The sequence below is a fragment of the Budorcas taxicolor genome, chromosome 18 (genome assembly GCF_023091745.1).
Source record: "Budorcas taxicolor isolate Tak-1 chromosome 18, Takin1.1, whole genome shotgun sequence".
NCBI classification, from domain to species: domain Eukaryota; kingdom Metazoa; phylum Chordata; class Mammalia; order Artiodactyla; family Bovidae; genus Budorcas; species Budorcas taxicolor.
The window spans coordinates 30,591,989-30,664,077 of NC_068927.1; the positions used below are offsets into that span (position 1 = coordinate 30,591,989).

Below are 72,089 nucleotides of genomic sequence, written 5' to 3' on the forward strand. Positions count from 1 at the left end.
TCTTCCAGCCCAGTGTTTCTCATGATGTACTCTGCATAGAAGTTAAAGAAGCAGGGTGACAATATGCAGCCTTGGCATACTCCTTTCCTATTTGGAACCAGTCTGTTCCATGTCCAGTTCTAACTGTTGCTTCCTGACCTGCATATAGGTTTCTCAAGAGGCAGGTCAGGTGGTCTGGTATTTCCATCTCTTTCAGGATTTTCCACAGTTTATTGTGATCCACACAGTCAAAGGCTTTGGCATTGTTAATAAGGTAGAAATAGATGTTTTTCTAGAACTCTCTCGCTTTTTTGATGATCCAGCTGATGTTGGCAATTTGATCTCTGATTCCTCTGCCTTTTCTAAAACCAGCTTGAACATTATTTACCACCAAATATTAGACTACCCTAGTCACTAAAAGTAAAAATGTGTGAAATGGATGTAATTATGAGTAAGTTTTGTATTTACATGAATGCCAATCTAATTCACCTGACTTTTAAAAAGCTAAAATAAATCCATTAAAAAATAGGGTTATCTTAAAATTTATATGGAAACTTTTGAAAAAAATAATCATTAGAAACCACTTGATGCATGTTGATTAAATGTACAGCAAATTTGAGCTCATAAGAGAGGCCTAAAATTGTATTTCTAAGTTTAAATAAGGACCCCATGCCTGAGGGGCGGCCACCAAGGGGAGCTACCCCGTGTCCAAGGTCAGGGGCGGTGGCCAAGAGTGCCAGGCTGCGACAGCACAGAAGCAGCTGAGAGGTGCTACCCCAAGTCAAAGTCAGGGGCAGCAGCGGGGAGGACCTACCCAAGCCCTAGGTCAGGGGCAGTGGCCGAGAGTAGCAACCCCATGTCCAAGCAGCGGTGGCTGCGTGGGCACAGGAGGGCCTATAGGAGCTACTACACGTTCAAAGTCAGGAGGGGCGGCGGTGAGGAGATATCCCTCGTCCAAAGTAAGGAGCAGCGGCTGCGCTTTTCTGGAGCAGCTGTGAAGAGATACCTCATGTCCAAGGTAAGAGAAACACAAGTAAGATGGTAGGTGTTGCAAGAGGGCATCAGAGGGCAGACACACTGCAACCATAATCACAGAAAACTAGTCAATCTAATCACACTAGGACTGCAGCCTTGTCCAGCTTAATGAAACTAAGCCATGCCCTGTGGGGCCACCCAAGATGGGCGGGTAATGATGGAGAGGTCTGACAGAGTGTGGTCGACTGGAGAAGGGAATAGCAAACCACTTCAGTATTCTTGCCTTGAGAACCCCATGAACAGTATGAAAAGGCAAAATGGTAGGATACTGAAAGAGTTACTCCCCAGGTCAGTAGGTACCCAATATGCTACTGGAGATCAGGGGAGAAATAACTCCAGAAAGAATGAAGGGATGGAGCCAAAGCAAAAACAATACCCAGCTGTGAATGTGACTGGTGATAGAAGCAAAGTCCAATACTGTAAAGAGCAATATTGCAAAGGAATCTGAAATGTTAGATCCATGAATCAAGGCAAATTGGAAGTGGTCAAACAAGAGATGCCAAGAGTGAACGTCGACATTCCAGGAATCAGCGAACTAAAATGGACTGGAATGGGAGAATTTAACTCAGATGACCGTTACATCTACTACTGTGGGCAGGAATCCCTTAAAAGAAATGGAGTAGCCATCATGGTCAACAAAAGAGTCCGAAATGCAGTACCTGGATGCAATCTCAAAAACGACAGAATAATCTCTGTTTCCAAGGCAAACCATTCAATATCACAGTAATCCAAGTCTATGCCGCAACCAGCAACACTAAAGAAGCTGAAGTTGAACGGTTCTATGAAGACCTTTTAGAACTAACACCCAAAAGAGATCTCCTTTTCATTATAGGGGACTGGAATGCAAAAGTAGGAAGTCAAGAAACACCTGGAGTAACTGGCAAATTTGGCCTTGGAATACAGAATGAATCAGGGCAAAGGCTAATAGAGTTTTGCCAAGAAAATGCACTGGTCATAGCAAACACCTCTTCCAACAACACAAGAGAAGACTCTATATGTGGACATCACCAGAAGGTCAACACTGAAATCAGAGTGATTATATTCTTTGCAGCCAAAGATGGAGAAGCTCTATACAGTCAGCAAAAACAAGACCGGGAAGTGACTGTGGCTCAGATCATGAGCTTATTATTGCCAAATTCAGACTTAAATTGAAGAAAGTAGGGAAAACCGCTAGACCATTCAGGTATGACTTAAATCAAATCACTTATGATTATACAGTGGAAGTGAGAAATAAATCTAAGGGACTAGATCTGATAGATAGAGTGCCTGATGAACTATGGATGGAGGTTCATGACATTGTACAGGAGACAGGGATCAAGACCATTCCCATGGAAAAGAAATGCAAAAAAAATAAAATGGCTGTCTGGGGAAGCCTTGCAAATAGCTGTGAAAAGATGAGAAGCGAAAAGCCAAGGAGAAAAGGAAAGATATAAGCATCTGAATGCAGAGTTCCAAAGAGTAGCAAGAAGAGATAAGAAAGTCTTCCTCAGCAATAAATGCAAAGAAATAGAGGAAAACAACAGAATGGGAAAGACTAGAGATCTCTTCAAGAAAATTAGAGATACCAAGGGAACATTTCATTCAAAGATGGGCTTGATAAAGAACAGAAATGGTATGGACCTACCAGAAGCAGAGGATATTAAGAAGAGGTGGCAAGAATACACAGAAGAACTGTGCAAAAAAGATCTTCACAACCTGGATAATCACGATGGTGTGATCACTCACCTAGAGCGAGACATCCTGGAATGTGAAGTCAAGTGGGTCTTAGAAAACTTCACTATGAACAAAGCTAGTGGAGGTGATGGAATTTCAGCTGAGCTATTTCAAATCCTGAAAGTTGATGCTGTGAAAGTGCTGCCCTAAATGTGCCAGCAAATTTGGAAAACTCAGCAGTGGCCACAGGACTGGAAAAGGTCAGTTTTCTTTCCAATCCCAAAGGAAGGCAATGCCAAAGAACACTCAAACTACCTCATAATTGCACTCATTTCACACACTAGTAAAGTAACGCTCAAAATTCTCCTAGCCAGGCTTCAACAATATGTGAACCATGAACTTCCAGATGTTCAAGCTGGTTTTAGAAAAGGCAGAGGAGTCAGAGATCAAATTGCCAACATCTACTGGATCATCAAAAAAGCAAGAGAGGTCCAGAAAAAATATCTACTTCTGCTTTATTGACTATGCCAAAGCCTTTGACTGTGTGGATCATAATAAACTGTGGAAAATTCTTCAGGGATGGGAATACCAGACCACCTCACCTGCCTCTTGAGAAATCTGTATGCAGGTCAGGAAACAACAGTTATAACTGGACATGGAAGAACAGATTGTTTCCAAATAGGAAAAGGAGTGTGTCAAGGCTGTATATTGTCAACCTGCTTATTTAACTTCTATGCAGAGTACATCATGAGAAACATTGGGCTGGGAGAAGCACAAACTGGAATGAAGATTGCTGGGAGAAATATCAATAACCTCAGATATACAGATGACACTACCCTTATGGCAGAAAGTGAAGAGGAACTAAAAAGCCTCTTGATGAAAGTGAAAGAGGAGAGTGAAAAGTTGGCTTAACGCTCAACACTCAAAACGAAGATCATGGCATCTGGTCCCATCAGTTCATGGGAAATAGATGGGGAAAGAGTGGAAACAGTGTCAGACTATCTTTTTGGTCTCCAAAATCACTGCAGATGGTGATTGCAGCCATGAAATTAAAAGACACTTAGTCCTTGGAAGAAAAGTTATGACCAACCTAGATAGCATATTCAAAAGCAGAGACATTACTTTGTCCACAAAGGTCCATCTAGTCAAGGCTATGGTTTTTCCAGTGGTCATGTATGAATGTGAGAGTTGGACTGTGAAGAATGCTGAGTGATTGAGAATTGATGCTTTTGAACTGTAGTGTTGGAGAAGACTCTTGAGAGTCCCTTGAACTGCAAGGAGATCCAACCAGTGCATTCTAAAGGAGATCAGCCCTGGGTTTTCTTTGGAAAGACTGATGCAAAAGCTGAAACTCCAGTACTTTGGCCACCTCATGTGAAGAGTTGGCTCATTGGAAAAGACTGATGCTGGGAGGAATTGGGGGCAGGAGGAAAAGGAGGCGACAGAGGATGAGATGGCTGGATGGCATCAATGACTTGATGGACGTGAGTGTGAGTGAACTCCAGGAGCTGGTGATGGACAGGGAGGCCTGGCGTGCTATAGTTCATGGAGTCACAAAGAGTTGGACACAACTGAGCGACTGAACTGAACTGAAGTTTAAATAATCTCTTGAGTAGAAAATCAGAGACATTTTAATTTCAAAATAAATATAATTAGACATCTAATTTAATTATTTGGTATTTTTGTGTGTGTAGATTAAATTTGTGATATATATACATTTGTGACATAAACTATTATTACAGGAAATTTTTTAAATGCAAGATTTTAAAAAACAACCTAGTAAGAACAATTGCTAGTTTAGGTTACTCCAAAGGGAATTATGATGCACCGTATTGAAATAGGACTTTCTTCAGAGAATTTAAAATGTTTTGAACATTTTGGGAAATAAGAAGTACATTTGAGTAAACACTATTTTTAAAGAGCCAAAATTTCCACTTGTATCCATGCTCTGAAGGTATGGGAAATCTCATTTTAGAATCTGGATTCCCAAAAATATGCAACTAGATATATCATTTTTGTATTTTTTAGCATTATATTTTTTAAGAGACAAAGTTATTTTACACCCTTTCAAATATATATGAGTGATATACACAGTCTGATTCTGGAGCAATATAACGGGGTATGTTTGTGTGTATTTGTGTGTGTGTGTTTTAGCTATTCAAACTTCTGAGGTCTTTACTTTTCAAGATGAATTATTTGCTACTATTTTTACTAGTTCATAATGTGAAGAAGTTCATGCTTATAAAAATCTGTGTGCACAGACTCAAGATCTCCTTTCTCAAATATTATCAGCTTTTAAAGGTTTAAGGCTATATCATAACATATGATCTATTCTTTTTCTTGAGAACCTGTGGTGTAATTTTTTCCACATAAGAATTTTTCAAAAATAAAAATATAATGCCACCCACTCTCATTTAAAATAAATATTATATTATAAAATTTATTACCTTAAAATAATTTTATGTCAAAAATAAATCAAATTAATATTGCAGAGATTGTATAATGAACCTCCATTTACCTATTATTCCATTTTGATAAGTATACAAGCATTTCTCCATATTCTTAAACTACTTTATTTTTGCTTTCTTTTTAGAAAACTTTTTTTCAGTATTGGAAATTCAGTTCAAGCATCTTAGCATTTAACTCTTACTTAACTAGTGTACATATCTGTTTATATATGAAATATCTATTTATTATCTATCATATGTATTATAAAACTTGAAGAGAAATTTTGTTATACAACAAAAATGCCATTATGACACATAATATACTTAATAACTTCCACTATTGGGGGTCTTTGGCTCAACAAGATACATTTATAAGAATTAAATAGCTATAATTAGTATGGACAGATATAAGGAGAGAAAACAGAACATGCTAGCAGGGCAGAAGTCCTCACAGCAGTCCATACCGTGTCAGGAGCCCCTCTCTGTGCCCTATCCTATGTGTCCTCTAGCATATGAGACCACACTGGTGGGAACTGGAGCCATACGAATAAGCTCTGCATACCAAGGGCTCCCAGCTAAAAGACACTTCACTCAAGCAAAACCAAAGCTCTGCTTTCCCACAAGCTATTTACAATTGACTCCTAGACCTCTTAGATGAGATGCAGTCTCCCAATCTCTGTGTGACTTTACTATTAAGCAGTATTGCCAACACAGAACTGATATTTCATTTTTCCTGGGCTTCCAGGAAAGTAGAGATAGAAGTATCTTGAGCAAAGGTCAATTTTTTCATGTAAAAGGGTAAAAGGATTTGGTGACCCTTTACTCAAAGTCCACCTCCAAACACTAATCCCTTTGACATATAAAAACTGAGTCAATACACATTTGACATCACGATTTGAACTATGTAAAGGGTATTAGTATCTTCTCCATCCCCTAATCACTCGGATTGTTTGTGGGGAGGGATAATTAATATTATAGAACCTACCAATGTCTTTGGAGAAGGAAATGGCAGTCCACTCCAGTACTATTGCCTGGAAAATCATATCCTGATGTTTATAAGGAAATTTTACATTAAACATTAAAGTGTAGAATACAGCAAGCAGAGAGAGTAAATCTTTTTGTTTTAGTCTCTTTAGCAAATGTCTTTCAAATGTAACAGGGATAAATCTGATGTTTCATCAAATCTGAAGGCACACTGATAGCCCCATCAAAACAAAACTGCTGTTCTTCTGGTTCGGCATTTTTGCTTTGATGGGGCTATCAGTGTGCTTTCAGATTTCATGAAACATCAGATTTAAAACTCAAACTAAAATCCCAACCTGTATACTGGGTGCAGGGTTACATGAGTGTGCAAACTCAGGGTTAGAGATTACTCTGCAGGTGCAGTGTTGGCACTCCTGAGTTTAGCAGTAGACATTTCCACACAGCTACAGATATGCCTCCGTATTACTGTTGTCACCATCCTTAAGACAATGCCCAAGATGCAGCTGGGTTACAGGCTGTGCCAAGGGATTGACATGCTCCACAAAGGGACATCTCTGCAGTATCAGAATTTTGTCAAGTTGCCACCAATGCTGCTGAAGCCTCTTTGGATGTGCAGCTGCTGTGCAGCCTTCTTGGCATCTTGCTCCAGCACACTGAACTTCTGCTTCCATTTACTGATCCTCAGCCCTGAGGGGCTCACCGACACGTCTCAGTATAAGTGGAGCCTGTGTGCAATCATGACAGCCCTGCCCCCTCAACCTGACTGCAGTCACAGTCACAGCCGGTGGGGATTTTCTGCAGACGTGAGTGTCTGCTCTGTCTCCTCATTGAGGCGTCAGTGCATGGTTTGTTACGTATCTACTATAATCTCCACAAAGGCACTGGCCCATTTGCACCAGTCCAATAGCAGAATTACACCTTCCACACAAACTGTCACTGAATTACTGGTCAAGTCAGCATCAAGGTTGATTGGGGGAAGTGGGCAGTATTTCTTCTAGGTAAAAAAATTGCCTCACTCCTGTTCTCCGTCAGTACCCAAAAGAGGAAAGTGTATTATTTGTCCCGTGTTGTAAGAATTTTATTATTGATACTAGATGGATTGACTCCCAATCTTGGCATCAGTCTTATAAAAGTTTCCAGTATATTTTTTGCTAATTATATTATATCTTAGCCAAACTTGGTCAGGTATCAGAAAATTGAACTCACTGCTGATACTTCCCAGTGGTATGATTCACTCTGGGTAGCCTTGGCTCAATTAGATAGTCAAACTCAAAAAAATCAAGTGGGCCCATGGACAGAACCACAGTATAATAGTAATGAAAGCCCTTCAATCAAAATGGATTAATGAGAGTTTCTTCAGTGGTTGTTCTCAAGAGTAAAAACCATTTTTAAGGGGCCATTTCCTTTGCCTCTTGCTTTGTAAAAGCGCAAGTGAAAGGGGGCAACTCACACTAATGGAAACAAAAGCTACCTGCTTAGCAATCCCATGTTCCAAATATAAGATAATTTTATAACATTTTGCATATGCAAGCCCTACAGTCCTGGAAAAAAAAAAAAAGAATATCCAGTCACAAGAGTAACCTTATTTGAGGAAGTTTGAAGTCTCTCTGCGGGTATTTATACTTCATTCACAGTCTTTCCTGTTCAGGTAAAGACTCTTTACCATGTGTAATATTTAGCAGAAGAAATGTTGCCTGGAAATACAGCTGACATTCTATCTTCATCCAGTTTTCAAGACAACAGAACTAGAAACACCTTAACCCAGAGTAACATTTTTGTGTTAATGAAGATAATTTTGTAAGGCATTTCACAAAGCAGTTCATTTCTTAAAATTTTATATCCAGGCCATAATAATTTTTTTCTCTTTGTCTCAGTATGACAAGTAAAACCAAGTTTCTTACTCCAGAATTACAGACTCTATAAACTTTTATGATTTCTCAAGAACTGCTTTAACTTTTGCTCCTCCTTGTTAATTGGTAGCCCACTATCTTACCATGATAGAGATAATGAAGATCAATGTTATACTGATAAAATAATGTTGAACCTAGAGCTTAAGAATAACCCCTGATACCAGGCCACTTCTAGTTATTGCAGAATTTAAATTCTGCTGCATAAAATGGCCATTTATTTCATTTGTCAGTCCCCATATTCAATATAAACATTAGATTCTCTAATCTTTAGAGTCCTATGAGGAATTGCTTTTTACTAAAGTCAGCTATTAATTGTACTTTTTTAAAATTGAATACACTTCACATAGAATATTATATTAGTGTACTGCATAATGACTTCATATTTGCATACATTATGAAATGATCACCGTGAGGGGTCTAGTAACCATCTGTCCCCATAGAAAGTTGTTATACTATTGATCATATTCCTTATGTTGTGTATTACATCCCCATGACTTATTTATTCTCTGTGTGGCAGTTTTACCTCTTAATTCCCTTTGTGTATTTCACTCTCCTACTCTCCTCCACTCTGGCAATCACCAATTTCTTCTTTGTATCTATGAGTCTGTTTTTGTTTTGTTTCTCAGATTCCACATGTAAGTGAATTTATATGGTATTTGTCTTTGTCTGACTTATTTCACCTAGGATAATACCTTCTAGATTCATCTATGTTGTTGCAAATGACAAAGATTCCATTTTTTAATGGCTGAGTAATATTCTATTGTATATATATACCACAGCATCTTTATTCATTTATTGCTCAGTGAACACTTAGATTGCTTTCATTCTTGGCTGTTGAAAATAATATGATAGTGAACATTTATGTGCACATATCTTTTTAGCTATTTTTTTCCTTTGAGTAAATACCAAGAAGTGAAATTGCTAGCAGTTCTATTTTTAATTTTTTGAAGAACCTCCATACTGTTTTACTATAGTGGCTGCACCTATTTACACTCCCACAAAGAATGAATTATCACCAACACTTGTTTGTTGTCTTTTATTTGTTGTTATTTGTTGTCATTCTGATAGATATGAGGTGATATCTACATTGTTAGTGTTATTTTTCTGATAAGTAATGATCATGAGCATTTTTCATGGGCCTGTTGGCCATCTGTATAACTTTTTTAAAGAAAAGTATTCAACTTCTCTGCCCTTTGAAATTTTTTGAATGTTAAGTTGTATGAGTTATTTTTATTTTGAATATTAACTGCTTATTGGGTACTTCCTTTGTAAATATCTATTCCCATTCAGTAGGCAGCTTTTTCATTTTGTTTCTTTCACTGTGTGAAAGTTTTTTAGTTTGATGTAGTCATATTTGTTTGCTTTTGCTTTTGTTTCCCTTGCCTAAGGAGGCAGATCCAAAAAGTATTGGTAAGATCAATGTCAAGGAGCATACTACTTATGTTTCTATCTAGGAACTTTATGGTTTTGAGATTTAACATTTAAGACTTAATCCATTTTTATGTTATTTTTGTGTATGGTATAAGAGAGTAGTCTACTTTGACTCTTTTGCAGGTAACTGTCCAGTTTTTCTAACACCATTTATTGAAGGGACTACCTTTTCCCCATCGCATATTCTTGTCTCCTTAATTGTATTAATAGATTAACTGACCATGTAAGCATGGGTTTACTTCTGGATTTTTTTAAATGAATTCTGTATTCTATTCCCCTGATCTGTGTGTCCATTTTTGTGTCTGTACCATACTGTTTTGATGACTACAGCTTTGTAATATGGTTTGAAATCAACACATGTGATACTTTCAGCTTTGTTTTTCTTTCTCAAGATAGCTTTGACTATTTGAAGTCTTTCCTGGTTCTGTAAAAATTTTGGAAATATGTGTTCTAGTTCTGTAAAAAAAAATCACTAATATTTTGACAGGGTTGCATTGACTGTATAGATTGTTTGGGTAGTATGGTCATTTTTATAATATTAATTCTTATAATCCATGAGTACAGTATATCTTCCCATCTGCTTATGACATCTTCAATTTCTTTTGTTACTGCCATATATTTTCTAAGTACTGATCATTTACTTCATTAGTAGAATTTATTCCCCTCCTATCTCATTCTGATTCAATCTGTATGTTTCTAGTTCTGCAAAATCTTTTCTGCTAGTCTTAAGGTTCTTCTCATAGACAGTTTGAGCTCTGTAAGTAATTGTAATTTTGAGATGTCTGTGGGTAGAGGTGAATTTAAGGTCTTCTTTGCCATCTTGGCTACCTTTCTCTTCCCATTGAATTCTTGACAGCAAATAGAATCTAAAATTTATTGAGGCATGTGTGTGAGTATGTGAGTGTGTGATTTTTTCGCCCCTCTCCCTTAGGACTGTACTAGATGTCCAGAATTGAGGTAAGTGGTGGAGGTATAAAAGTGGCTTAATAGGACTTATTCTCTGTACTTATGGATTGTAGAACCTAATGAAGTAATGCAAAATTGAGTGGCATTTTACTCATGAGAGTTAAGGGGCTATCTGGAAAGTTTTCTTCTTTTGTATATTTTGAGATTTCCATTATCATAATTTTGTGTACTTTGTTTTTTTAACCACATTTCTTTTTGAGAAAACTAATTATCTTTGTGTTGCCCCCCTACTATTTGACCTGGTAGACTAAATTGTTCTCTCTTTTGATGATTTTTTTTTTCACTTTAACTTTGAGAGAGATCCTCTCTATGTTACTCATTTTACTCTTTGTGACATCCATATTAACTACGCCATTCCTTCATTTCTATATCATCTGTTTAATTTCTTATTACCTCAAAAATTACTTTTATATTCCTTGTCTCCTTTTTTCACACTCATTTATTGTTTGTTTTCAATTTTGACTTTATTGTGTCAAATAAATGACTTTGTGTATGAAGTAGCTCAGTTGTGTCTGACTCTTTGCGACCCTGTGGACTGTACCTACCAGGCTCTTCCCTCCATGGGATTCTCCAGGCAAGAGTACTGGAGTGGGTTGCCATTTCCTTCTCCAGGGGATCTTCCCAACCCAGGGATTGAACCCGGGTCTCCTGTATTGCAGGCAGCCACTTTAACCTCTGAGCCAGCAGCTCACAATTACTTTTATATTCCTTGTCTCCTTTTTTCACACTAATTTATTGTTTGTTTTCAATTTTGACTTTATTGTGGTGCCTTTTTTTAGCCTGTCCTGTTCTAGAGAATAGAACTATTGTTTTCTACCTCTTTTCTTAGCTGTCATATTTGCCTCTGCACATTTGAGAATGTTGAGAGTTCTCACGCTTGATTTCTGAATCTCTAATGAGATTCCTTCCAAAGATATATTATTCGCTGAATCTCCTCAACATGCTTTTCTCCTTAATTCTGCAGAACTGCTCAAAAGAGCCATGGAAAGTCCAGGTTCAGTGCTTTCAGTTTCATGAGTGGATCATTGGTTTCTGTTCTGAAAGTTTTTTGAGACATTCAATACCTGGTCTTATCTCTGGAAACTAGATTAGTGTACAAGTCTCTCTAATAAGCTTTCTGTTAATACCTCTTCTTGTAATCTTTATTTTTACTATAAAGTTTCTCGCTGGACAGCCTCATCTACTTTCATGGACTACATTCCTACCTTTATGTTAATAGCTTCTAACTTACATCAGTATTCTTTTCTAGAAGTACAAATGCACTGTTAAATATCACCACAGAGATGTTCTCAAAACAAACACAGGTTGAAATAGAAATATGATCCTCCTTCACAATTTGTCTCATCTTCCAATATTCTGTGTCACAGTTGTGAAGCTACCATCCACTCTTCCCTATTATTATTTATCTTCATTGTGTGATTCTGAATATTGTGCATAGTAATTAGGATGTTTTTTATTTTTGTAAATAATCATTCACTCACTTCATGTAAACTGAGGGTCATGACAAAATAAGCTTTCATTTAAAATAATTTTATTAGATTTATAAAATGTAACGTACTATATTAATTTGTATTTTACCTTAATAGAAAATTCAGTATAATTGAAGTATCATATAATTTTGAATAGTCTTAAGTACAAAAGAAATACATAAAATAAGTTTCAAAATCACTAGCTGAGTGAGATCAAAAGTAGTGTTACTTTATATACATAGGAACAATGAGAAAATTGCAGTTGGGAGGAAAGTTAAATGTATATTTGTAAAAACTGCAGAATTTGAATAATATATTAAAAATAGAAATTTTCAGGAAATTAATTATTTTTTCCTTTGAGTCAACTGTATATTGTCCTAAAATTTAACTAAATCTCATTCTTAAAATACATAATCATTCCAGGTACGTGCAGTCATGAGCTATGTTAGCTTTGGAATATTTAATCACATGTTATCAGAATATATTGTCATGAGAGACAAAAATGAAGTGATAACAAGGGAACAGTGCCAGTTTTAGTTGCTATTTGCATAAATTATGAAAATAATTAAAATTTAATGGCAAGATACAGGTCTGTTAGGGGCTTTTCTCAAATATCACCCCTCAAATTTCTCTTTTCTCCCCATCTTCTCCATTCCAGGTATGAATATCTTCCTTCTCTTTGAGTTTAATTGTAATTTGTATAAGATTTAAAACACACACAAATATAAATGCAAAAAAATGATTAACATAATTATTTTCTCTATTATAAAAACTGACTTATGTGAGAGCAAATCATTTATTAAAATTTCCATTGCTATAATGTTTAGCATATAGCTAATTCCATTTGTGGGTTTCAAAGTTTTACCTAAGTAAAGACATTTTGGATTATTCTCTTGTGTTAGTCTGTAATATGTGTCTATTCTTTGATTTCTCTCTTCCTTGCTTTTTTAATATGAACTAGTTGGTAGCTATTAAAATACAGTTTAGCTTTGTCTTCTACTGTGTGATGCAATCCAGATTTAAACAGCTTTGTCATTCTCAGCCTGAACCTCCATATTTTAGGAGCTTTTTAAAAATTTGAACTATAGGGATTACTCAATCTCATTTTACATTAAAAAATGTGAGAACTAGAGGGATATTATAACTTTCTAAAGGCCACACAATTTGTTAACTAACATAGCTTATAATCTTTCACTTTTTCTCATATCTCCAGCAGTAATTAATGTTATGTTTTAGTTATCCTTCTTGCTGCATAAATGTGTCAGATGATTATAAGAATGACTTCTGCTTTTGAATTATAAAGATTTTTAGCCGATTTGTTATATTGTTCTGGTTATTTGTGCTGTAAGGTACTAAGGTTAATTAGCGTTCTGTTCTTAGAGAAAAAAAAATTTCACTTAAGATTAATTTAGTTGGAAAAAGCATCAGGATTTAAGCTTAAATTTCAACTAGTCTTTAGATTGGTATTAATCTTACACTTCATTATAAAGTTTCTTTTGTTTTCCCTCTAAGTTAATTCTGAAATTTAGTGTTAATAACCAAAATAATGGCGGCTCAATGTGTTTACTATTCTATAAACCTTCACTAATGCAATATGCTTATTTAAATACCTGTGTTTCACCTTTTAAAAAAAGCTGCAACGAATGACACTGTAATACATCCTTCCAAATAAATTACACTCTGTTGCTTTGACCACTTGTCACCTCTTATGTGAAACCAAAAAATATCTTTTGGACAATTACTTTTCACAGTGACTCAGGCTAACAACTTATTAGTGTAGATGAATTCTTAAATACAAAATTCAGGCAGTGATGATGTAATGGAAGGGAAAGAAAGAACATTAGTGAAGTAGAATTTTTTCTAGAGGCTAAACTAGAGGATTTGTTTGAATTTTTTCCTTAAGTGAGGGTGTTTTTATTTATTCTGTGTAGACTTGTTGTGCATTCACTTTCATATTGTTTTAAATAATTTAGTATTTTTTGAAGAGCAGAGTGAATCGAAAAGTGAATGTTAGTCGCTTAGTCTTTGTTGTCTGACTCTTTGCGATCCCTTGGACTGTAACCTATCAGGCTTCTCTGTCCATGGAATTCTCCAGGCAAGAATACTGGAGTGGGTAGCCATTCCTTTCTCTAGGGCATCTTTCCAATCCAGGGATCAAACCCAGGTCTCCTGAGTTGCAGGCAGATTCTTTACAGACTGAGTCAGCCGGGAAGCCCAAAGTGCAGAGTATATTAATTCAAATAACATACATTATTGTAAAACCCTAGTACATATTCAATATGCATGTTACTTGCAATTTTCCACTGGTAAATAGTTGAGAATTTTTAGTTTAAGTGAAATTCATCACATAAATAATAGGCCATATTTATTAAATACATGGTATTTTCTTTGCTCTTATGCAAATAAAATGCACAAGATTCAGGAACTTAAAATACATAAAACACAATCACAATTCAGGGAAATGCAGCAAAATACATGCAGTTAATCTTTAACATGAATTTTCCTGGTGGCAAAGATAAAAGATAAATACATTTATGAATATATCTTGTTATTAACAAACAGGAAGTATTCCGCATTGATTTAAGCAATGTTTCTTCTCAAATTTCTCAGTTAGAAGCTCATTTCAAAACTGATTATTTGTGCACTGTCTTCTTGAATACAGTCACATTGATCTACCATGAATTCAGAACTGATATTCATTAACTTACTATGTCCTCGTATCTCCTTGGCACACACACACACACACACACACACAGACACCACACACCTCTATGAAAATGAAAAGTGAAAGTGAAAGTTGCTCAGTCATGTCCGACTTTTTGTGAAATTCTCCAGGCCAGAATACCGGAATGGGTAGCCGTTTCCTTCTCCAGGGGATCTTCCCAACCCAGGGATTGAACCGGTCTCCTGCATTGCAGTGGACTGTTTACCAGCTGAACCACCAGGGAAGCCCATATATATACATATATATATACATATACATACATATGTACATATACATATATATGTTGTTGTTCAGTTGCCCAATCGTGTCTGACTCTTTGCAACCTCATGGACTGCTGCACTCCAGGCCTCCCTGTTCCTCATAATCTCACAGAGTTTGCCCACGTTCATGTCCATTGCATCAGTGATGCCATCCAGCCGTCTCATCCTTTGACACCCTCTTCTCCTTCTCCCCTCTACCTTTCCCAGCATCAGGGTCTTTTCCAGTGATTTGGCTGTTTGCATCAGATAGCCAAAATATTGGAACTTCAGCTTCAGCATCGGTCTTTCCAGTGAGTATTACATTAACTGGTTTGATCACCTTGCTGTCCAAGGGACACTCAGAAGTCTTCTCCAGCACAATTTGAAATGAGCTATGCTGTGTAGGGTCACCCAAGATAAATGGGTCATAGTGGAGAGTTCTGACAAACATGATCCACTGGAAGACGGAATGGCAAACCACTCTAGTATTCTTGCCATGAGAACCTTAAGAACTGTATAAAAAGACAGAAAGATATATATATATATATATATATACACACACACATATATATACATATACATATATATGTGTGTTTAACATACATATTTATATAGCATATAAATTTTATAGACAGTATATATAAAATACTATATGCTGTTATGTGTATAATATATTTAATAAATAATGTTCATCATTAACCAAGAGCTTTAAATCTCTTCCCTTAAGCTCTCCACAAATAAATTATTTAGAAAGCCATTAACTAAGGAAAAATAAAATGTTGAAAATGAACATTTACATAGGCAAAATAATCAAAATTTTAAACACCCAGAAAGAATTATGAAAAATGTTAGTTTTAAATTGCCAGAAGAAATCAGAAGGGCTGCATTTTAAAGCCTATAATTGAAAGATTATATTTATCAAGAACAAACACTTTTTCTAAAGCAACAAATTAAATAATGTTAGTGTTCATTATTACTTAGCCATTATCTCAGAATATTCCACAAAGAATAGCTTCAGAAGTTCTTACCAAGTAGAATTGAAATCAATAATAAATTTCATGTTGAAAATATTTTAGTGGAAACGTGTGACTGCAGAGATATTTGAAAGCAACATACTCAATCCTAAAGGAAAAAAATCATGGCTAATACTGCAAGTTTTGGAACTAATAGTAAAGTGAGAAGTATGTGTGTGTGTAGCATTTCATTTTAAGTTTTTCAAAACTATAATTAATAAAAAGTGTTTTGGTCAATAATAAATGAAGATAGCTTAAAAAATGCAGCTTTCCTGTTGATAAACATAAAGAAAAGAATTATTTTATTTATATAATGGACAAATTTGCAAAAATTAACCCAAGAATTTAAAATAATATTTTTGCCATGAACAAATACATATGTGTAGTTTCATTCTTTTTTATAAAATATATTCATGTAATTTAAATATTAATTCATTACCCTTTTTCTTATCCTGAAATAGTTATTTCTATAGTTTATATTTATGTATATTTTATTATTTTATTTGTATGTTTATTTGTACACAAAAATTAAATGCAGCTTAGCTTCTGTGTGTCAGTCAATTATCATTATTTCACTTCATGATTATTAGCAGAAATAAAGAAAGGTTGATAGAAACTAATCTGTGTCACATATTCTAGGAGTCACTATTTTTTTTTAATATTGCATAGTTTTACACTCACACACACACACACACACACACACATACACAGATACACTGAGGCAGGAGCCACACAACAGTAGAGTCCCCTGATTGTCTTTAGATCCCCATCTCGGAAACAGCAATTCCGCAGCATCAACTCTTGATTCTCTCCTTGTCTTGGTTTGCAAGCTGTATTGTACACTGACTACATGTCTTGTCTTATCTTGAACGAAGCTTTAGTTTTCTGAAGATAAATGAGGATACTTTTAGCCTTGGACGAAGGGAAAAGATGTCATTGGTTTTAACCACCGATGGAGTGACAGAAAATAACACAACTCTCTTACACTCCAGTAAAGGAAAACTAATAAAGTTACCCAGAAGATGGGGACTACAAAGAGTGCATTGAGACGGTACAAGGGGACAGTAATAAACTGATGGGGTAGTGTAGCTATATAAGCAGCTGTCTCACTCTCTCTTTTGACTTCTTCTTATGAGCCATCCTTTTGAGGAAATATATTTTAAGTTTGCAGTCTATTGTGTTTCTTCAAGTAATGATCCTGTTTTAACGTTACAATAGTACATCTGTGAAGAATATACGTATTTAATGTTCTCTGACTAATGTTACATACAATGTAAGTGCAAGCTTATCTAAATGCAGTGATTAGCATAAATATGGTTCACTGTAGTATGCATTGGGGGAAAAGTAAATATATAAAGAAGCATATTTACATTGATTGACTCAGAGGTACCTCTTGTAATGTGATAGCAATTCAAAAACATTTCCCCTATAATTCAAGTGCTCAGAATGTGCTTAGATGCAATCCAATTAATGTAATGTACATGACATTTTAGATTCATTTCAAAGAGGCAGTGCATAGTATTAAATTGCCAATGAAAAAATTGGCCTCAAATATTTATTATATTCCTTTATAGCAGTTTCTCAAAATATTTAAATGACTGACTCTTTAGTCATTAATCCTTATTTCCAAATTATAAAACGGGAAAGTGAAAAATGTAGGGGAGGATTAAAAAGAAAAGCTAGGATAAATTCATCCATTGGTGAAACTTTTGTGCTTCAGTGCAAGTCAAGAAACTCAGAAGTTTATAAGCAATTATTTACCTCTGCTGAGTAAAATGTGAGCCAAAAATTAGGCTATGCCAAAGGTTACAGACAACGAAACATGTTCCTGATAATTTGCATGTACTCATTCAATCTGCAGATTTAGTCTGGAAATGAAACAAGTAGACATTGATAAGGCTTGATTCTACATTTTGTCTAACATGGTTAAAGCCATAGCGATATGTTTGACATTTGATTAGATAGCATCATTTCTCTCCCTCCTTTCCAATTCTGTTTTTCCTTCTTTCCTTCCTTCCCATGGGGTCTGTTGTTTTTGTTTTTTCTTTCCTTTTTTTTTTCTTTGTTTACTTCCTGACCATCTCTCTCCCTGTCTTTGTCTCTCTCCCTTGAGAAAAAGTTATATTAGCAAATATGGTAGGTTAAATTGGGATTTAATAAATTTACTACCAAAACTCATCTATTTTTGTTTTGTTTGTTTGTCTTTTCCTTGATTTCTTTATGGATCCAATGCAGATTATCTGGGTTTTTATTTGAACTCTGGGTTTTTAATCAGACCCAGTAAAGGTGCTTCCACCTTGAATTCTGCAAATGGCCACAGGAAAGGCCAGAAAACCAAGAACAACACCTTCCTCTTGCATAATGTTGGTCACTGTTTCCACTATACTAATCTTTTCCTTTTTTTTTTTTTGCCTTGTTTTATGAAACCCTAATCACATAAGGCTCTTTATAATGTTTTATTTTGTTATATTACTATTAAATTCCACTTTTAATGCACTGTGATTAGAGACATATATTGTTAGACTTTTAGTATTCATTGAGATTGTATTGTGATTTTAAAGATAAAAATTTATATGTATATAGTATTATATATAATATATGTTAGATTTTAATTATATACATTTAAGTATATATATATCTGTGTGGATTGATAAATGGTTCTATTAAGTTTTTCAAGATTAAACTTGATGATAATGATTTTGCCTTCATTTTCTTACTGAAAGTTGAGTTTCATTGCTCATTATGACTAAAAGTGTCCCATCTTCCACTCTGACTCAAAATGTATGAAAATCTCCCATTTTGACTTCTAAGTATTCATATTTTTATAAACACAGTGATACTTCTACATAGTTAAACATTAAAATATACTCCTCTTAAAATTACTTCATGGTGGAAATTTTTCCTTAAATTTACAAATGAGGAAACTGAGTCTCAGAGAAGCTAAAATGTGCTGCTTAATATGAAAATTGATCTAGTTTATGCAGAACCTCTGCACGAATAATACCTAAAAATGAATAAATCTGACAAGATGATATTTATTCAATTTCCCTAAAATTTCAGGCTCAGAAAGAAATTAATATTGATTTTTCTTTAATAGCCTTTTAATGTATGTCTCAATTAGAGTATTCATGTTTCCCTTATCCAATTTAACTTCAACATTCATTTCTTTTTAATTCAGTAATAAATATGATTGAATTTCCTCTACTATGTATTGTCATAAAACATTCAATTGAGTCAAGTTAATGTGACAAGGATGCCAAAGAGACTACCAAAGAAAATCAAGCTATACTATACTATTTCATCATGTTCTAAATATTACAGGTTCCAAATATATTAGTGCTAGGATTAAATGTCTCAATATCACTCTCACTTACCATATCCCTTTATAGTTCTTCATTGGCTCTAGGACAGAGATAAAACTATATAACCAAAAAGCATTTTAATTATAGAAAGGTAGAAGTTACTAATAAATTCAAGTGATACATGAATTTTTGGGCAAATTTTAAATGGTTAATAGAAAAGTTTGTCAAGGAATTATGATTACCTAATGTATGATCATTCAGTATTATTTAGGAAATTTATCTTGTCTAAGCACACACACCACACAAACGAATGTATCCAAACCCTAATGTTTAAATATGTGTCATGAGGTCTGAATCTTTGCTTGAGAGGATTTATATCCCTAATGCACTTAATTTTCATAAAAATTACTTTGATTCTGATTTCCTGTGTCTTTAAATATTCATACCTTGACACAATAAACCAAAGAATACATGGAATTACTTGTTATAAATAAGAAATGATAATAATAGCATATTACTCATGTTTTATAGATTTACTTTTAAGATAATGGCTATAAAATAATAAAAATGATACATGCATATAAAACAATTATGATTATAAGCAAAATAATTGTGTATTTAAATTATTTTCAACTATATTTTCAGAACTTGATAGACAGCCCCAGGCAATTAAGTATGGGCAAGATAAAATAGTGTAGATTTACTTGCCAATTTGTCAGCTGTTCTCTTTGGGAGATACAAATACCTTGACACAAAGTGAGGTTTTGGTTCATTTTTGTTGCTATTCCCTTATTTCCATGCCATTCCTATACTTTCAATATTATATCTGGAAATGCAGTTTCTAAATATTTTCCTCTCACCATCTCCTCTACTAAGACTCTGTCCCTCACATGCATGGTAATAAAAATAAACCTATACTAAAGTGGAAGTTGCTCAGCCATGTCTGCATCTTTGCAACCCCAGGGACTATCCATGGAATTCTCCAGGCCAGAATACTGAAGTGGGTAGCCTTTCCCTTCTCCAGAAGATCTTCCCAACCCAGAAATCGAACCAGAGTCTCCTGCATTACAGGCAGATTCTTTACCAGCTGAGCTACCAGGGAAGCCCTTAAACCTATACATGGACATTAAGAAAAACAAATGAGAATTCTTTGAACTAACTATGTTTGTAACTCCTCTGTAAATATAAAACAAGTTTAAATAAAAGATTAAAAATATCTGTAGGATAGTTACTTCACAAAAATGGTGGAAAGGGAAGCCCAAGATCCCATATACTTATAGAAAAATCCAAAAAAATAAAAAAGCTGTTAGAGTCAACTTTGTCTAAATTTTGGTAAACAAAAATTTCTAACAACCAAATGAACACGAGTGAACACTAAATCAAGAAGGAAGCAATTTTTAAAAAGTAGAAATAAGTCAGAAAGACAAATATGTGGAATCTAAATAAAAAGGTACAAATGAACTTATTTATAAAACAAATATAGTTTTAAAAGTAGAAAACACATGTATGGTTACCGGGGTAAGAATGAGGGAAAGGGATAAATTGGGAGATTGGGATTGACATACACACATCTATATATGAAAGAGGTAACTAACAAGGACCTGCTCTATAGCATAGGAAACTCTACTCAGTACTCTGCAATGACCTATATGAGAATAAAATCTAAAGAAGAGTGGATATATGTATATGTATAACTGATTCACTTTACTGTACAACAGAAACTAGCTCAATGTTATAAATCAATTATACTCCAATAAAAGTTAAAAATATAAAGGGTAGAAAACCCTTGTGGAATATTTACTTAAACTTGTCTTAAACCTTCCTGCATGGGTGTGGTGTCGGTCTTGAAAATGGCAGCCCACATTCTCAGTGTGGGACCCTGATTCCTGGCTTCAGAAGAAGCAGCGCAGACCTTATTCACAAACTGTTGTATATCTCTCTGCTAACATTGGAAGGACTGATGTTGAAGCTGAAACTCCAATACTTTGGCCACCTCATGTGAAGAGCTGACTCATTGGAAAAGACCCTGATGTTGGGAAAGACTGAAGGTGGGAGGAGAAGGGGACGACAGAGGATGAGATGATTGGATGGCATCACCAACTCGATGGACATGAGTTTGGGTAAACCCCGGGAGTTGGTGATGGACAGGGAGGCCTGGCTTGCTGCAATCTATGGGGTGCAAAGAGTCGGACACGACTGAGCGACTGAACTGAACTGAACTGAACATGTCCAGGAGCTTAGCTGAATGATGGATGCAAGGCTCTTCCCAGTTTCACTTCTTCTGAAACTCATGTAGAAAAAGCAGTGTTCGTTTCTTGAGAGAAAAAAAAAAACTGTAGGGGAACTAACAACTCATAGATACATGGGGCAAAAGATTATGAATGAGACACACAATAGATTGTCCAAAACACGAGAGAAAAAAGTGGGAAATCCTTTGGGATAGTTAGACAGTCAAAAGCACCCATCTATATGAAGGAATCCCAAGAAGTCCCATAAACATTTGCTTTTAGCCAGTCTCTAGGAGACTGAAGGAGTATTCTAGCACAGAGCCAAACTGTAAACACTTGAGTTGTTTTTATGTTTTTGTTGTTGATGATGATGCTGTTGTTGTGCAGCTCTCATTCAAGGAAATTTCTGTTCAAACACTAAGAAACAGAGGACTCAGTTGGCCACCCCGACAGAGTATAGTCTTTACAAAAGTAGCTTGAAATAATCTCTAAACATATGCACTGCTATAGCCTTCAACAATAAGAGTATTAAAAACAGATTTTTTGAAAAAAAATAAAGAAAACTAGCAAACATTTAGCTAGACTAGAGAGAGAGGATAAATTCAGCCATTACAACAGTTGCTTCAGAAATAGAAAGGGAATATTATGAACAATTGCATGCCAACACATGAGATAACCTAAAAGAAAATATAAAAATTGAATCAGGAAGAAATAGAAAGCCTGAATAGACCAGCAAAAATCAAAGAGTTAATTCAATAAAAAAATAAATAAACATTTCCAAACAGGAAAATTTCCAGGACTAAATGGTTTCATGGGTTATTCTGTCAAACACTGAAAGAAAAAGTAATGCCAATTCTTCTTAGACTTTCCAAAAATGTATATAAGAAGAGGCGACACATCCAAACTCAAACACATACTTAATGTCAATATCCTCTGCTGCATTATTCATGTTACCCAAATGATGAAACAACCCAAGCTTCCATCAGCAAAAGAATGGAAAATCAAAATGTGTATATCTACTACCTTAGACTGGAGAAGGAAATGGCAACCGACTCCAATATACTTGCCTGGAAAATTCCATGGACAGAGGAGTCCAGTGGGCTACAGTCCATGGGGGTTAAAAAGAGTCAGGCATGACTGAGTGACTGAACTACTTTAGACTGTTTAGTTTGCTACATATAAAAATGTCATAGAACAAATATTTACTTCTGGAGGCTGAGAAGGTTCAGTGTAGGTGGTATCATACCTGTTTTATTGATGAAGATTCTGAGATCCAAAGAAAAAATCGAGTTGGTCCAAAATCACAAATCTCATAAGTGATGGAGATAGTATTTCTTCAAAATCTGTATTCAATCATTGTAATATTAGTCCCCTTAAACAGTAGATCCCTTAGGAAAAAGAACAGTCTTTCAAATATTCCTTTCATCTTCCTTAAAGTAAGAGACTAGGTCTAACCCCCTACCCCAGAAAAAACACAACTCTGGGGGCAAAAGCATAGCTCTGATGATGTGTGATTTCACCTTCAGTTTGAAGCCATCTTTGTCTTATTTTCAACATTCAGTCTGTTGGAAATGCTCTCGCATCTGCCTTCAAAATATATCCAGATTTTGACCACCTATCAGTATCCCAACTGCCACCAGAACATCTCAAGCCATTCCTATCTCCTGCCTGAATTGTTATCAGAGCCTCCTACCTGATTTCTGGTTCTTTGTTTTCCTGTAGTACACTGTGAACATAGAAGCCAAAGCAAGCCCATTAAACCAAAAGAAACACTGTGCTAGTTGTCTGTGCAGAACCCCTCTGTAGCTTTCATCTCACTCGGAATAAAAGACAAAATCCTTTCCGTGGCCGACAAAGCCTTATTGCTTCAGGTACCCTGTTATCTGTGGTCTTTTCTTCTTCTGGAGGCAGCCTCCTAGCTCCTGCCATATTGGCCACCATGTTCCAACCCAGCATCCTCCCCGCTCAGGGTTTTGGCACTTGCTCTTTTCTGAATGTTCTTCCCCAATATGCTTACCTGGCTCCTTTGTTTCTTTTTGTGACTTACTCAAGTCACTTTCTCTTGCAATTTCATGTAAAATTTATATTACTTCCAGGGTTTCCAGATTTAGAAAAGAATGGAATGCACAGTGTATTTTTAATTTCATGTGAACAGTGAAAAATGTTTTGGTATAAGTATGTCCTGACATTACATAAGAAATACCGCATAAAACATGCTTATGCAAAAAAAAAAAATGTGTTGTTTACTGGAAAGTCAAATTTGATCATCTGGTATTTTATCTGGCCTTACCCTCAAATTTCATGTAGCTAGCTCTTCCTTGCTTTGTATTTTCTTCTTTGTCTTTGTTACTAACACACTATGTTGTTGTCTAGTCACTCAGTCGTGTCCAGCTCTTTGCCACCCCATGGACTGCAACACACCAGGCCTTCCTGTCCTTTACTGTCTCCCAGAGCTTGCTCAAACTCATGTTAATTGAATCAGTGATGTCAACCAATCATCTTATCCTCTGTCGTCCCCTTCTCCTCCCACCTTCAGTCTTTCCCAGCATCAGGGTCTTTTCCAATGAGTTGGCTCTATGTATCTTCGTATCAGGTGGCCCAAGTATTGCAGCTTCAGCTCATACTGAAGCTGAATGAGTATTCAGCTGTTGATTTCTTCAGGATTAATTGCTTTGATCTCCTTGCTGTCCAAGGGACTCTTCAAGTCTTCTCCAACACCACAATTTGGAAGCATCAATTCTTCAGTGCTCAGCCTTCTTTATGGTCCAACTCTCACTTTTATGTATTTATATAATTTGTCTTTTGTCCCTCCTCCAGAATGGAACCTCTTTGAGAGCAAGATTTTAATTGATTTCTTGATTACTGTATCCCCAGTGCCTGAAACAGTGCTCACTCTGGAGAATCAAATATTTAAAAATGAATGAATATTCAAATTATTGAATCATATATGAGACATTCACTCTGTACAAGGCAATAGAAACAGTATTTGGCACTCATTATTACTTTTCATGCCTGCAACCACTTTTTGTGATAGAAATTATTATATTTACACTTTTTTAGACTTAGAGTTCTGAATTTAAAGAGTATAGGTTTTTAACCCCCTTGAATTTAAATGGAAAAACTGAAACACCATATATGTTATGTCTAATATCAGATTCTATATTTTCTTTTTCCAATTGTTCATTTGCCAAATCTAGAATGAAATTGACCTGAAATATTTAGTCTATTTTTAAGGATATAGATAATGAAAGAGTTCCAGGGTATCTTAATAGCTTATTGATATTTTGAGAAAATCATCTGAGATTGTTAAGAATGTGATCATTGTCTAATAAATCCTTTTGAATAGTTACTCTTCCTAGTTAAGAGATATAATAGCCTGACTTTAAAGAAAAATGTGACTTAACACATTTCTACAATATATTCTAAATTAATTTTATGAACTTACTAGCTTTCAGAAATAATATTAATAGGTAGTATTTCTAGATGAAATCACCATTTGGTTTATAATTTAATGAGCAAATTATATTTATTCTTCTGTTTCTTCTGAGGATTTCCAAATTAATTTTATCTGAAAAATCCAAATTTCAAACTTATTTATTATATTTAAATTTTTTAAAGATAGAGCTATACTTTGAAATAACATTATCAGTAGCAGCAAACACTGAATAATCAAAAATATGCTGAAAACTGAGAGATCATATTATAAAGTGGAAAGAGGATGCATTTGGAGGTTGTCTAAGCCAGCGAGAAGTTCCATCATTTACTCGAACTGGTGTGTAAAACAGCTAAGGCATGCATCAGTTATCTACCTTTCCCTGAATGTCTAGGCACTCTGTCATTTTCCTGTATTGTGTCCTTGGGTAAGGTTCTCCATTTCTTTATTAAAGAAACTCTCAGTTTAGTTCAGTTCAGTTCAGTCTGAACTGAATTCTTTGCGACCCCGTGAATCGCAGCACGCCAGGCCTCCCTGTCCATCACCAACTCCCGGAGTTCACTCAAACTCATGTCCATCGAGTCGGTGATGCCATCCAGCCATCTCATCCACTGTTGTCCCATTCTCCTTCTGCCCCCAATCCCTTTCACCATCAGAGTCTTTTCCAATGAGTCAACTCTTCCCATGAGGTGGCCAAAGTACTGGAGTTTCAGCTTTAGCATCAGTTCTTCCAATGAACACCCAGGACTGATCTCCTTCAGAATGGACTGGTTGGATCTCCTTGCAGTCCAAGGGACTCTCAAGAGTCTTCTCCAACACCACAGTTCAAAAACATCAATTCTTCGGCGCTCAGCCTTCTTCACAGTCCAACTCTCACATCCATACATGACCACTGGAAAAAACATACCCTTGACTAAATGGACCTTTGTTGGCAAAGTAATGTCTCTGCTTTTTAATATGCTATCTAGGTTGGTCATAACTTTCCTTCCAAGGAGTAAGCGTCTTTAATTTCATGGCTGCAGTCACCATCTGCAGTGATTTTGGACCCCCAAAATAAAGTCTGACACTGTTTCCACTGTTTCCCCATCTATTTCCCATAAAGTGATGAGACCAGATGCCATGATCTTCGTTTTCTGAATGTTGAGCTTTAAGCCAACTTTTTCACTTTCCTCTTTCACTTTCATCAAGAGGCTTTTAAGTTCCTCTTCACTTTCTGCCATAAGGGTGGTGTCATCTGCATATCTGAGGTTATTGATACTTCTCCCGGCAATCTTGATTTCAGCTTGTTCTTCTTCCAGCCCAGCATTTCTCATGATGTACTCTGCAAATAAGTTAAAGAAGCAGGGTGACAATATACAGCCTTGACATACCCCTTTTCCTATTTGGAACCAGTCTGTTGTTCCATGTCCAGTTCTAACTGTTGCTTCCTGACCTGCATACAGGTTTCTCAAGAGGCAGGTCAGGTGGTCTGGAATTCCCATCTCTTGAAGAATTTTCCACAGTTTATTGTGATCCACACAGTCAAAGGCTTTGGCATAGTCACTAAAGCAGAAATACATGTTTTTCTGGAACTCTCTTGTTTTTTCCATGATCCAGTGGATATTGGTAATTTGATCTCTGATTCCTTTGCCTTTTCTAAAACCAGCTTGAACATCTGGAAGTTCACAGTTCACGTGTTGCTGAAGCCTGGCTTGGAGAATTTTGAGCATTGCTTTACTAGCTCGAAGAAGCTCTAAGGGGACATAATTTCTAACAGTCCATTAATGAGGAACAGGAAACAGGAAGTGAAGGAAGGATCAGATATTAGGTAAATTTGGAGCAGTGACAGGAAATGGCTTGTAAGCCAGACTGCCTAATTCAAGTGAGAGGCTTCAAAGATCTTATGTGTTATCAAGACTGCAGTTTGCTGAATACATTCTTAGTGAGTGTTTTTGTGTTGTCTGTGTGTGTGTGTATGTGTACAGATGAAGCAGACAGGGCCAAAATTTTTAAAGTTTAGGGCAGTTTTGTCAGGTATGAAATTGAGGGGATGGGGCAGTAATTAAGTTAACTCATGCCCTAATCTCTTAGTTATGTGCTTTAATAATTCTGTAGTTTCTCCAAAAAATAGCTATAAATATTCTCTTCACCGTGTAGTGCCACACATTTAGAAAACTTACAGCTGTCTTAACATGCATTACCAACAGAAAGATACTCACATACATCCACACACATACATTCTTTTATTTTTTTCTTGAAATGTAATTGAGAGTGTTAACATGTAACTTTGCTTGATTTATGACTGTTTTATGCACCACTGAGCAGACAAAAAGTCAATAGAAATATGAAATAAAACATGGATTCTATACTGTCTCCTAGTACAAAAAAAGCAAGAGCTATTGTTCTAGCACTTCCGAATGTTCATAAAGCAAACGCCACAATTCTACTTTTTACCAAAAGACATTTTGGCATTTATAAGCTCTCTCCATATGACCCAGAATGTATTCCCTAACCCTCATACATGCAATTAATAAGGTAATAAAGTGATTAAAGAGTCTATTAATAACAACATCAAACAAAACAAGAGCAAAAGAAAATTTTCAGTACTTTATAAACCTCCCTAGTGTCTAAGAAATATGCAAAGCAATTCCATATAAGGCACTGTGAATATGATATTAGGGGATTTGGATGTAAATTTTACACTAGTCTATTATTCTATACCAATTTCCCGAAACTGTTAGATGTCCAAAGCCACCTTCTATCAATCGGCAGATGAACCAATCCTCTTCAGTTCCTGGTTTGTTTTTTGTTTTTGTTGACCATGCCCTCTACAATCTCTTGACACTTTTGAAAATTTTGCTCCAGCACAATGTTTTGCTGGAAGGTTTTTACTTCCTGTGTTTTAAGCCTCTGAAAATGTTATTTCAGGCATTCTGTTCATTAAAATCTCTATATGAAGTTCAGAAATTGATGACTCAAAAGGTGTATAAATTAGTCATAAATGGTGAAGAAGCATTTCCTTGTCCATTCTCCTTTCTTTAGGTTAATTATTGATTTTGGAAATAATCAACTTTTAGATCAATGTTTTTATCAAGGTATATTTATAAAGCTGTGGAAAGAAAGGAAAGAAAAAGTCTGCCAATGTAGAATTTTATAGCAAAAAAATGAATCTTGAGGAAAAAAATGAGATTTCAGTTTTAGCTCCAACATATTAAAAAACTTAGATGTCTTCTCTCCCATCCTTCAAACAAGAAAACCTGAACAAACTGAAATCTTGTGACTTTTACTAGACCCATCATAGGACAAACTAATACCCTGAAATATGGAGACACAGAGTATTCAGAGAGATATAGCAACTGGTATCTGCTTACCTAGATCAGAAGTTGCTAGAGCCGAAAAAATGATAAGATCATTTAAATGGTGACATTCAACAAATGCTGAGAGCTGAATGTGGACTAGAGGTGACAGTGAGAATTTCCTGGGGGAACTGGTTTAGCACAGCCTTCACCCTTCTGTGGATTTTATCTCCAGGAACCACTCCAGGACCTCACACACTAGAGAACCAAGGAAGACTCCCATGCGGTCCTGGCACTATGATGGGAAGAGTAATCCTTGTAAGATGTGTTCAGAGCTTTCTCACAATGGCTGATTCTTCCAGCAAAAGACTTAGCCAGAGTTGTTTCTCCACTGGGGAACAGTCCTGATCTCCCAGTCCTGATCCCTTTCATTTCCATGTCTCATCCAACAGGGTAAGCCAGTCAACTGCTGTCAGGGCTTCAAGAAGCTATGATGGAAACACTGCAGCCAGTAAAGTGAATAGAGAGCAAGGAAAACAAACAAACCAGAACTTGTAGTGCAGAAAAAGTGTCTGTGATGGTTGTGACCTGAAACACAGGTACATTAAAGAACTGAGACTTAATTGGAGGATTACATAACGCTATCAAGCCCCACACATCTCCAGCATACCAGCCCAGCTTCAATGTAATGTAATAACAGAGTGTTTCAGGGAATAGGCTGCAAGACACGGAATCTCTCTGGGAGGAGAACTTCAGGAAAAATTAAGAACTCTACAATCAAGACTAGGAATACAACAAGCATGTAAGAGAAATCGAAGCATTTGTCAGTTTTAGCTATAGCAGACAGCCCAGCTTACAGCCAGACTAAAATAAATACATAAATCCTCACATTAAAGGCCTATTTGCTTCAGTTCCTGTTTCCTAATACAGTATGTATGATTTTCTGTGTGTATCTCTCTCTCTCCTTGTCTCACACAGATACATACATACACACAGGATATTGCAGCAAGCAAATCTCAGAGTCAGACTCTGATATGACATAATGTTAGAATAATCAGATTGGAGATTTGAAGTTGCTATAATACGTTAAATATTATAATGGCAAAAGTAGACACTATTCAAGAACAGATGATGGAAAATATGGGAGAAAAAAAGCATCAAAAGGAAACGTTAAAAGCAAAAACACTAAAACAAATAATGGTTTCAATTGGTTTGTCAGTAGAGACAGCATTACTTAGGAAAAAAATCCATGAGCTCGAGGATAGATTGGGAAGAGTGTCCAAACTCAAGTGAGAAAAAAAGAAAAAAAGTTTAGAAACACTAGCAGAATAAATACTATACAGCTAGCTAGCTAGCTAAATATATTTAAACTGCAGACAACAAAAGACAGAGATAATCTTGAAAGAAATCAGGGATGTGTGAATGTAACTCCTTATTTATAGGAGAACAAGGACAAGAATAATAGGCATTGTGCAAACAAAAAGAGTAGAATAACATATTTAAAGTGTGGAGAAAACATTAGTATGGAATTCTATATCCAGCAAAATTATGTTCACTAGTTCATTGCCAGCAGAACTACTTGTAATAAATGTTAGAAGTTCTTCAGGCAAAGGAAAATTATATGGGTCAGAAACTTGGACCTATATAAATAAAGGGAAAGTGTTAGAGAAGAAATAAATGAATGTAAAATAAAATATTTATTTTTTTCTCTCTTTAATAGATGTAAAATAGGCCTGCTGAAAGATATAAAAGAGCAATGTTTTGGGTAATTAAAGAATATGGATAAGTTAAATAAATCTTACCAAATCACAGAGGCTATCAGACAGAAAGGGAATGCTCTGTTATAAGGTGTGTGTGTGTTAGTCACTCAGTCATACCCAACTCTTTGGGACCCCATGGACTGTAGGCCCGCCAGGCTCCTCTGTCCATGGAATTCTCCAGGCAAGAATACTGGAATGGGTTGCCATTTCCTTCTCCAGAGGATCTTCCTGACCCAGGGATTAAGGCAGGTCTCACGCATTGCAGGCAGATTCTCTACCATCTGAGCCACCAGATAAAGTACCTGCACTTTATTAGAAACAGTGTGGTATTATTTGCAGTTGAAGTTAGGTTAAAAATGCATATGGTAACTCTAATGAAAAAGTTTGCAGGAAAAAAAAAAACAACAACGTAATTGATCTCAGAGAGGAGATAAAATGGAATCATGTGACTCTCAAAGCAGAAAGGGAAAAAAAAGAGATAAAAAGTACAATTAGTAAATGCTACTGTAAAACATGGTAGATATTAATTTGACTATACTAATAATCACTTTAAATATGAATGGTCTAGGGAATTCCCTAGCAGTCCAGTGTTTAGGACTCTATTTTTCAACTACGCACAGTTTCAACCCCTGATAGATGCCTGGTCAGGGAATCAGGGCACTAATTTCCTGCCTACTCCATGGCACAGCCCAGAAAAAAAAAAAAAAAAAGATGAATAATCCAAATCCTTGAAATGAAAGTCAGAGATTGTTGCAGTAGATTTTTAAAAAAATATTCAAAGTGTGTTGTCTATAAAAAATACACTTCAAGTATAGAGACTCAGATTAAAAGTACAGAAGCATTGTATTCCTGTTGATAAAAATGTTCCCATGAGGATATAGTTAACAATTCTGACATTCTGCATATGTAATGGAATTAAGCAAAAAAAAAAGGTATCCTTGGTGCCAGCCAGGTTTCTCACTGTTAGAGTGGGGGGCTGCAGACATGCAAAGGGAGGAGGATAGAGTGACTTAACATGGTAATGAATTAGAGCTGGAGACTCTGTGGACTTGCCATTGCCTTACTATAGATTACAATGGTTACAAATAGAACTGTTTATAGTTATGTCTGTGTATGCCGGTTAGTGGGCACATATTCATTTTCTTGCTCTGCTTGCTAAGAGAGACTAGAAGAATCTCAGTGACTGAAGCATGACCTTTCTACCGATACCTAGTCAATCACAAGGTATTTCTAATTTTGCAACAGGCACTGCTTCTGATTCTGCGTGTGTCCCAGGTAAGTTTCTTCTAGTCCTTTCAAAGAGGTTCCCTTGTATCTGAGTCAAACCCTTGCACAAATGTTCTAATGATAGCCTGCTACATTCTTAAATCCTTTGCAGAGCTCTTTCCTCTAGTACTCCGCTCTGCGTATGTCCCAGCTTTGTTGAGCTTCCCAATCTATCAGCCTAATATCCCGAGCTCAGAGAATCTTCTGGGCTTTGTCTGAGTTTCCTCTTACTGCACTCCAGCTTGGAAAGTCCAGAGTTCAAACTGAGGTCATCTTAAATCTTACTTCATTTATTTTCTTATGTTTCAAAGATTTAATTTTGTGAATTTTGTCTGTTAACTTTGATTGTTATCAAATGTAGTATTCAAGAAAAAACAAAACTTAAAATTAGGTTTTTAAAAAACTTTTTATTGGCCTATATTTGCTTTACATATTGTGATAGATTCAGATATACAGCAAAGTGAATCGGTTGTACATACATATATATCCACTCTTTTTTTTTTTTAATAGACTCTTTCCCTGGTGGCTCAGACGGTAAAGCCTCTGTCTACAATGAGGGAGACCTGGGTTCGATCCCTGGGTTGGGAAGATCCCCTGGAGAAGGAAATGCCAATCCACTCCAGTACTATTGCCTGGAAAATCCCATGGACAGAGGAGCCTGGTAGGCTACAGTCCATGGGGTCGCAAAGAGTCCCACATGACTGAGCGACTTCACTTTCACTTTCCCATATAGGCCATTACAGAGTACTGAGTAGAGTTCCCTGTGGTATACGGCAGGTTCTTATTAGTTATCTGTTTTATATATAGTACTGTGTACATGTCAGTCCCAATCTCCCAGTTCATCCCTCCTCTCTTATCCCCTGGTAATCACAAATTCGTTTTCTACATCTGTGACTTTATTTTGTGTCTTTTTTTGTAAATAAGTTCACTTTACCCTTTCTTAAGATTCCACATATGAGCAGTATCATACAATATGTGTCATTCGGTGCAATACTTCACTCAGTATGGCAGTCTCTTGGTCCATCCATGTTATTGCAAATGGCATTATTTTGTTGTTTTTTCATGGCTGAGTAATATTCCGTTTTATACATGCACTACATCTTTATCCATTCCTCTGTTGATGGACATCTAGGTTGCTTCCATGTCCTAGCTGTTGTAAATAGTGCTGGAGTGAACATGAGATGTATGTATCCTTTTGAATCATGGTTTTCTCTGGGTTTGTGTCCAGGATTGGGGTTGCTGGGTCATCAATTCAGTTCTGTCACTCAGTCAGATGAGACTCTGCCACCCCATGGACTGCAGCATGCCGGGCTTCCCTGTCCTTCACTATCTCCCAGAGTTTGCTTAAACTCATGTCCATCGAGTCAGTGATGCCATCCAACCATCTCATCCTCTGTCGTTCCCTTCCCCTCCTGCCTTCAATCTCTCCCAGCATCAGGGTCTTTCCCAATGAGTCAATTCTTCACATCAGGTGGCCAAATTATTGGAGCTTCAGCTTTAGCATGGGTCATATAGTAGTCCTATTTTTAGTCTTTTTAAAGAAACTCCATACTGTTCTCCATAATGGCTTTACCAATTTATATTCCCATTAATAGTGTAGGAGAGTTCCCTTTTATCCATGTCCTTTCCTGCAGTTATTGCTCGTAAGTTTTTTGATAATGGCCATTGTGAATAGTGTGAGGTGATACCTCACTGTAGTTTTGATTTGCATTTTTCTAATAATCAGTGATGTTGAGCATCTTTTCATGTGCTTTTTTGCCACATGTATGTCTTCTTTTAGAGAAATATCTATTTAGATCTTACATTTATTTTTTGATTGAGTTGTCTTTTTGATATTGAGCTGCATAAGCTGTTTGTATATTTTGGAGATTAATCTCTGTCTGTTGCTTTGTTTGCCAATATTTTCTCCCATTGTGAGAAATGTCTTTTTAGTTTGTTTAGGGTTTCCTTTGCTGTGCAAAAGCCTTTAAGTTTAATTAGAAACCAATTCTTTATTTCTGTTTTTATTTTATTTACTCTGGAGGTGAATCAAAAAAGATCTTGCTGCAGCTTATGTCAAAGAGTGTTCTGCCTACATTTTTCTCTAAGAGTTTTATAGTATCCACTCTTACATTTGGGTCTTTAATCCATTTTGAGTTTTTGCATATAATGTTAAGGAGTGATCTAATTTTATTTGTTTACATGTAGGTGTCCAGTTTTGCTAAGGATTACTTGACATCCAAAATGTTCTTTTTTTAAGTTACACTTATTTAAAAAAACTAGGAACACAATAAATGAAAAGCACTCCTTCTTACAGTTATGTGTCCTTTTGTTCCAAAGGTCTATGAAATACAACATATTTTGGCAGGATAAATAATTATTTATTGGGATCTAGCTTATGAAATAATTTTTTTTGTATGAAAAAAAAAGCAGCAAAAGTAAAACCTCCATTGTCCTTCCTGTGCCTTGAAACTCTGAAGTGGTTTAGTAACTGAATATTTTTTCAGCCTTTCTGGGAACACACAATTTAATAGGTTAGTGGCAGGACACACACCGATATCTTTATCAAGTAATTTTAACAGTAATACAGAGTAATACCTTGCTGGTTTCCTGTGAATAAGTAGGGGAAAAAAGGAGTAACCAGCTGTGCTCTGGGGCCATTACCTATCTGATTTCAGTCCATCTTCAAAATCTTCAGTTGCCTTTGGTTTGGGGGCCTCATTAAGGATCATGCTCCCCACAGGGAGGTTTGAAGCAAATCTACCCAGTTTATCTTCTGTCTACAAGAGCTGGCTGCTTCACAGTGTGAGGCTGATGACCTTTACCAGGAGTTCTTGAACTTCTCTGTGAGAATGTGGGTGATAACACTCTGCTTGGCCTGCTCTTTCCCCTGGAGATTTTATGAAGCAATTTGCTTAAGATCCCTGCAGGTGAGGTAAGAGCAGAACTCAGCCCCAATTCCAGTTTCCAGGCTTTGTCTTTGACAGTTTCTGACAGCTCATAAATGGATTTGGTGTTAAGACTCTCCTTAGAGGCTTTTTTTTTTTTTTAAGGGAGCAATTGTGGATGTTTGATGAATTCTTATTACCGGGGCTTCCTTTCCCCGGACGTGTTGCACAGTCATGCAGTTAACAGTAAAATATATAAGTGCACATAAATGATCCCTGTATTGTGCAAATTGCAGCCGAAGACAAGCAATTATGTGGGGGAGTACATTAGGTAATACTGTTTTGCTTAGTTTCAGAGCCTCGGCTTTATTTCTGGTGTTGAACTCAATTTCCATATTACTCAGAAGACATTGATCATTACTAGCCTAAGTAAATATTCGTTTTGATTGTCTCAGCAGGCAATCTCAGTGGTCATATTTCAGCTCCTCATGCAAGCAGAAAGGAAACCTTTGATAGATATTTTGGTTGGTCTCTGCCATTACAAAATATGCCCAAGCAGGTGTAGAAAAATAATAACATGAAAAAAGGCCTTGTAAACACGAACCTGCATCGCAGGAATAATGCAGTGGGTTGATCTCATGTGATCATCCAAAGAACACACAGAAGTACAATCATTATACCCTCACTAGGGGTTGGTAAACAAAAGCACAGAGACTGTGAGGCTTGTCTACATTCCCGGGGCTAATAAGAAGTTCAGCATCAACTTGAACTGAGAAACCTAATATGCTTAGTACAGTGACGATCCAAATACAAGTTAGACAAATTATTCATTCCCTCTCTCTCTCCTGGTCTTCTCCACCCCACTTTGATATCACAGTCTCCCTAATTCTCTCTCTCTTTTTCTCTTGCTCTCACTCAACAGATGAAGAGAAAGCCACAAAGAAAATAAAAAGCTCCTTAACCAAATCTTTTATTTTCAATTTTTTGAGAAACCTTCATATTGTTTTCTATAGTGCCTATGCCATTTTACGGGTTTCCCTGGTAGCTCAGGTGGTAAAGAATCTGTGTGCAATGCAAGAGACCCAGGTTCAATCCCTGGGTCAGGAAGGTCCCATGAAGAAGGGAATGGTAATCCACTCCAGTATTCTTGCCTGAGAATCCCAAGGACAGAGGAGCCTGGTGAACTACAGTCCATGGGGTCGCAAAGAGTCCTGCCATTTTACATTATTTTCACAATAGCCAAGAATTGGAAACGAGCTAATTCCCTTCAACTCACGAATGGAAAAAGAAAATGTGGTATTTACATACAACTGAATCAATTGTTCAGCCCTAAAAAGAAGGAAATCCTGCCTATGCATATGGGTCAATCTTGAGGACTTCATGCTAGGTGAAATAAGACAGCCACAGAAAGGCATATAATGTGTGATTCCACTTATGTGAGATTATCTGAAAATAGTCACTTTCTTGGAAGCAGACAGCAGAATAGTGCTTGCCAGGGGTTGGGGGATGGCAAAGGAACAGGAAGATGTTGTGCTAGGGGTATAAAGTTTCAGTTCTGAAAGGTGAATAAGTTCTAGAAACCTTCTCAGCAACAGTGTCCCTATCATTAACAATACTATACTCAACACTTATAAATTTAGGAGGCTAGATCTCATGTTAAGTGTTTTTAACTCATGTACACACTGACACACAATTACACTTTAAAGCCTGCTCCAACCTATTGTCAGCCTCCATACCACCCACATACACCTATTTGTTCAAGCCCAATTTTCAAGGTTTGCCAGAACACCAAGATATTTCCTAAGCTGGTCACAACACAATGGTGTTTCCTTATAATACGTGTTCTCCTCTGGATAATTCTGAACTCTGTTCCCTGTCTTGAAAATTGTTGTTGTTTAGTTACTAAGTCATGTCTGACTCTACCTAGTTTTTGATTGCATCCTCTTCCAAAGTGCTCTGCTGTATGCTCTCATAGCAATCTGGTCATGAGTATTTTTTTAAATTGTTATACTACTACATACTGAATTTTCCAGAAAACTCTGAGCTTCTAGAAGGCAACCACAAACCTTTTAGATCCCGCCCCCCTCAACCCTTGGCATTTACTTATTAAGCATCTCATGAATTCAAGAGGTTCTTTTCCACGAACTCTCTCACAGTCACTTTTAAAACCACTCTTGAACTCAGACTTACTGTAGAGTTTCCAAAAACTAGAGATATATAGAATGAAAATGGCATATACCTAAACATACACAAACAAGATTAAACAACTAGTATTAGTATGCTCATTTTAAACAACCAGTCTTAGCCTACTCATTTTACAGATGGGAAAAAATAGGCTTTAGAGAAATAATGTTATTCACATAATTCATACACAGTGAAAGCTGGAGGCTAGTCAGGCTGATTCAGAGCATGAAGCGTACTCACATGTATATACTTTTCATCTTTAAGCATAGCTATTTTCCATCTACTGTTTTAATGTATACAGAACTTATTAAATCAGATATGTTCACTTTCACTTTATTCTTTATTATTCCCAACAACGATGATATTTTTACAAATTAAGACTTGGGAAGTGAAATAACTTGTTCAAACTCATATTCCTAGTAACTAGTGGTGGAACCACAATTTGAATTTTACCCGTGTACATGCAAAGACTTGCAATATCTTCATCAAGGAGAGTGTTATTGTCCAAAGCTTCATGATTAATAAAAATGTGAACATAATATACTGCTTATTCAAACAGAGCTCATATGAAGTAGATCTGTATACAATCAAGTTTATTGTGAACACAATGAACATGTGTGTCTTTATGTGACTGTTTAGAGTGGTAATTATTTTCTTTAGTATAGGAAATTGATGCCTTTAATTTGCTACAAACAAGAGACGCCAAATTGTTACCCCTGTACGGTATTTTCAAGTGATTTCTCCTATTTTCCCTGTCCCATTTTCAGATCCTTTCTCAATTCCTATCAGAATTATTGTCCTTTAATGATATAGTGTTCTCTTGGGTATTCTGGTCTAGGAGTTATTCCTAGCAGCCATCCAAATGGTTCTACCAAGTGTCACATTTCACCTAAATTGATACTAAAGCCGTTTAGCATAGGCTAATTAAAATTTGGATGTCCTTCATAAACATGCCACATTACTGATGACAATGAGCTCTGTCATCATTACAGAGTACATTACTTTTGTAGATGTGCATTATAAGGTATCCTGGAGTTATTTATTATGTTTTCATGAGCATTAGGGTAATTCACTTTTTCTACTTAAGAAGAATATTGATTTTAATAATATTAAAATAACAGGATTTTGAACTTCAGTCTACACCCTTCTCTAACTTTCTCTCCTCCCACTTATCTCTTAGTTTTTCTGTTTTCTTCTCCTCAGAGTATAGAAAGCATGAACCATTTCTTGGGAATAAGAAAACATTGGCCAAATAAATTCCCTATGTTCGTAAGACTTAAGTGCAGTGTTGAGGTCAATTTCAACTTATTATGTTCTTATTTTTAAGAACATTATATTCATTATATTATTAATCTCAGTTAAAGATATCACAAATTACTCAAATGAGATGTTATTTTCTAATGAATTTGCTCAGGAATATTGGCTGGAGATAAGGCTTTAGAGTTTAAATTAGAAGATTGTTTTTCATACAGTAATAGTTTTCCATCCCCTCCAACTTTGCAAGTACATGATTGGAAAATCATGCAAGTGAGTTGAAGACAAACTTGATTTTTGGTTTTGTGAAATAATTAGTCATAAATACTCAGACTCTTCCTAGAACAATTTACTAATTTGTTGCCTGGGATGACTGTGTAATAAAATTAAGGGGAAAAAAGATAGGCTGTGGAGTCAAACGTGGCTTTAGTTTAGTCATGCATAAAATAAAGATAATAGTATCATCTCCTAGAAATATTTTAAGGATTCAGTAAGATAATGCCTATGAAGGTCTTGGACTTCCCTAGTGGCTCAGACGGTAAAGCACCTGCCTACAATGCGGGAGAGAGACCCGGGTTCAATCCCTTGGTCGGGAAGATCTCCGAGAGAAGGAAATGGCAATCCACTCCAATATTCTTGCCTGGAAAATCCCATGGATGGAGGAGCCTGGTAGGCTACAGTCCATGGGGTCGCAAAGAGATGGACATGACTGAGCGATTTCACATACACATGAAGGTCTTAGAAAAATTCCTAGAACATAATAGTGTTAACTAAATGAAAAGAATGATGTTGAAGGTAGACAGGAGGTCAAAACATTTCATAACATATGCTCTGCAGTTCTTGGCTTAGGCTAATGTGCTATGTAGTAAGGCTAAGAACAGGCTAGCCAGTCCTCACTAATGGTCTGTCTGCTTTGTGCACAGTTGCAGAGGATGAGCAAGACTTTTCTAGGTTTCTGAAAAGTCCGTGAAAACAGAGCCATCTCTGCAGCTCTTACTCTAAGAAGTCCCCTCGGTCTCCTCCTCGATTCACCATTGCTTCTTAACTACCAAGGTGGTTAAGAATCTGTCCCTCAAATCTATGAGGATTAACTGTTATGCAAATGAACTACAGTTTATTTTTTAATTCTAACCCCTTTCATGGAAAAAAAGAAAAAAAGAGTAGTAAATGGATTTACTTCCCAAGGGCTTCCTAGGTGGCACTAGTGATAAAGAATAAAGGCATCAGAGACACAGGTTCCATCCTTGGATTGGGAAGACCCCCTGGAGGAGGGCATGGCAACCCACTCCGGTATTCTTGTCTGGAAAATCCCATGAATAGAGGAGCCTGGCAGACTACACTCCATAGGGTCACACAGAGTTGGACATGACTGAAGGGACTTATCACACACTCACAAATGGATAGCTAAATATTATGGGCAGAAATATAATTTAGGAAGCTGTTGAGCAGCCCAGATGATGGATATTGAATAGCAGTAATAAATGAAAAAGAAAAAAACAAAAACATAATTTAGAGAGACTGGGTTGAGAAAATTGAAAGGACTTAGGTTTAAATCCAATATCTAGCATATTTACATTAAAAATTCTTTTAAGTAAAAGTTTTAAATGTTTGGATTGTGTGAGACCTTTTATCTGACTTTCCCTACCTCTATCCCAAATCGGTCATTCAGGTGAGGTATGTCAGGAAAAGGCAGAATGTGGTAAAAATACCAATGTGTATTCCTAACAATTTACAACTAATGTTCAGCCACATAAGTGATAGATTCAGAGACCTTTCAATGTTCCCCCTCATTGTGTATTGGCATGGAAATATCAATTTTTAAAACTTATGTCAAAATAATTCTAAGTTGGGGACTTTGAGCATGAAGATTCATCCTGGAGATAATTGCAATGAAGGAAAGTTATACCTTGAAAGGTAAGATCCTATCAGTGTGGTGATTGACAGTAAATTATAGTGGTGTTGATGACAGATCTATAATTACATTACAAATATTTATCTCCAGGAAATCCTCTCTGAATTGCTTCTCACATGGTATGACTTGTCTTCCCCTCCTTCCTTTGCTGAGATCTATTATGATTGACATAAAATTTCCACTCTAAAAAAAATTAATTTAATTAAAGCTTGGCTAATAAATGACCACCTAATCTGAAGGCAGATATTTTTCCTGGCTTTTATAAACTTGCCCTCCAAGAAAATAGCAAATGCCGGTAGAACTGGCATCTTGCTGAAATCCATGTATACTGAAAAGGAATTGTTCAGAAAGTTCTCCAGCTGAAATCCTTACCCAGCCAAACATATGTTGAGCTCTTGCACAATTGAGCGTGCATTTGAGTTCCCAGTGCCATCAGTTCAGTTCAGTCACTTAACTGTGTCAAACTCTTTGCAATCCCATGGACTGCAGCACACCAGGCTTCCTGTCCATCATCAACTCCCAGAGTTTACCCAAACTCATGTCCATTGAGTCAGTGATGATATCCAACCATCTCTTCCTCTTCTCCTTCCTTCTCCTCCTTCCTTCAATCTTTCCCAGCATCAGGGTCTTTTCAAATGAGTCATCTCTTTGCATCAGGTGGCCAAAGTATTGGAGCTTCAGCTTCAACATCAATCCTTCCAATGAACAGTCAGGACTGATCTCCTTTAGGATGGACTGGTTGGATTGCCTTGCAGTCCAAGGGACTCTTAAGAGTCTTCTCCAACACCACAGTTCAAAAGCATCGATTCTTCAGTGCTCAGCTTTCTTTATAGTCCAACTCTCACATCCATACATGCCTACTGGAAAAACCTTAGCCTTGGTGCCATAGACTGGGCACCAAAAGAGTTATTGCAGAAATAATGATATATTGAAATTAACTTTTAAATTCCCTTGATTCTATGAAGCAATTTATCAGATTTTTGCCAAATGATCTCTTAAATCTACCCTCCCTTTGATATCGAATTGTCACTGTAATCAGGTCTTTCAACTCTGTTCACTTGGATTGTTGCTACATCCCCTTGTTGACTATCTCTAAGCTTCTAGTTGATAGGTTTAGCTACTACAGTTTAATACAATCATAGCATTTGGCATGAATATCTATGCTTAGGAGGCAAGATGGCTTTTTATTGCCTCCCAGATGAAGCCCAAACTCCTTGATCTGGCCTTTATCAAAGATGTAATGAGAAGCCACGATATGCTAATTCTGGAGTTAATAATAGAAAATATGAATACCATACTAGATAACTATTTTCAGTTCCAACATGTGGGAAAAATGCTTCTAGTTTTCCCTTGAACCTTCTATTGCATCCCCCAACAATACTATGATCTGGGCCCAGTTTTTAAGCTACTGTTACAGATGGAAAACTGAGGCACAGAAAAGTTATTCCAGATCAAGCTGCTTACCATCGCTATTCAAATGCTCCTCAGTAGATTCCTAAATCCAGTTGCCTTTTGCCTAAGACACCAGTTCTCACTGAAGAGAAAATCAGGAAGCAAGCAACCGTTTGCTATTGCTTATTAGTTTTTAATGAATATTAAGGATACAAACTCTTTTAAAAAAAGAAAACACCTGAGAAAATAAATCCAAATAAATATCCCTCTGTGGCATTTATAGTCTTGAGTACATCGTGGAAAATGGCAGGAAGGAAGTTACTAATGACAAGTAATAGAGATTGTGTTTGCAGCTGGGTATATTATGTTATGGCAAAATATCTTCTCAACTATTTTGCCTGGTTATTTTCATTTCTTCCAAGAAATCAATGCTGTTGGAGATGGATGACAGCAGTGAGCTGGCAAGTATGATTGCACTGTGAGTAGCAAGCTCTTTCCGTAGATGTGCTTTTACAAACTGCAATTTCCTCTCCAAGAACAAAGGTCACGCAATTCTCTGAACTGCCAGGCAAGAGCCAGGGCACGTTGGCTGATGCTCCTCCTCCTACTCATTTGGATAAACTAGGAAGTTGTTGGAGACAGGTGCTACTGGAGGTTTAGCAATTACTTTGCTAGCGTAATTCCCTATAAATTGGAAACTGATGTGATTCCTTCTGCAGTGTTATGTAGAGCTATCTGCAGGTGGAGGAAGATGGGTCACAAAAGAAATTTGATTTTGCTTGTCATTAATCTTTAATTTGCTTTAGAGCCATATTTAAGCTCTTTTTTCAGTTCAGTTCAGTTGCTCAGTTGTGTCCAACTCTATGCAACCCCAAGGACTGCAGCACGCCAGGCTTCCCTGTCCATCACCAACTCCCAGAGCTTTCTCAAACTCATGTCCATTGAGTTGGTGATGCCATCCAACCTTCTCATCCTCTGTCATCCCCTTCTCCTCCTGCCTTCAATCTTTTCCAGCATCAGGGTCTTTTCCAATGAGTTGGTTCTTCGAATCAGGTGGCCAAAGTATTAGAGCTTCAACTTCAGCATCAGTCCTTGCAATGAATATTCAGGGCTGATTTCCTGTAGGATGGGCTGGTTGTATCTCCTTGCTGTCCAAGGGACTCTCAAGAGTCGTCTCCAATACCACAGTTCAAAAGCATCAATTCTTAAGCGCTCAGCTTTCTTTATAGTCCCACTCTCATATCCATACATGACTATTGAAAAACCATAACTCTGACTGGATAGACCTTTGTTGGTAAAGTAATGTTTCTGCTTTTTAATATGCTGTCTAGGTTTGTCATAGCTTTTCTTCCAAGGAGCAACCATCTTTTAATTTAAAGCTCTTTTTTAAATTTTTAAGCTCGTTTTTATTTTCCATAATTTTCCTTTTTGTAAAAGGCAGCATTCCTCCTTGATTATCAGTCCAACAACAAAAAATGATTATTTATTTCAGATGCATTGATCGCAACATGCTTTGTACAGACTTACTGTGAGTCTATAAGGGGAGAGAAATCTGTGTTCTATATCTAAAATGCAATGTTTCTAAAGTCTGACAATAAAAATTCATCTTAAGAGAAATGATGTTACCCAGGATTGTTCTTTTAATATATGACCATAACCCTGTGCACTCAATCACTTAATCATTTCCTGACTCTTTGTGGCTCTGTGGACTGTAGCCCTCCAGGCTCCTCTTCCCATGGAATTTTTCAGGCAAGAATACTGGAGTGGGTTGCCATTTCCTTCTGGGGATCTTCCTGACCCAGGCCTTAAACCTGCCTCTTTTAAGTCACCTGCATTGACAGGCAGATTCTTTATCCCTAGCACCACCTGGGAAGCCAGACCCTAACCCTAACCCTAGAATCTTGTCAGACTGGATGGTGGATATACACACACACACAGTCATGACCTGCCACAGTAGCTTAATATTTTCAGTTGCCTCTTCTACATTTTTTCACGGTACTTCACTACATCTAGCCTTCATAGTCTTTCACAGTAACTATCATAATAGATTCCAAATTGAATTGTTGCCTTTGCTTTTGTTATGTACCAATATTTTCTCCACACCTCCACTGGAGAGGTGCTTCTAAAACTACAAACTGATCATGCCAGTCCTCAGCTGAAAGTCACTCAGAATTTCCATGTTGGTAACAGGCTATATTTCTCATTTTTAAGAATGGCAATTGAAGTCCTTTACTATCTGATCCTGGTCCATGTCTCTAGTTTCATCTCTTAACATCATATCTTGCTCTGCAGCCACTGTGTATATTCTGCCTTTTCCAGGACACAATGTTATCTTTTGCAGATGTCATGCTTCTTCATGAAACTTATTTCTGTTGTTACATTGTCAAGAAACGAAAGTCAAGTTAGTGTAAGGAAACAGAGGTTCTCATCAGAAAGATTCTAGAGTTTCGGAGAGATTGAATGTTCAGTAAGCAAACCATACAGAGGGCAAAAGTATTGATACTACTTTTCCCAGAGATGAGAATCCAGCCAGATCTCTCTCTGGCATAAGTCTATGCCTCCCGTGTCTGCTGGCATTATCCTCTCTCACTGAACACTGGCTTCTCCCCTGCTGTGTGTTGAGAAGCAGAGCTGCCAAAACATGCAGAAGAACATCACAGTCTTAAGCTTCTGTTACTAGAAATGGTGAAGTCTCTTTTACAGTTCTATTTTTAAAACCCCAAAAAGTATTTGAATTGACCCATTTGGATCAGTAGTCTATTGACTGCTAGATTGTCAGTGAGGGAGGTCAGTTGAATTCAGTTCAGTCACTCAGTCATGTCTGACTCTTTGTGACCCCATGGACTGAAGCATGCCAGGCTTCCCTGTCCATCACCAACTCCTGGAGCTTGCTCAGACTCATGTCCATCGAGTCAGTGATGCCATCCAACCATCTCATCCTCTGTCGTCCCCTTCTCCTCTCAACTTCAGTCTTTCCCAGCATCAGGGTCTTTTTCAATGAGTCAGTTCTTCCCAAAGTTGGCCAAAGCATTGGAGTTTCAGCTTCAGCATCAGTCATTCCAATGAATATTCAGGATTGATTTCCTTTAGGATTGACTGGTTTGATCTTCTTGCAGTTCAGGGGGCTCTCAAGAGTCTTCTCCAATTTCAGCACTGTTTAAAAGTATCAATTTCATCTTTTTGTAATGGCTTTAAGTATGCATAGATTAGCTGTAATATTTTTATTTTTACCCTTCCTTGCTACAGTTGGTGCCATAAATGAAGAATGCAGCACTTTAACATCAAAGAGAGGTAAAGATCTTATTAAAAGAAATATGGGTGTTCCAGCTGAAAACTTTTGGTCGAAGTGAGAGAGGAACAGTTTACCAAAGGCAAGAGAGGATGAGCAGTGGGGAAGAGAAATAAGGGCTTATACCTCAAAGAGATATCTTCTTTTCCATCAACACCCTCTCTAGGTGTCACCCCAAACAGATGCCTTTTTCATGTTTCAGTCTGTCTGGCTAGCTTGTCTGGCGAGCTTAGATCTCTCTTCTTTTAAACATGCATAATTATCTATTTTGTAACCACTTGGTAACTTCTGTTTTCTAACAATAGAACACATTTTTGGAATGGAGAGAGAAAAAGAAACTGGGTTACAACATTTCTTTTTTTCAGTTCATATATATGTGTGCACATTCCCTGGGCATATATGCAGAGTGACAGTCCGAGAGGAGGATGACACCAAATTTGCAGCAGTGTAGTGGGAAAAGTTTACTCTTGCCTGGAAAATCCCATGGACGGAGGAGCCTGGTGGGCTGCAGTCCATGAGTTCACTAAGAGTCAGACACGACTGAGCGACTTCACTTTGACTTTTCACTTTCATGCATTGGAGAAGGAAATGGCAACCCACTCCAGTGTTCTTGCCTGGAGAATCCCAGGGATGGCGGAGCCTGGTGGGCTGCCATCTATGGAGTCACACAGAGTCGGACACGACTGAAGCAACTTAGCAGCAGCAGCAGCAGCAGTGGGAACAGTTTATTTTTTGCATCTCTTTGTAATGGCTTTAAGTATGCATAGATGAGCTGTTGTATTTTTATTTTTACCCTTTCTTGCTACAGTTGGTACCATAAATTAAGCACTCTATGCTGTTAAATGGCTTCCCTGGTACCTCAGATGGTAAAGAATCTGCCTATAATGCAGGAGACCTGGGTTCAATCCCTGGGTTGGGAAGACCCCTGCAGAAGGGAGTGGCAACCCACTCCAGTATTCTTGCCTGGAGAATTCCAGGGACAGAGGAGCCTGGTTGGCTACAGTCTGTGAGGTTGCAAAGAGTTGAACATGACTGAGTGACTAACACTTTCACTTTTCACTTCATGCTATTAAAATTCTTTGTGAATATTTTTAATGCCCACATAATATCCTAAAATATAGTATACTTAAACTCCCCTCAATTGCTGTGCATTTATTTATACTTCATCTTGCAAACTTTTGGGGTCAAGGAATTACAATATATAAGCTTTTTCCCTGTACATAAATTTCTAGAGCTGGAATTACAGGGTCACAATATGTGCACATTTTAATGTTTTTCATTCATAATGATTGATTATTTTCTAATATACAATCTTAACCATAGAATATAAAGTTATTTGTTTTAGGATAGACTTGCCAGACTTTTATGTTATTTTTTTAAGCAATGATCTGATAGGAAAAAAGTGAGTGTCATGTTTTTTAATTTGCATTTACTTATTTTTATAAAGTTTTCCATACATTTGTGAAGCACTCACTTCTTATCTCAGAGATGGCAATGGCACCCCACTCCAGTACTCTTGCCTGGAAAATCTCATGGATGGAGGAGCCTGGTGGGCTGCAGTCCATGGGGTCTCTAAGAGTCAGACACGACTGAGCGACTTCACTTTCACTTTTCACTTTCATGCATTGGAGAAAGAAATGGCAACCCACTCCAGTGTTCTTACCTGGAGAATCCCAGGGATGGGGGAGCCTAGTGGGCTGCTGTCTATGGGGTCGCACAGAGTCAGACACTACTGAAGCGACTTAGCAATAGCAGCAGCAGCACTTCTTATCTTTTGAATTGTGCAAGTCAATTACCATTTCAAATGGGATTTCACACAAATGGGGTTGTCATACAAATCATTAGCACAAACATTAAGAATATTAATTGTATCCAAAATTAGAGTTATGAATTTATTAACAGCTTTAGTGATTATATAAATTTTGTTGCTGTTTTGTATAAAGGTTTGACCACTTCTAAACTTTAGAAAAATTTCTTCTGTACATATGTGTTCTAATTTCAAGGGGAAAAAATGCCAAATTTATCCATCCTTCAGTTATAACTATTACACCCAAGAATCATTTTATGCATTTGGAGAATGAAAGAGTATACTGCTATGTTTGGATTTTGCCCACAGATTTCTATTTTAAAAACTTGAGGGATTAGAAGAGCCAAAGAAACAGTCTATTAAAGGAAAGAGCACAAGCATGAGAGAAGGAAGACAGGAAATCTCTTCCTATCCTGATCTTTGACTCTTGAGAAGTTACTGCTTTCCTCAGGACTAAAATTCCTTCATGACAAGAACAAATTAGTCATGATGATTACGAGTGTGTTCATTTCCGCTCAAACATTTTATAATTCTATAGAAACAGCACTTTCTGGTAAGTATGTGGGGCAGAAAAATACTCAAGGAAACATAACAAATATGGTGACTGTCTGAAATGGTCACCATACTGGGACATATGTCCAAGTGTTTTCTTAAGAAAATTTTGAGACCTCTGGTATTCATTTCCTACATGTCCATAATAACAAAGTACCACAAACTGGCTGATTGCAAAAGAACGGGAATTCATTCATTCTGTCATAGATCCAGAGGTGACATGTCTGAGCTCAAGGTGTTAGTAGGGTCATGCTCCCTGTGAGGCTCTGTGGGTCAAGTCCTACTGAGCTTCTTCCCAGCTCCTGATGGTACTCATTGACCTTTGATATTTCTCAGCCTGCAGCTGCATCGTGCTGTTCTCTGCCTCTGTCATCACATGAAATCCTCCTTTTGTGTCTTTTCCCTTCTTGTGAGAACACCAGTCATCTTTGGATTTGAGCTCACCCAAATGACCTCATCTTAACTTGAATGCATGTCCAAAGACCCTTTTTCCAAAATACAGTCACATTCACAGGTACCAGTGGTTAAGATTTCAGTATTATCTTTTGGGGGGACACAATGCAACCCATAATACCCCTCACACACACACTTTTATTTTTATTGAGTTTAAGATGCCCTGTTGTCTCAGTTCCAGAGAGATGAGCAAGGACCAAGTCTGAAAGGTTACCCACAATGACTCCTGCTTGGCATTGCTGCTGCTACTGCTAAGTCGCTTCAGTCCTGTCCGACTCGTTGCAACCCCCTGGACTGCAGCCCACAGACTCCTCCATCCATGGGATTTTCAAGGCAAGAGTACTGAAGTGCGTTGCCATTGCCTTCTCTGGGAATAAGAGCTGAGTTCTGTGTAAATGACTCCCCACGCCTTTTACGTGTATAGGGATCACCTCTATTATGGATTCTCTGGTGTTCACTAAGATCTGACCTCTGTCTGAAGGCTTTGCCACATTCGTCACATTGGTAGGGTTTCTCCCCAGTGTGGATTCTCCGATGCGGAATGAGGCTGATGATTCCTCAGAAGGCATTCCTACACCCATCGCATTTATAGGGCCTCTCTCCAGTGTGCATTTTCTGATGTCCCTTGAGGACTGATCTTTGAGTGAAAGCCTTCCCACACTTATCACATTTATAGGATCTCTCTCCAGTGTGAATTCGTTGGTGTTCTATAAGACTTGTCCTCTAAATAAAGGCTTTTCCACATACATCACATTTGTAGCGTTTCTCTCCATTGTGGATTCTCTGATGCTACTCTGAAGGCCGCTCTGACTGAAGGACTTCCCACATTCCTTACACTGATAGCAGTTTTCTTTGTGGTGGACCTCTCCATTTTCATCACATGTAGGTTCTTTATCTTCCCTTGAATAGTCAGAAGACTCTCCTGTTTTTTCTTCAGGTTCGTATGTTTTTTCATACCTAGATGGTTGAGACATTTCATTTTCAAATTTGCTAGCTATATTCCCATATGGTTTCATTTCTTAAGAAACTTCTTGCTTTAAATTCCTATACTCATTTCCAGTCTCAATATCTTGCTTCTGTTGGGCTTCAAGTTCTGCAGATTCACACTCTGGCTGGGCTTGCACAGACGGAAGACGGAAGGCACATTCTGGGTTCTTGTTCTGTTCTTAGAGGTACGATCTCCTGTAAGAACATTTCCTGTTCCTCAGTGTGGACTGAGACCTGATATCCTGGCTCATCCAACTCTCTCTCTAAATCCCCCAGCACAGTCACCACCTCTTCCCCACTCTCTGGATACTGTTCCTGGACCCAGGCTTGGAGCTCCTCAGGCAAGATGGTCAGGAACTGCTCCAGCACCAGCAGTTCCAGAATCTGCTCTTTGGTGTGGGTCTCTGGCTTCAGCCGCTGATGGCAAAGTTCCCGGAGTCAGCTCAAAGCCTCATGGGGCCCAGATGTTTCCTGGTAGCAGAAGTGCCTGAAGTACCATCGGAAGACCTTCCTGCTGTGGGTGTTGTTCTTTTGCACGTTCTGATCCTGAGCAGTGGCATATTTATGCTCCTCCTCCAGCTCTTCTTCCTCTATCTTTACTTCCAAAAGATCTTCCTGGTCCTTCTTGGCCTGGGCAAGTGAGCACCAGAGGACGCTCCGCTCCAGCCTGGCCCAATGACGGCCAGCAGCCCACCCGCTGTGTCTGCAGCAAAAGCTCACTCAACTGCAGCCCGAGGGGGCCAGCAGAAGTTTCCCTACCGGATTCAAGAGGGTGAAATGCTTGGCATTGCAAACCATCAAATGCACAATTGTTCATCCTTGGCCCCCATGTCATACACAGAGATCTCATAGATGAGAGAGGGGTGAGAATGAAGACAGAACTGAGAAGAGAAAATATGTCTAGAGGGAAATAGAGAGCTTAGGGATTGACCTCAAGTTCCATGTATTTCATCTTAATGAGAAATCAACTCCTCTCTGGAGGGGGGAAAAAAACTGGTCGAAGTCTTAGGGCTTATAAAAGGTACAGTTTAGTTCGGTTCAGTTCAGTCGCTCAGTCGTGTCCGACTCTTTGTGACCCCATGAATCACAGCACGCCAGGCCTCCCTGTCCATCACCAACTCCCGGAGTTCACTCAGACTCACATCCATCGAGTCCGTGATGCCATCCAGCCATCTCATCCTCTGTCGTCCCCTTCTCCTCCATCCCCCAAATCCCTCCCAGCATCAGCGTCTTTTCCAATGAGTCAACTCTTCGCATGAGGTGGCCAAAGTACTGGAGTTTCAGCTTTAGCATCATTCCTTCCAAAAAATCCCAGGGCTGATCTCCTTCAGAATGGACTGGTTGGATCTCCTTGCAGTCCAAGGGACTCTCAAGAGTTCAAAAGCATCAATTCTTCAGCGCTCAGTTTTCTTCACAGTCCAACTCTCACATCCATACATGACCACTGGAAAAACCATAGCCTTGACTAGACGAACCTTAGTCGGCAAAGTAATGTCTCTGCTTTTGAATATGCTATCTAGGTTGGTCATAACTTTCCTTCCAAGGAGTAAGTGTCTTTTAATTTCATGGCTGCAGTCACCACCTGCAGTGATTTTGGAGCCCCCCAAAATAAAGTCTGACTCTGTTTCCACTGTTTCCCCATCTATTTCCCGTGAAGTGATGGGACCGGATGCCATGATCTTCGTTTTCTGAATGTTGAGCTTTAAGTCAACTTTTTCACTCTCCACTTTCACTTTCATCAAGAGGCTTTTTAGTTCCTCTTCACTTTCTGCCATAAGGGTGGTATCATCTGCATATCTGAGGTTACTGATATTTCTCCCAGCAAACTTGATTCCAGCTTGTGCTTCTTCCAGCCCAGCGTTTCTCACGATGTACTCTGCATAGAAGTTAAATAAACAGGGTGATAATATACAGCCTTGACGTACTCCTTTTCCTATTTGGAACCATAAAAGGTACAGAAAGATTTAAATTTACTCAGAGGTTATGACTTTAAGTGCACATTCTTAATTGTAGCACTCTACCTCTATTATTTAACATCACTGAGCCTTGGGTACCTTATCTATAAAATGGTACAATAATCGCCTGCTTCAGAGGACCACTGGGAGAAAAAGTAGGTATCTGACAAAAGATGAAAAACTCTAAAAATATGACTTTTACTGTGGAACTTACATTCTGTTTTCCAGAAGTGGCTTCTTTAATCTTTTCTCACTAGATTGGTGGCTCCTTGAGGGTAAGAACTTTGATGTCTCTCTCTCTCTCAATGCCTGGAACATTGTCAGCACTAAGTCAGAACTTACTGAAAGAGTGAATGCTTGAACATCTAGGACTTCCCTGGTGGTCCAATGGTTAAGATTTTGCCTTCCAATTCAGGGAGCATGGGTTCAATTCCTAATTGAGGAGCTAAAATCCCACATACTTTGCAGCCAAAAACCATAAAACAGAAGCAATATTGTAACAAATTTAATAAAGACTTCAAAAATGGTCCACATTAAAAAAAATCTTAAAAAAAAGGATGAACAATTCCACAAAATGTTGGAAAGAGTTGGAAACAAGTTTCCAAGTGATCAGAAACAGAATTACAGCTACCATCAGGGAGATTTCAGATTGCTTGGTCTTCCTATTATGTCTGTCCCAGTGATAGATAGGATGTGAGAGCAAAGACAAGAAGAAGAAAAATGACCTGATAAAGGAGTGGATACTAGAAATTAGAAAACTAGTATGTGAATGACAAAGAGGCAAAGCAGGGCCTTGGGGAGGCTCATAATTGAATGCATATTTGTGAAGAGGACATGGGTGTAATGACTGCTGTTCCTTCCCTTGTGAAGCTTAATTAGACACGACACCACCCTGTTTGACCCTATGGATTACTTGCAGTGTTCTTTGCTCTTCTTTCATTAATTCCCATGCACATGAGCTCAATCTTTAGAGGCAACACAAGGTTATTAGGAAGGAAGAGCTGGAGAGTTTTTCAGTGTTCATTCTCCATTCCCCAAACTCATACTTTGAGCAAAATGTGAGAAACTGACAGTTATTAAATTGCAGAAGAGACTACTCTAGCTGGGCACTGAGGTCAGCTACCCATCAGGCAGGCTCCAGGGGCTCCAGGGTTGGGGGAGATCAATACGCTTAAGAACAACTGGAAGTTAAATGCTTTTCTGTGATCTAGTCTAATGGCTGCTGCTGACTTTGCTCAAAAGATCATCCTTCCCTTTCACCTGTCGTATCTACTTATTTTTTTTGTCAGTATCTGACATCAGCTTTCTAGGATGTCCTTATAAGAAAGAATTCTGTTGTTGAAATATCATCAGAAGAAACTATTGCCTTCCCAGGTTTTTTTTTTTTTTTTTTTTTTCTGTCTATTCAAGGAATAAGTGCCAGGAACTAATCTTGGCTTCCCAACTGGCACAGTGGTAAAGCATCTCCCTGCCAATGCAGGAGACACAAGAGACAGGCTTTCAATCCCTGAGTCAGGAAGATTCCCTGGAGTAGGAAATGGCAACCCACTCCAGTATTCTTGTCTGGAAAATTCCATGGATAGAGGAGCCTGGCAGGTCAGAAAGAGTCGGACATGATTGATCACACACACTGCATAGAAGGAGCCGGTGAAAGGAGGCAGGAAAAGCCGTTCAAAGACTGAGGGTTTACTGCTGCTGAAGCCTGGAAGGCAGCTAATATTTGTTAAATTTCATTGCAATTGTTAATCAGTAAATCCATATATCAAGCCCACAAAGTGGATTTTGCTATCTCCACCTTCTTTTTCTCCTCCACTATAGTATAGAACGGAATATTGAATGTCCTGTGCTATACGGTAGGTTTGGCTGTTTACCCATTCTATATATAATAATTTGCCAAGCTGAAATGATCTCTTCTTTAGAAATCAAGAAGATGAAAATCAGGAATGTTAAGAATCATATTCTTAGTCACAAAATATGATCTGGCAGAGTCTGGTTTTGACCAGATCTGTTGAGTCTTTGTGTTATGCCTCTCTGCCCATGGAGAAGTAGAAAGAATTGAGTGTTAGAGCAAAAATAATCATTTAGTTCTTTCTTTGTGCATATAACTATGGCTTGTGGGTAGTCTGAATAATGAAAGCATAAAAATCTTAAGACCATTTAGTGACTTTTTAATCATGGCAGTTCTCTATATCTAACACAGTATCTGACATAAAATAGACACCTCATACAATTTTGTTGAATGAATTCAAGTCCCCAAATCAGCCTTTACGATATAATTTCAAAATAGACAGTGAGGTCATGACTAAATTATTTCTTTTAATTTTTCTTTTAAAAGGAGAAATTTTGAAGCAGAAGTTTAGAATGAGAGATCCATTCTGGATGAATCTATAATAGGGCATGCTTCATGCAATAGGCCGAAGAAGAACTGACTTTTAAAAGTAAATATTCAATAAAGAGAGAAGAAGAGTTGATGACAAAGGTCTTCCAGGTGATAGATAGACAGGAGTCTTAGGTTCACATTTCTTGAGAACTCTGATATGACTGAAGTTGCAGGTGTATAATAAAGGTTAGCTCTACTCCAACAGATCTGTTTACACTGGTATTCTTCATCTGCTGTTACAAAGTACTACAAACAATAGACATTTATTGTCTCATTTCTGGAAACTAGAAGTCTGAAATAAAAGTGTTGGCAGGATCATGCTCTCTTGGATAGCCCTAGAGGCGAGTCCATCCTTGCCTCTTCCCAGCTTCTTTTGGCTTCTAGCAATCCCTGGAGTTCCTTACTTGTAGATATACCACTCCTGTCTCTACCTCCATCTTCTCATGGTCTTCTCTGTGTATTCACGTTCAAATTTCCCTCTTCTTAGAAGGACAGCAGTCCTTTGTTTTAATTTGATCACAACTACAAAGACCCTGTTTCCAAACAGGGTCATATGTACAGGTTCCAAGTGAGCAGAAATTTGGAGGAGGAGGGTGTCTGTTCAACCCAATGCAATATGGTTATGGGACAGTAATAGCACAAATATTTGAATGAAGTAGTGTGATCTGCCTTTCACATGACCTGTATGCATTGGGATGTCTGTGTCCTTACTAGTTAGGATTTAAGGTCTGTCAAAACCCTGTGATGTTTCAGCTTCACTCCCACTGCTGTCTGATGGCCTCAGCAGACATCTTGCTGGTTCTCTCTCCCAGCCTCCTCTCCTCCTGCTGCTCTGGTACTCACTGGCTGTTTTAATGGACACTAAATCCGCCTGCCCTATAGTCACTAAATCAGGCTCTTAATAGCATCCTATTAATTGTATAAAATAGGGATTTGAAGCAAACCAGATAAGAGATTTTTTTTGCATTTTAATTAAATTCACATTGATTTGAAAAAAACAGATTTATTGAGACCTTGACAACCACACAACACACATAACTGAGTTGTTAAATCTCTATAAATGTTTTTTGAGAAATCAATTGACTTTTGATTAATGACAAGTATCTGTTTTAATAAATCTCAATGAAATAAACTGTTGAGTGTAGGTGGACATTTTAATTAAGTTGGGCTTCCTTATTCTTATACCTAACTACCTGGACCCAGAATTGCTTATCCCAGCCTTTTTCTTTGGGAAAGGGTAAAAAACATCAGAGCTTATCCATTCATCTGTTTTAACAGAGTGCTTGAGTAAAAGCAGTGTCCTTCTGCATCTGCAAGGAGACTAAATGAAAACCTCTTCTGGCCTTAGCCTCCTGATCTCTGTTTTCTCGAAAAAGCCTTCCATGACCACTGTATATAAAGTATTGATCCTTCCAACCACATGTGTTTTATTCACATATTTCAAGTGATTATAAATCATGCTGTTCAGTTGTGTGTTTTCCTGTTTGATACCAGGCTTCACTCTTAGTTTTAAGGTCCATGATAGCAAGCACAACTAATGTAACCTACATGTCCATCATTGTACTTATAGCACCAATTTCAGGACCTAGAAAACATCTGTCCTTCTTCCTTTCTATCTGCTTTACCTCAAGCATGACTGTGTTTAGAACTCAATGCTCAAATCAATTATCATCTTACAACTCTATCTGATTTTGATAAGTTGATATTTGGGATCATGTCATATTTCTGTCTGTAGTCCTAGGCTCCAACATTAGGCTTTATGCTCAGACATCAACAAATGCTTCTCAAATGAAATAACGTGTATATGAAATATTGGAGCCCAGTTTGTAGTCAGAAAACTTCTCTAGGCTTTCTCTGAACCTCTTAGACTCTTCATACATCTGCCCAAGTTCACCATAAGAATACAGAGCTATATTTCCTAAAAGCTTGATCTATATCCTTTGGTTTGAGATTCATAAACTGTTGACACCTTGTTTCATTGGACATCTAAAAATGAATTGTGCCCAGTGCACCATAAATTACCACCTTGGAATCATTTGTAAAATGTCATGACTGCAGTACATTGTAGCAATATCCACTAGAGAGGGGGAAAAAAAGGTTGCAAAGGGCTGGAGCCACTCTGCCTGTTCTAGGAGAGACCAGGCAGGCCAGGAGAAGAGGTTTGTTTTTACCTGATATAATAGAACACTAATATGTCTTTGCTTCTAGGGAGTAACTATGGATTGTTATTTTAAAAGACTAGAACAACCTATACATATTCAGGTGACAATTTGAGCACATATTTCAGGCACTATACTTAGCAACAAGTCTGTTGTATCACATTATTTATTGGGCAGAAATCTTGGAAATTAAATATTATTAATTCTCTTTATATTGAGCAAATGATGACTCAGACAGCCAGCTTAAACCCCCACAGAGCAGAATGGATAAAAGCAAGTTCTAAACTTATACACAGCTGTGTCTTTTTTCCTGTCTTGCATACAGGGTCGTCATTGCCATCTTTCTAAATTCCATATATATGTGTTAGTATACTGTATTGGTGTTTTTCTTTCTGGCTTACTTCACTCTGTATAATCGGCTCCAGTTTCATCCATCTCATCAGAACTGAATCAAATGAATTCTTTTTAACGGCTGAGTAATACTCCATTGTGTATATGTACCACAGCTTTCTTATCCATTCATCCGCTGATGGACATCTAGGTTGTTTCCATGTCCTGGCTATTATAAACAGTGCTGCGACTTTTGGACTCAGAGGGAGAGGGAGAGGGTGGGATGATTTGGGAGAATGGCATTCTATCATGTATACTATCATGTAAGAAATGAATCACCAGTTTATGTCTGACGCAGGATACAGCATGCTTGGGGCTGGTGCATGGGGATGACCCACAGAGATGTTATGGGGAGGGAGGTGGGAGGGGGGTTCATGTTTGGGAACACACGTAAGAATTAAAGATTTTAAAATTTAAAAAAATAAAATAAATAAAATAAAAGCCAGAAGGCACAAAGTAAAAAAAAAAAAAAAAAGCAAGTTCTAAACTTAGATCTCGTTGCTCTACCTGTGGTATTTGTTGCTTTAAACTCTTCTGATGAATGTGTCAGTGCAGACTGGACTTGCAAGCAGAGACTAGGTTGAGTGTCAACCTAGGCTAAAAAGACCTTTTAGGTACTTACAAAGGTAGGCGGAAGGTCAAATTTCCAGGCCAAACATTTGACATCTACTAGCTAGTAAGCTGACAAATTGTGCACAGGTTTTTAAAGCCAGTAAGCAGAATTGATATATAGCATAGAGATAAACTAAGCTGTGCCTTGTTCCCATTAAATAACTGGGATCCTAAGAATTCGATTGACTTGCTCAAGGTATATAACTAATGCATAATAAGACTGAGATTCTAGTTTGGGATAGACTATTTAGAATCATCTCCTAAATGAAGAGGGACATTTATACCAAGAGGAACGGCCCATTTTGCTGAAATTCCAGTCCCCAGTTTCAATTCCTTGGGTTGATAACTGGGCTTGCCATTTGGTTGGACTTTTTCCTCTGACATTTCTTTCCCTCATTCGCTTATCATCATCATCTTTTGATTGACAACCCTGAGAAGATTGTGAAAATGTCTCCTCCTGAATTTGCTAGCATGATCTACTGCCCGCCTGATATATGTGTCTGTTCAAAGCGTGGCACAAATGTTTGGTTAAAGATAATGACCCAGTCTGAAAATGACTGTGATAAAAATGTCATGTAATTTTCCAGGGTGACTTTGAAGTAAGGCTTACCATATAAATGTGGGGGATTGAGAGAGCCAGCTATTATTTTCTTCCTTGATGAGCACTAAATTAGTGCCTTCCTCAGCACCAATGTAGTGGGCAGTCTCCATGTTGCTAATTTCTTTCCTTCTCTCCTTGTGCCTGGGCTGAAGCAATACCCAACATTCTCCCAGATCGTTAATTCCCAGGATCACCATTTTTTTTTTTTTTTCACAACTCATTGTTTCAAATAGTTGAAAGGACACAGGGTTTGAGATCAAGCAGAACTGTCCTGGCGTATTAACTCTATGATGATTTACCAGAACTGTGTGAACCTCTCCTTTTGCTTCAGTAAAATCAGATTTTTCTGCAAAGGATAAATGAAACAAAAAATTTTTAAATGCATAGCATGTACAGCAGTGCTTTCTCCATTGTTATTATATTGTGAATCAGGATCATATTTGTTAAAAATACAGATTCTTGGGGTTTGCCCTGTGAGATGCTGATTGAATAAGCTTTGATTGAAGCCCAGGAATCTACATTTCTCCAGGCCTTTTGAGTAATTCTAATGCAGGGTAAGCAAGGCTATGCTTTGATAAACACTGGCACCAAAGGATACAATAAGTATAATAGCAACATAATTACCATTTATTGTGTGTTATATTCCAGGCATTGTGCACTAATCTACTCTATATTGCCATAACACATGACATGATACTCAATGATATTTTTCCACTCCTCTAGCCCTCTTTTTTTTTTTTTTTTTTGTCTCTCACCAAATGTTTTCTAAACATGATAGAACCCTTGGAGAAAGAGTACAGACACAAAGAAGCCTCAGTTGTAAGAAGCAGAGCTGGCTGATCTGAAGCAAATTTTCCATTGGGAATGGGTCTCTCATCTTGGACATAGGTTTCCAGAAGGAATTTTCTTCCCAGCCTATGCCTAAGTCTTAGAAGTTACCTTGTCCACACAAGCTGTTGAGGCTCTCCTTCCCCAAAAACTTGTCCTGGACTTGCCCAATTCCTGCTCAAACAGTCCTAATCACAAGGCGCCCACTACTAGAAAAGTCATACCATTTTCCTTTTCTCTGTGTCGTATTTGGAGATAATCCAGAAGAACTTCAGCATACCTCCATCAATTTGGGGTTGTGTCTTATGCATGTTTCTGCTCTTCCTGGACTTTTCCATGACATTGCAGTATTTGAGATGGTACATTTTCTACTTCTTTCCATAATTTACATCTTGTAAATTTGTATATTTTCAAAAATGAGACAGTTGCAGCTTGGGGTTTTACTGTTTAACTAGACCTCATAATGTTTGTGAAATCACTCTGCAAACAAACAAAAAGAACAACCAGAAAATGTCCATTGATATTAATATTCTGTTATAAAGATTATTTCCCTCCACCCTCTTGGGAAAATAGGCAGTGACTGAGTCAAGTGTATTCATAGGCTACATGCTGTGAATTTACCTTCCTTTTTTAAGATGTAATATTCAGGAGGAAATATATGTATGGTTGACTGAAGACAGTAACAGTGTTCTCTCTGAAGGTCAAAACTTCTAACTAGTGATTCAGTCTAATTAGGTTAAGCTTTAGGTGATAATGTGTGGATTGTCAGCAGCTAGAACATCTATTCTTATTTTTTCTGAATCAGTGTCCTTTGAAACAGCCAATTAACATGCTGCAGAGAAGAGTTTCCAGATAACTTGAGATTGAATTGAAAGACTTTCCTTCCCCTGTCAGAGCAGAAAGAGGTTGAGTACCTGACTTCCCTTTCAGAGTCAGTGATCCATGCAACAGTTCTGATTGGAAAGATGTGAACCTTTCCAGTCCTTCATGTACATATAAATGAAGATGCTAAGGAAATTAGTCAGAGTCTGGCCAAGAAGAACTGAAGGATAGAAGAAGTATAGCTGCCTTCCAATGTACCTGGCTGTCTCTGGAGTAGTATGATTTCCAGTTTTGGTTTTTTTTTTTTTTTTTTTAAGCCTGTACAAAAGGATCTGTAAGGGATAATAACATCTAAAGTGAATTCTGAGTCACACACACACACACAATAAAAGCCCTGCAAACTAAAATCATTCCATAAAATAAAATGATATTTTATTTGAAATATGCCCTGACAGGCTTTTACTTGGGGAAATTTAATAGAAACCTGGCAGATAAAATCAGCCTGTCATGCTGCAGTCCATGGGGTTGAGTTGGACATGGCTTAACAACTGAACAACAAAAAAAGATATAATCATGCTTGACCTTGTAGTAAGATCTGTTGACTTCTGTGGTTATTTGGTTTTTGAGACTCCACCTGCCAGTGCAGGGGACACATGTTCGATCTCTGATCCTGGAAGGTTTCACATGTTGGGGCGACTAAACACATGGAACACAACTACTGAACCCTCTGTCTAAAGCCCATACTCTGCAATGAGAGAGGCCACCATGATGAGAAGTTCGTGCATTGCAACTAGAAAGCAGCCCCCGCTAGCCACAACTAGAGACCCCCATGCAGGAATGAAGACCCAGCACAGCCGGAAATAATTAAATACTTGAAAAAAGATCTTTTGGACACATCTACTGTTGAGTTTCTATTATCTTTAACCAAATGTTCACGGAAAGAGATGAAAAAGTAGTGACGGTTTATTAGGAATATATAGCTCACCTAATACACATAAGATGTGTAAGGACATAAAGTGGAGAAACATCATTGGATGAGGAGGCCTAGATAAAGTCCCCAGATCTGACTTTTTGACACATCTCTTTAGGTCTTTAACTTTGATTCTTTAACACTTATAATTAAGGTGCAAACTAAAAGAATCCCAGGTTCCTTGTACACAAATTATTTTATTCTGAAAGTTGCTACATAAATGAAAGTTGAGTATCTAACATGAGTCAGACATTGTGGTGAGCCCAATTAAATGCACTGGTGCCATTCCCTCTTGAAAACCAGCAGTAAATTACAATATAATTATAAATGGGGAAAACCACTGACGAGGAAAGGAATTGGTTCTGTGGAAGCATATGATAAATGACCTGACCTAAACTCCAGGACACTGAGGGCCTGCCACATAAAAAAATCTGGGAAGAAATTCAGGAGGTAACTGGAGAGAAAGTGGAAACAACATAGATTTCAGGAATAGAGAAGACACGTGCAAAAACTTAGTAGTGGCAAGGAGCCCCATAGAGTTGATCACTAACAAAAAGACCAGAATGGATGAAGCACAAAGGAAACGGCAAGGTGAGTGCAAGGAACTAGTGGAAGGGCACATCAGCAAGCTTCTGGAGTGCACTGTAAAACACTGGAAAGGCATGGAAGGATTTCAAACGCTGCAGTTGTGTCGTGAAGACATCTGCATTTTGTTGAACTACCTGAAGCTACTTTGAAGGACATATTGGAGTGGAGAGGAGTAGGTGCATAGAGCCCCATTTGGAGTCTACTGTGGTTACCTTGTAAAGGGTGTTAGTGGTTCTGAGAAAGAGAACAAAAATAGGTGTAGAGAAAGTGATATGGAATCGAGCCCTTTGTACTAAATAAAAGGGCTTCCCAGATGGCTCAGTGGTAAAGAATCCACCTGTCAATGCAGGAGACACAGAAGATAATGGGTTTGATTCCTGGTTCAGGAGGATCCCCTGGAGGAGGAAATGGCAACCCATTCCAGTATCCTTGTCTGGATAATCCATGGACAGAAGAGCCTGGTGGGCTGCAGTCTAGGAGGCTGCAAAGAGCTGGATATGACTGAGCAACTGAGCACACACACATGCTCACAGACTAGGTAAAATCATGAGACAGAGGGAATGCAGAATAACATACGGGCTGCCATTAAAATTCTCTAGAGATTTGAGGGAGGAAAAGCCAACTAGGAAGCAGACATTGTTAAATGCTTATTACTTCCTCAATATGAAATTGAATAAAGAGGAAATAATCATTTATGGTGTCTCCAGCCCTTTATGTGTACTTTAAATAGGTTTTCTATTTTAATTTACCTAAGTAGGTATTCTTGTATACGTGTAACAAAGAAAAAGGAAGTTCTTTTCACAAAGAAATAGGAAAATATTTTGGCATTTGTGACAGAACCATGGTTAAACATCAGAACTGAATGATTTTTCTGATCTTCTATGTGTCTTATTTTCTCTGTGACTCAATTTCTCTATTGGGTAAGGAGAGAAATAAACTAAATGACATCTGAGCTTTTTTGACCTCTGAAATTCTGTTCTTTCTTAAGCATTGTGTCTGTTTTCCCTCAAAATCTTATAGTTGGCCACTGATTGTAGACCTTGTATGATTACATCAGAATAATTAACCTTATGCTTAGAATCATCCCTTGTGATTTTATAGAATGAAGGATAGGCTTTGATCTCCCCAGTCACTGAGTACTGGAGAGAGACCCTGATACTCCTTAGATCTAGAGGAAACCAGCGCTGCTAGAGCATGTAGGCTTCATATTTCTTTACCCGAGCTCTCATTTTCTGAAACATGCCTGGATCTGCATTTCAATGGGAAGCTCACAAGCATCCATTAATCAGCCCTCACAGGAGAGTGAACACAGGGCTCAGACCATCACTCTCTCTCTCGTTAGCACGCATTACACTGTACTGTTCGAACTTCTTTTTATCATTATTCTTTTTGTAAAGGAACGTCAAAGCCTAATTTCTTTATTAATATTGATGTGTTCAAGTTCTTGAAGCCAATTACTTTAGACAGTTAAAGTATTTAACCAATGCTTAGAAATTCTCGAGGATGTGAACATTAGCATCTGTGAGAATGATTGCAAGATGTATGGTGTTGAAGAAACCAATTCAAGAAGTATCACTTGAGTTTATATTCCATAAAGACCCACTAACACTCAGATAGTTCTATTTATCTTTTCAAGATAAGGATCAATGAATGGGTTTGTTTTCGTCTTGGGCAGCATCAGCTCCAACCCAGCTGTTATGAATGTAATCAATTAGCAGATCCCTCTGATTTCATTTGGTAAATACATCTTGTATCCCCACCATCTCTCCATCTCTATTATCACTGTCCTCATTCAGCTACTTTTCACCCAACAATGGTGACAACTTATAACTCACCTATAAGCTAGTAGTGATGACACCAAGAATTCTCTGCAGAAGACTGAACTTCTGGTTACCAGGGCGGAAGGGTGGAGGGAAGGGGTTGTTAGGGAGTTTGGGATAGACATGTACACACTGCTCTATTTAAAATGGATAACTACTTTCTACTCATTACTTTCACAGACCAGGTTTTATCCCATTTTAAGCATGAAGTGAAGTGAAGTGAAAGCACCTACTGTATAGCACAGAGAACTTTGCTCCACATTGTGTGACAGCCTGGATGGGAGCGGAGTTTGGGGGAGAAAGAATACATATATATCCAAACTGAGTCACTCTGCTGTGCACCTGAAATGATCACAACATTGTTAATCAATAGTACACCTGCATGTATATATATGGATTCTCTAGAATCAAAGAATTTCTAGCTTGCATCCTTCCCTTGCCTAGAGTCCTTCAAATGCTTTCCATTTTTAATGAGGGAAAACAGAATCTTGCCTGTGGTGCTCAGTGACCCCTGGCATTTGCCATGCCTTCTGTTCCTTTCTTATCCTGTCACTGTCTGCCTTTTATTTATTGCTCAGAGAACTTCACTGCTCAAGACGGAATCAAGGAGAGAGTTTTGTGTAATCTCATACTTTAGAAATACAACTAAACTATAAAGGTACGTTTCAGGCTGAAAGAACAGCTTGGGTTTGTAAAGAGCAGGATGTCTTCAGGCAACAAGAAGAGACATTGTGGTGCCATGAAATAGTGACAGAAGTGATGGAAGGTAAAGCCGGAGACATAAGCAGGGGAGAGATGATGGCCAGTTTTAGCAGTTATATGAAGGAAGAGATGGAAGGTAGTATGATCACTGAAATGATTTATTTGGGGGGACATTCCATGCCTATAGTCCAAGAGAACTCATGCCATCATCAGGAACCTGCTTGGTATGCCTCGCATCAGACAGGATGTTGGTTGCATCAGGTTCTCAGGATGATGCCCTAAATCTCCATAATACAGACAGGTCTGAATCAGGACTAGACAATTTACTCCTCAGAAACTCCATGCTTTATCTTTTGACCCACTCCTTCCTTAGATACGGTGACATAATTTATACTATAGCAGCATTCGTCAGACCAATTCAACTAAACTTCCCTTGAAACATCTTAAAATCAGCTGTTTCATGAGGCAGTTTCCCACACTTTTCCCCTAAAAATGCCCCCTGATATATGTGATCTGATGTTATGTTGAAGTGAGCCCCTTTTGCACGCATAACCTTTCCACTCACAATTAAGTATGTGGTTCCTGTTGTCCAACAAGGATAGATTCCATCTAATGATCAGGGAAGGATGAGATTTAAATATTCAAATAGTTTAAATGATGCAGTATAAAATAAATCTTGAAGAAAAAAGTAGAGGAGATGTTATCAGGCAACTCCTGATAGATTACTGTGTGAGTGGCAGTGACAATAACTCCAATAGGATTTGAAGAGGGTCAAAGAAGTCTTTTATAAGGAGGTAGAATTGGAGAAGGGCCTGAAAATATAGGCAGGGTTTGAATGAACAGAGAAGTGGGGGGCATTTTTGGTAAGTGAATCTCTGTGCTGAAATTATCTTTTTAAGCAGATGATAAACTGTATCTAATGTACCATAAGATTCTCTCTCAAACAAATCATGCAGCTAGCCTATAAATGGAACTTCCCTAGCTGTCAGGGGGGTTCTACAGACTGAACAAGTGATGGGCAGAAAAGAAGAGACAACTGTGAAAGGCCTTTTTTATTGTTAAACTCAAGGAAGATATCAGGCAGGAAATCTTCAAGGGAAAGATGTCATTAGAATGGGATAAGCTGTTTATGAGGCTACTTGAGACAGTTTTCCCACGTCCCACATACTGTCAGTATTTTGCACATAATTATTGACTGCTGCTGCTGCTGCTGCTAAGTCGCTTCAGTCGTGTCTGACTGTGCAACCCCATAGACGGCAGCCCACCAGGCTCCGCAGTCCCTGGGATTCTCCAAGCAAGAACACCGGAGTGGGTTGCCATTTCCTTCTCCAATGCATGAAAGTGAAAAGTGAAAGTGAAAAGTGAAAGTGAAAAGTGAAAGTGATGTCGCTCAGTCGTGTCCGACTCAGCGAACCCATGGACTGCAGCCTACCAGGCTCCTCTGTCCATGGGATTTTCCAGGCAAGAGTTCTGGAGCGGGGTGCCATCGTCTTCTCCAAATTATTGACTAATGGGAGCCAAGTTTGAGCAACACTCTTTAGCGTCATCTGAATGTCTACCTGCTATACTGGATGTGCCTTAGATGTGTTTCTACTCATTACTTTCACAGACCAGGTTTTATCCCATTTTAAGCATGAAGTGAAGTGAAGTGAAAGTCACTCAGTCATGTCTGACTCTTTGTGACTCCATGGACTATTGTATAGTCCATGGAATTCTCTACGCCAGAAAACAGGAGTGGGTAGCCTTTTCCTTCTCCAGGATATCTTCCCAACCCAGGGATCGAACCCAGGTCTCCCACATTGTAGGCAAATTCTTTACCGGCTGAACCACAAGGGAAGCCCAAGAATACTGGAGTGGGTAGCCTATCCCTTCTCCAGCGGATCTTCTCGACTCAGGAATCGAATCTGGGTCTCCTACATTGCAGGCGGATTCTTTACCAGCTGAGCTATGAGGGAAGCCCCATTTTAAGCATAGAGTGATCTAATAAAAGCTACATCTTTGTAAATAGATGTTGACTTGAATCCTTTCTTTATCACCTATCTGAATTTCAGTTTCTTTGCCCATAAGATAGAAATAAGAAACGTAATCTCATCCATCCTATCAGCAACCTTGATAGGTAGGGCAAGGTTCTCAACCATGAATATACATTAAAAATGCCTGGGTAATTCTTTTTTTAAAGACTTATACATGTGTACCATTTCCAGAGATTCTAACTTAATTGAACTGAATGACTACTGAGCATCAGTAATTTTTACATTTTCTCCAAGCAGTTGTATTTTGTTGCCAGATATAAAAATGATAGAGATAAAAGTATGTAAAGTAGAAAACCTTCCCTGGTGGTCCAGTGGTTAAGACTTTGCCTTCCAGTGCAGGGGTGAGGATTCAATCCCTGGTCAGTCAGAGAGCTAAGATCTCACATGCCTTGTAGCCAAAAAAAACAAAAACAAAGAAAAGCAATATTGTAACAAATTCAATAAAGACAAAGTTCAAAGAAAAGTGACTACTGCAATGCTTGCATACATCAGCCGTGTCCGATTCTGTGCGACCCCATAGACAGCAGCCCACCAGGCTCCCCCATCCCTGGGATTCTCTAGGCAAGAACACTGGAGTGGGTTGCCATTTCCTTCTCCAATGCATGCAAGTGAAAAGTGAAAGTGAAGTCGCTCAGTTGTGTCCGACCCTTAGCATGAACTGCAGCCTACCAGGCTCCTCCATCCATCGGATTTTCCAGGCAAGAGTACTGGAGTGGGGTGCCATTGCCTTCTCCATACAGGATGTTAGTCAGTGCTAACTAGCATGCCTTACAATTTTTCCAGTTTTAATAGTGACTGGAAAAAAGAAAATTTGAAAGATATTTATTTATGAAAGGGTTGTATCTTGAACACACAAGCATCACTTACAAATAATAAGACAAGCAACTAAATTAAAAAGTTAAACCATTTAAGTAACCATATGAATAGGAAAAGGAAAATGTGGTAGGAATGCAGGTGAAATTGCATGAACTGAGAAATCCAAATTAAAAAAGCTATGTACTATCTATAAAAAAAATGCTATGTACTATCTAAGATGGCTAAAATTAAAAGGGCCCCTGGAACAGACATGAGGTCTGGGATTATCACCTAGATGTGAGGGCTGGCTGAGATGAAGGGGTGGGCAAAGCTCTAGCTAGGTGGGGTGCACCCATTAGTGCCAAAAGGTTGGAGGGAGAAATCCAAAATGGCACCAACTGGCACTGGCACTAGCAAGGTAGCCTGAGACGGCAAAAGTGGCTCTCGCCTGTTTCTTAGCCCCTGCGGAGCATCTCAACTAGCTCTTCAACCCCCAGCAGATGTTTCAGGATTAGAAAGTATGATCCATGTATTTTCCATCTGATGTCTTGGCACTGGTTTGGGGATTGAATGAATCTGTATGGGAGCTATTTGAGAGCAGGGTTTTTTTTTTGTTGTTGTTGTTCCCTGTTCTGTAGTTTTTCTAGACATATCCCCATTGGTTTTCAAAGCCAAGTATTTGAGGGCTCATCTCTTCTGTGCAGGATCTAAGGGTTGGGGTGCCTGATGTAGAGCTTGAATCCCTGACACAGAATACTTCTGTGAGCCTTCTTAATAGTGTATAATCACAGTTGTTGTTGCTGTTGCTGTTTTTCCTTTTTGAGACTCTATCTCTGTTTCTCCTTCATGTTTAAATGCTGTCCTTGTACTCCTTGTTGTGAAGACTGCTCTTCCAGTTTCCAGGTCCCTGTGGAGGAAATCATCCTGTATGTAAATTTGTTGTGTCTATGGGAGGAGATGAGTTCAGGATTTTTCTTTGCTGCTATCTTGAACTCTCCCTAGTCTATGTTGTTTCTATTTTAACCCATCTCATCTTATGGTAATTTGTTACACAGCACTAGATAACAGGAAGATATCTTGGTACCTGAAAGTAGGATGCCACAGAACCAACACTAAAACCTGTGATGGGACCTAGGTAGTAAACAGAAGCTGAAAGGACCTGCTTTATTCACTCCTTAAGGAAGCAGTAAGTACATAAAGAGACTAGAAAAGACTATTAGTGAAATCCTGAAGGCCTCTGTAAGGCTCTTTTTTTTTTTCATTTTTTGCTTCACATGCAGCGTACCTGATCTTATTTCCCCAATCACTGTGCACCCTGCATTGGGAAGCTTACCCTCTGGACGGCCAGGGAAGTCCCTATGAGGCTTGTGTGTATATTAGCCACTCAGTCATGTCTGACTCTTTGTGACCCCACAGACTGTGGCCAACCAGGTTCCTCTGCCCATGGAATTCTCCAGGCAAGAATACTGGAGTAGGTTGCCATGTCCTTCTCCAGAGGATCTCCCTGACCCAGGGATCAAACCTGGCTCTCCTGCATGGTGGCTGCAGGGAAGCCCCCAGACCAAGTGGAGGAGGTAGGCAACAATCCTGCTACCTCTCTTACACCACGCGAGAGGTATAAGGCTTAGGATGGAGCAAAAATCATTCCCTAGACTGAGCTATATACCAGGGGCAAGGACATGTGCGCATTGACTCCAATCAGGTAAATGATTAGACCTAAATTAGGAAGGCAGGTTTTATTGTATGTTCAGTGCAGAGCCACTAACTAGTTTAAACAATGGGGTGCTGTGGTATAATTTATACTCTAGAAGTATTACTCTAGCTTTCATGTGGAGGATAGATTCCATTAATTCAAAGTGAAATAGATCAGTTAGGAGACTAATGTGATGTTCCAGGTGAGCTGTGTGGAGCCTTTGACTGAGGTGGTATTAGTGGAGCTACAGAGTGGATGGGCTCAGGATACATTTTGGAGGTAGTGAGAGTAGCCAGAACTTGATGATAAAATAGATATGTAGCAAAGAAAAGTATCCACTTCTATCTGCGTGAATCTTAAGAAGGTCAAATGAAATAAGGGGTGTGTAAGTGCTTTATAAATAATATTTTTAAATTATGATGCCGGTTTATGTCTACTGACACATCAAGAATTTGAAGCAGATCTGCTCATCTCTGCTTCTAGCTCCCTCCTCTGCGGTGCAGTGCATCTCGTTCAATAGTCTTAACACACGCGTGAATGCCATGTAATGCTTTACCTCCTTTATAGATGAACAGCAGCTATATCTAAATGGTATCTATATTTCCTTTGAATACTGCAAACTGGTATTTGATCATTTCATTTTCCTACAGAAGATGAAACATTATGATTTTCAATAATCCATAAGACAGACATTTGTTTCCTTTGTGAAACTGTACCCTTCAATGATTATTCTTCACATTAATCATAGCAAAAGCAATGCTTAAGGTAATCTCTTTCTTCCTGCAGATAATAAATGCCTGCTGTTGACAGAACAAGTGTGGAAAGGTGAAAAGCAGGGTGAGCTCTGTGTGTTTGTGAGATAAACAACTGTCAGCCTCTCCAAAGAGTGCTATGAGCGTGTGAGGCCAAATTTGCCTTTTTACATAACAATGACAATAGAACTAATGTTTCTCTGACTGATGATTCCAAAAAAATTTCACTTTGGTTATCTACCCTAAAATTTCCATCCAGAAATCTAACTTTATTAACTGCCTATAAATTCATACCGTTGAACATTGATGAAAATACCATCTCAAATTGCATTTATAGCTTGTGTCCTTAAAATCATTGGTTGCATTTTGGTCCTCTGAAGTGTAAGATAACCTAATTGTCTCCTCACCAGAAATTACCAAGACTTTAACTAAATGAGATATCTTGCATAAGGGTTTAACTAGGATACAAAAGGTATAAAATTAAATTTCAATAACAAAAATAGGTGTTTTCAAGTAACATTCCTGGGGATACACTTTGATGGTTATATAACAATGAACTCCTCTTGATATAGCTTGTAAGCCATGAAGAAAACAGAACTGACTTTTATTTCAGTCAGTTCAGTTCAGTTCAGTCTGAACTGAATTCTTTGCAACCCCGTGAATCTCAGCATGCCAGGCCTCCCTGTCCATCACCAACTCCCAGAGTTTACCCAAACTCATGTCTATCGAGTCGGTGATGCCATCCAGCCATCTCATCCTGTCATCCCCTTCTCTTCCTGCCCCCAATCCCTTCCAGCATCAAGGTCTTTTCCAATGAGTCAACTCTCCACATGAGGTGGCCGAAGTATTGGAGTTTCAGCTTCAGCATCAGTCCTTCCAATGAACACCCAAGACTGATCTCCTTTAGGATGGACTGACTGGATCTCCTTGCAGTCCAAGGGACTCTCAAGAGTCTTCTCCAACACCACAGTTCAAAAGCATCAATTCTTCAGCGCTCAGCTTTCTTCACAGTCCAACTCTCACATCCATACCTGACCTGCCTCTTGAGAAACTTGTATGCAGGTCACAAAACAACAGTTAGAACAGGACATGGAACAACAGACTGCTTCCAAATAGGAAAAGGAGTATGTCAAGGCTATATATTGTCACCCTGCTTATTTAACTTATATGCAAAGTACATCATGAGAAACGCTGGGCTGGAAGAAGCACAAGCTGAAATCAAGATTGCTGGGAGAAATATCAATAACCTCAGATATGCAGATGACATCACCCTTATGGCAGAAATTGAAGAGGAACTAAAAAGCTTCTTGATGAAAGTGAAAGAGGAGAGTGAAAAAGTTGGCTTAAAGCTCAACATTTAGAAAACTGAGATCACGGCATCTGGTCCCATCACTTCATGGCAAATAGATGGGGAAACAGTGGAAACAGTGTCAGACTTTATTTTTTGGGACTCCAAAATCACTGCAGATAGTGATTACAGCCATAAAATTAAAAGATGCTTACTCCTTGAAAGGAAAGTTATGACCAACATAGATAGCATATTCAAAAGCAGAGACATTACTTTGCCAACAAAGGTCCATTTGGTCTAGTCAAAACTTTTATTTAATGTTCATTTTAAGACTGTACTTTATGGTTTCCGTTGATTGCCTCGTTTAATTGTGCTGGAAATTAAGCGAGTTAGGTGTCACTATAAAGCTTCTTATCAGATTTTTAAAAAAATGTTGCTTAGGTGGGGGAAATGTAACTGACACAGGCCATGAAATTTTCTCAAGTTTTCATAAATGTTATCATTATTAAAGGTAAGTGTGTTTTTTCTATTGTAACAATCTAGATGATACAAAAAAATTTTAATGGGTTTTAAGTGATTTTTTTTAAAGGAGCTTTAACAATTTTAAAAATAATGTTTTGTTCCAGTGCCACACATGTACCACTGACATTTCTAAATTCTAAAATTTATTTTAAAATTTCTAAAGTTCTGTATTTGACAAACATATATGTACAGTAGTATCCTTTTCTAGTACTTACCCTATTCAGAAAACTCTCACACATTCTAGACCCAGATCCATGACTCAGACCAAAGAAACTCATTTCTGAGCTGACTTCCATAACCCCTATGAGTAGAGATTATCACTGCCCTACCCACACATGCACCCCACCCACATACACACACTCTTCATGTAACAAACTGCATTGAATTTAATAATCATAGAAAGTGAAAGTGAAGTCGTGTCTGACTCTTTGCGACCCCATGGACTGTAGCCTATCAGGCTCCTCTGTCCATGGGATTTTCCAGGCAAGAGTGCTGGAGTGGACTGCCATTTCCTTCTCCAGAATAAGCATAGAACAAGCTACTTATCTCCTCAAGCCCCCTGGAAGATACTTCAGGGAAGTGGCCATTTAGCATTTAATATTCAGTGCCTAGTAAGATGTCTGGCACATCATGGTTATTAAATTAATATTTTAGTAATTAATTATACTTAAATAACAGCTATTAATTAAATAATTTGTAATTAAGTAAATAATTGGTTCATGCCAAATTAAAATATTAAAATATTATAGTATTTTTATATCTCTGAAATAAATATATTTATATATGAAGATTTTAGCTGGTGGATAAAAATGGGCTTCCCAGGTGGCACTAGTGGTAAAGTACCTGCCTGCCAATTCAGAGACCTGAGTCACGGGTTCAATCCCTGGGTCAGGAAGATCCCCTGGAGAAGGGCATGGCAATCCACTCCAGTATTCTTGCCTAGAGAATCCTATGAACAGAGGAGCCTGGTGGGCTAAAGTCCATAGGTTTGCACAGAGTCAGATATGACTGAAGCGACTTAGCATGCAAAGAAGAAAATGCAGGTATAATCAAAGAGGAAATTGTTAATTTCTAAATAAATAATGTAGTCAAAAAAAAGGTAGATGCATCCTCAGTTTAATCATACTGCTCATTTTGTGGCCAAGATACACGGATGTTTTTAGATGTCTTCTAACATATCTGGAAGTGGAAAAACTGCCATATACAAATAACATGAATACATTTTGGTGAATATATAAGTGAGTAAACGGATGGATAAATGTAGAAATTAATTGATAAAATTCTTATATAGAGTGAGATATATAGCTTAGTACTAATCACTGTGGAAATCAGACTTATTAAACAAGAGATTTCCTTCAAGAAATAGAATAATACACAAAGGACAAGATAGATTAAATACTATTAAACATATAAACATTACTATTGATAGCAATGAGATGGCCGTGTTTCTTTTCTGTTATAAGGAATATTAACATGATGTCCTTCTTAAATTATATATTAATTTAGAAAATTTGAACAGTTAAATATTTGTATTGCTTTATAGGAAAAAATGAGTTTCAGGGAAGACTGAGAGCAATTTAATAATAATGGCTGATCTTTCATTCACCAAAGTTAACACTTTGTAATAACAACCACTCCATATCATAGATACCTTAGTGCCGTAGTGCTTTAGAGTATGATCTCTGATCTATAAATGAGATGACTGGCTTAACTCATGTATTGTAGCACACTTGGATAAAAAAGGTTTTCAGAGGAATTAAGTGACTTTCTTGTGGCTTTACAGTTTATAAAAGATAGAGGTCTATGTGGATGTAACCATGAAGACAATAAAGACAGGTGAAAAAGGAGACAAACAAAAGAGAGGGAGAGAGGGAGAGAGAGGAATTATGGTGTGTTCAGGATCAGAAAACACTTTGTATCAGACAAATGTTATGCATGAGATAAATCCTAAAGGATGAGAATAAAGCCACCAGGTAAACAAGAATGAGGAGAAAGAATTCAAGAAAGGAAGAGGTATAAACACATAGTCAGAAGGGAAAACTGGGGAACTTCTCAAGCTCATACCTTAAGCAAAGGGTGAGCAGGTTAAGGGTAGAGAATTAGGACCAGTTGCAGAGGGTGTTTTTCGCCATGCTAAACTTCCCATATGTCACTTTGTTATCCTTGAGGAATCAGAGAAAGGTACTGAGCAAATGATTCTGGTGTTCTAGAGAGGCTGCTCAGATACTCTGAGTAGCCTAGATGGAGAGATGGTGGTGAATTAGGTGATAAAGGGACCAGTTAGGAGGATATTGTAAAAGGCCAGGTGAAAAATTGACAGGAGAAATTAATAACTTTCTTAATAAAGATCTGAACTATGGCAGTACTTGTGGGATAAAGAGAAGACAAATGGGAAATAACTTAGCAGGTAAACTAGATATGAATTAAGAGTCACTTTTATGCTGTTAAGAAAAGGAAGGAGATGGGACTTCCCTGCTGGTCCAGTGGTTAAGAATTCCACTAGCAATGTAGGGGATGCAGGTTTGATCCCTGACCTGGGAACTCAGCTGCCCAGCAACTGAGCCCGCACACTCTGGAATCCATGCCTGTGCCCCACAAGTGATCCTGCATGCCACAACTCAGACTCGATGCAGCCAAATCAATCAATCAATCAATCAATAATTTAAAAAAGAAAAGGAAGAAGAAAGAATATACCCTGAGTTTCCATATTAATGGTAGTGGGAACCCTCACTATTAAAAAGAACTAGGCACATGTCAGCAGTTAAAATATCCTGGCATTCTAATCATGTTTACAACTGCATATTCATTTTTTAATTTAAGAATGTGGAAGATATTTCAAACCATTTTGTCAGCGGCCGTCAGATATCTCTGACGCTGCTGAAGAGAGAAAAGGAATTGGAAATCTTTCTAGCTCATCATCTTTTATTCTGAAACTTAATCAGTGTTGGCTTTTCAAATTTGATTTTCTAAGTACATTTTTATTCATCTTTATGGATCGATTGCCTGAATTATGCACGAGGGGCTTTTTTTTTTTCCTTCCAAATTGTTGTGGTGATTTTGCCGCCATTAATTTATAATCCACTAGCTATCTTTATCATTTTTCCATGATTTAGTCCATCCAATCTTTTAAAACAACCCTGCTCCCCTCTATTCCTAAGCATGCACTCAAGTCCAGATGCTAAATATTTCTCAGTATAAATAAGTGTTGAACAGACAACACTTTACCAAAGAAGAATTTACAGTGAGGAAAAAGAGAAGGAATGCAGAAAGACAAACTATGACCTCTATAATCTCATGAATCAGCTACAAGCAGTTTATACCAGAGGATTTATCAGAAACTCTTTAACTTTGCCTCATGTTTTCCATT

The 72,089-nt window shown here is 37.9% G+C and overlaps 1 pseudogene; it reads right to left on the reverse strand.

Moving 5' to 3' along the window:
• Positions 1 to 20,954: 20,954 nt before the first annotated feature.
• LOC128063912 (zinc finger and SCAN domain-containing protein 12-like) lies at positions 20,955 to 56,019 on the reverse strand (annotated as a pseudogene).
• Between the last annotated feature and the right edge of the window lie 16,070 nt (positions 56,020 to 72,089).